This window comes from Epinephelus fuscoguttatus, linkage group LG19 (genome assembly GCF_011397635.1).
Source record: "Epinephelus fuscoguttatus linkage group LG19, E.fuscoguttatus.final_Chr_v1".
Taxonomy (NCBI): Eukaryota; Metazoa; Chordata; class Actinopteri; order Perciformes; family Serranidae; genus Epinephelus; species Epinephelus fuscoguttatus.
In genome coordinates this window covers 39,753,810-39,814,757 of record NC_064770.1, presented here as the reverse complement: position 1 = coordinate 39,814,757, position 60,948 = coordinate 39,753,810, and the positions used below count along the sequence as shown (strand labels likewise).

At 42.7% G+C, this 60,948-nt stretch overlaps 3 protein-coding genes across 4 annotated transcripts in view; all 3 read right to left on the bottom strand.

Annotated features, from left to right (window-relative positions):
* Positions 1-228: 228 nt before the first annotated feature.
* Positions 229-3,990, bottom strand: LOC125879328 (cytochrome c oxidase assembly factor 3 homolog, mitochondrial). The gene is made up of 2 exons (XM_049561166.1): positions 3,782-3,990; positions 229-522 (listed from the first exon to the last, which is right to left on the bottom strand). The coding sequence occupies exons 1-2, from the start codon at positions 3,948-3,950 to the stop codon at positions 416-418; spliced, it is 276 nt and encodes a 91-aa protein (XP_049417123.1). The 5' UTR covers positions 3,951-3,990; the 3' UTR covers positions 229-415.
* Positions 3,991-6,135: 2,145 nt separating this feature from the next.
* On the bottom strand, positions 6,136-34,559 carry LOC125879293 (beta-1,4 N-acetylgalactosaminyltransferase 2-like). Of its 2 annotated transcripts, XM_049561090.1 has the most exons (12): positions 34,408-34,559; positions 28,127-28,260; positions 26,436-26,579; positions 23,658-23,764; positions 20,171-20,208; positions 18,029-18,095; positions 15,505-15,618; positions 13,764-13,850; positions 13,432-13,613; positions 11,609-11,752; positions 10,769-10,997; positions 6,136-8,781 (listed from the first exon to the last, which is right to left on the bottom strand). In XM_049561090.1, the coding sequence occupies exons 1-12, from the start codon at positions 34,408-34,410 to the stop codon at positions 8,585-8,587; spliced, it is 1,446 nt and encodes a 481-aa protein (XP_049417047.1). In that variant the 5' UTR covers positions 34,411-34,559; the 3' UTR covers positions 6,136-8,584. The 2 variants fall into 2 exon arrangements, with proteins under 2 accessions (XP_049417047.1, XP_049417048.1); XM_049561091.1 differs by lacking the exons at positions 6,136-8,781; positions 10,769-10,997; positions 11,609-11,752; ... (3 more) ...; positions 18,029-18,095; positions 20,171-20,208 and adding an exon at positions 20,976-21,775.
* Positions 34,560-53,417: 18,858 nt separating this feature from the next.
* nags (N-acetylglutamate synthase) overlaps positions 53,418-60,948 on the bottom strand; it is an 11,395-nt gene continuing 3,864 nt past the window's right edge. Inside the window, exons 2-8 of the mRNA XM_049561087.1 lie at positions 57,424-57,704; positions 57,082-57,295; positions 56,603-56,783; positions 56,378-56,417; positions 56,134-56,265; positions 55,811-55,993; positions 53,418-54,603 (exon numbers count right to left, since the gene is read on the bottom strand). Coding sequence (XP_049417044.1) covers positions 54,459-54,603; positions 55,811-55,993; positions 56,134-56,265; positions 56,378-56,417; positions 56,603-56,783; positions 57,082-57,295; positions 57,424-57,704 — 1,176 coding nt within the window. The 3' untranslated portion in view covers positions 53,418-54,458. The remainder of the gene's footprint in view (positions 54,604-55,810; positions 55,994-56,133; positions 56,266-56,377; positions 56,418-56,602; positions 56,784-57,081; positions 57,296-57,423; positions 57,705-60,948) is intronic.

Sequence of the window (60,948 nt, the reverse complement as noted above, 5' to 3'; positions counted from 1 at the left end):
CGAAAAAGGCAAAGCAGGTGTCTTTAGACTTCCTCTCGAGACATTTCAGTTTGATCTTTTTTATATATTTGCAAAACCTTGCATCCTGTGTCTGCTCCGTGGTTCTGGGGAGCTGAGTGTCGACAGATTATTTTAATGCAAGTAAAAGGAATTTATTTGGACATTATGGATCTGTAACTGTGTGACTGCAGGTTTACATGATGCAGACAGTAGATCAGACACCAGCGGTTTCAACAACACATTAAATTTATTTCCACACAGAAATGAAAGAAAACATGTGTAATGTCCTCATGTGACCTCCTGTAACAGGTCATACATGTTCACAGCTCAGCAGACAGACTCATCACATGCCAGTGTGATGTCACGGTACAGTCTATAGATGCCCCCAGTTCAGGACAGCTGGTGGTCGGTGTGGTCAGGAGTTGGCGCCGGTCCTCGGCCCTCTGATGATGTTGATCTTGGCTTCGTCGTCCAGCTCCTCCATGATTCTCTCCTGCTTGACGGACAGGATGGTGTAGCTGACTGGACACTGCAGGTCAAAGGAAACCACGGCAACACTCTGAAAAACAGCCGCCATCTTGTTTTTCATGTTTTTGATTTCATTCTGTGAATCTTTACTGGAAGCTGACAGAGGGATGGGAAACCACTTCAACTCTTTGCTGGAACCAAAGAACGAGGATCCAAATCTGTTTCAAAATAAAGGTGCATGATTTCCAACCATCTCCCTCGCAGCTCATCACATACAGACGCTCGGCCAGTCGCCCTCAGCGTAACATATGGAGAACATTCAGGTTCGTTTTGGTCGTTTTCATGAGATTTGTTGACAGTAGAAAACACACAGACTAAAACCAGTCTAAATCAATCTGAGGAGCTGACAGCTGCTTTGTCTTCACTTCCACAGATCTGGTCACATCACTGTGACCTTTAGTTTCAGTTGTTTGTATGAAGGTTGGAAAAGTTCAAGCAGAGCAGAGCTGCTTATAAACTGATATAACATCTAATAACAGTAAATAAAGTGCTTGTTTAGCAGCAGCTCACTCAGCTGAAGGACTTCCTGCTCTCTGCTTCATGTGGCATTATCGTCATGAGCTGCACTTTGGCTCCCTCTGCTGACACACTGTGATAATGCAAAACAATTTTAACCATTTGACATTTGAAACTTAATTAGGGACTGTTTGTTAATTATTAGAGGGGAGGGGGCGGGGCTAAATGGGCAGGCTCTTCAGGTAATTATTGAAGCACTGAGGAGGGAGCAGGCCTGCAGCAGTACACTGGTTTTAAGGTTAACTGTGATATTAAAATTGACGATTATCATATCGTTTACATTTGCTTATCTATGATATTTCTAAAAAAGCAACTTGACGGAGAATCTCAAGTCAACTCAACGATTTTTTCAAAAGGGAGAACTTTTACACCAAAAATTTTCATTTAAAAAAATGGTTTCAAGTTTCAATTATAGCAATAAAACATTTGTTCAACCCAAAACAACCTCTATGGTTTCATTCCTTTAAAGATCATTTTGACTGAGACTAATAACTGTAACACCCCGCCATCACGATTTTGTTGGATCTCCACAATCACACCACTTATCATAATCAGAAACTGTGATTATTAAAGGTGGAGAGAGGTTCATGCATTTTCCTCCAGTCACTCTGGAAGCTCAAGGAAAATATGTGCAGCTGCAGCTCAGGATCAGTGGTGTCAGTCGTTACCACAGGCCCAGTGTACGCAGTTTCTATCTATGCACCTGAACTAGCTCCTGTGTTAACTTATCGTCTCGTCACATCATCAAATGGAGACTTGACGCTGTATATATATTAGGGCTGCAGCTTACCATTATTTTCATTATCGACTAATCTGTCGATTATTTCTTCAATGTATCAACATGCTCAATCGGCTGAAAAGCTGCAGACGCCGAAGTGTCGACGGTGCGGGACACACCGCAAAAACTATGGCAACAGACGGCCGACCGTGGACTCGGTGCGTCAGCGCCTTTAGCTGCGCTGTTTTGCCCCTGGCGTGCTTCTCACTGACTGCACGTACCACTCTAGGCTCTTAAAAGCAAACTAAAGAACTACCTTTGTAGCCTGGCTTTTAATTGAGCTCTCCTTTATTTTATTTTATCATAATTTTTTTATATTATTTTTCTTTTTCTTTTTTTAATTTTGTATTTATGATTATAGTGTATTTATTTATTTATTTTTATTCCTGTTTATTGAAAGATCTAAAACTTTGTTCTTTGTTCTTTATTCTGACTTTCTATCCTGCCTCTGGTGTTTCTTTAATTCTGACTTAGAAAGACATATATCGGCTGTAATGTATCCTATCAGTATCTCTGTTTCATAATAACCGGTATCGGCATCAGCTCTGAAAAAACCATATCGGTCGATCTCTAACTGAGTAGTTTTTATATATCTTATTTATAGTTTATGTAGAATAAGTATATATTTTATCACAGTTTGTTTTAGATTACCACTGACTGTTTTACAAATAAATAAATAAATAAATAAATAAATAAACCCATGATGCGACAGGTTTGCCTTGTAAAACGCACTTACAGCCGAGCAGGGGTCCATTTCAGAAAGGAGGTTCAACAAACTGTGAGCCTAACCCTGAACTCTGAGATGAATCACTCTGGGTTACGGGTTTCAGAACAGCTGATTTCAATCGGTTCAATCAACACAGAGTTTGTTCACTCTGAGTTAAGCGCATGCACCACGACTTTAAAAAGCTGCCATCAATGGAGCCCCGATACCATGATTCACCATGGCAACAAGCTGCAAGAAAAGGTGTGCATTTTTTACTCCTCTGGAGTTGGATATTTTAATGCGCTCATACAGCGAATTTGAAGCTGTTTTCAGGAAGAAGAGGAACACGGCTGCAGCAGCGAAGGAACGGGAGTCGGCGTGGGAGAAAATTACTGCTCGAGTCAGTGCGAAAGTTTAAATGTATTTTATACATTTATGCAATCACAATAATGTTAGGCTGCAGATACAAACAGGTGGAATGGTGTTAATCCCACCTCATTATTTTTCAAGTGAAAATGGTCTAAAACAAGTTCCTTTCAGGTGTGATTTGTTTTGACTAGAAATAAGACACACATTCTATGATTGAGTTTGTGCAGTGTGATGCAGTCTGACATTTTGCGACAGTCAGTCTACCTGCACATTAATGCTGTCAATGGACTTCATATTCACATAGTCTCCTTCATTGTGTGAAGGAGCAATGATGGGAATGTGGGTTCCATCAGTGCACCCTATCACACCGGGAAATCCTAAAAGAAAGGTTGCAGCACCATGTCATTAACTGAATATGATTTATAATCATACATTTGAACTGATTTCTGCATCATTCACCTGCAATCCTGTGGAGCTCCTCCTTGATGACCCTCACAGGTTTATGTCCAGGGAACACAACAAAAGAGTTTAATAGATGTTTCAGAGCTGGGACACTTTCCTCACGGCTCTGCAGACAGTGGCCGCACTGATATTTTCTGCATCTCTGATATTATACAGAAAACTCCCGTTTGCAAAAAGACGAAGAGCAACACAAAGAATCAGGGTAGATGAAAGTGCACGTCCACGGTTGGTGACGTTGGTTACGTCACGACGGATGAGGTTATGGACATAAATGATGGACTGTGATGTGAAACGGACCCCACGTGGCGCCATGTTTTATTTACTGAGTTTTTTGTTTGTTTTTCCAAACACACACACACACACACACACACACACACACTGTGGGTGAAGGGCAGCAGCTCCTCTCACACACTGAAGGATACACATCGCGACCACAAACGCTCCGATGCCCAGTCCCGTCAGCAGGTTCCTACTGCGCAGCCGCGACGCGTTTCTCCTCCAGGAGTCGAGCTCCTGTCGGCGGCGGAGCAGCTGCCTCTGAGCCGCTGTCAGTGCGGGTTTACCGGATCCTTCTGCTCCTCTGTCCGCCATCACTGTTTGGACCGTCAGCTGACTGAACCGGAAACACTCTTCTTCTTCTTCTTCTTCTTCTTCTTCTTCTTCTTCTCCTTAAGGAGCACAGCGCCCCCTGCTGGACCGGAGTGTGAGGAGGACTCTGAATCAACAGTGTCTAAAGATCCAACCTTGATTTGACATTTTGTCTTTTGCTGTGAGGCAGCAGTGCTAATCACCACTCACCGTGCCGCCCCTTTGTGTTGTACTCATGGTTTTTAATTATGCGTTAATCTTACAGGTCTGATTCAGCGTATGTCTGTGGATTTTATTGTTGTGATTTTATGTGTAAAACACTTCAATGTTGATTTTATGAGTGCTGTACAAATAAGCCTTATTATAGTTGCTGTCGTGAGGAAGACCTGGCTCATTGAAAATGCTTGAATTTATATATTTTGTGCAAAAACAGAAATTAAAGTTCTTTTAATATCATTTCACGTGGCGTCTGCTGACATCATGTCTCCTGCAGCTGCCTCATTGTTTCACCTGCCTACACAGCACCAAATAAGTGTTCACACTTTTACCCAGACAGCACACATACACCTGGCCGACGTCGGCCCGACGTATCAAGTTTAGATCGTTAAGACGTAGCAGGGAGAGCGTTTGATCATTGCCAATACGTCGCTGTGATCGAAAATGACCACCACACAACGTTCAAACGATCAATAACAGAAGCTGTGCTCAGTGGGCGCGTATGTTTCATTAACTACAACCTTTATTCATTTAGGTCGGACCTTTCAAACTACAAATATTTCACCTTCAATGTGAGAAATCAGTGCTAACATTCAATAGCTGACTGTTACCATATTTCGTGTGTAAGTGTGCACAATGAAGAGACAAAAGTCAATTTGACAAACTTCATTTTCAAATTTCCACAAACAGTATCTGATGGCCAGTCCGCTTCTCCTGGCACCCTGCAAGACACAGAAAAGCCGACGGGCACGTAACTTCAAAAGACAAATCCTAACTTCACCACTGTATTTTTTTTTTAGCATTTCATCTGTCTTTTAGCCAGATTGAAGGCTTTGGGTCCGTCACTCTGCTTCATTTACTGTGGAAACTGTTAAATAACGGGATCCATTAACTGTTAACAGCAGCTCAACAATCAGTCCTTCATTTCAGAAAAACAGTGGTTTCAAAACCGTGCTATTACCTGTAGCCACCGGGTCAGTTTGCTTTGCAGAGGAGGAGACCTCGACTGATAAACTGCCCATAACATCACATTAACAACATACCGAAGGCATCATTGAACTTCACTATTTGACCTCGACACTCCTCTCCGCTCCTCTCACCCACACTTGAGCACCCGTCCAGGCTGCGGAGGTCAGGCCAGGCGAGACCATAGGTGAGTGGATCCCAAGTCTCGAGCCCTGCCCGGGACCACGGGTGGCAGCTCTGGGCACTTCCACTTTAACCCAAAACGAGTGCTCACGATAACCAGATGAGCAGATAACGTCAACTAGGGAAAATAAAATGAAAACACCACAGTTGTAGCCTGTTAGCTAACATGAGCTAAACCGCTGAACTAGCTAACAGCTAACGGAAGATACCGTTAGCTGGTGGGGGCATGTGCTATACACCCAGTCGTGCCTCGCCACTCACCAGGAACCTCTTTTAACGGTCACAGAAGAAACAACAAAGCTATTTTCTGCCAGTTTATTCCAATTAGCTTACCTGAAACCAACTGATGAGATGCTGCATCCTGCGAGCTCAGTTCCAAACAAACACCGCAGAGATGAAATTCCACCTCTGTGGCGACTTCCATATGTGGGCAGGTATGGGCCGACCCAAAGCCAACGTAACAGACGTTTGATGAGCTGGGACAAAGGAGTATTAAATTTAATGATATCCGCCCATGCGGCTGATGCTTGTCAGACGTTATAAATTAGGGCTGATGTGTCGCCCTCAGGCCGTCGGCCAGATGTACAGTATGTGTGCTATCTGGGTAGCGTCCAAAGTATCTTTATTGTCTTTTCCAGTAAACTCAGCTCACAGCCTGGGAAAAGACATTCACGCTCTTAAATCGTTATCTGAGAGCGTCTTTACATTATATGGTTCTCATCATAAAACCATCTGTGTTGACACAGTCACTGACCTTGAACCTGAGAGAACTGAGCCTGGAAAGGTACAGAAGCACCGACACTAACTGAGTTTCAACATTTAATGAAGGTGACAAAGTACAGAAATGACCACGTTGCCTCGATTTACACCAAACAAGGAAATACATCAAGTTTTATATGTTTTCACACCATGAATAAATATATGTATTTATTTTATTTGCAGTAAAGAAATGTACAGTGTGTTATCACAGTGACGTTAATCACAGATATATAAACACGACATCTTATAGGCTGCTGGATCCTACACAACATATAGGAGAGGGCAAGAAATGCCTGTAAACAAATACAAGTAAACAAACGAGCTGCGGTGTTTCTGGATATAAAGCACTATGACGTTTGTATTTGTCAACAGTTTCCACTGAGACGTTGTTGGATCCATGGGTTTATGACCTGTGTGCAGCAGGAAATAGGTTTTGGGCAGGGTTAGTTTTACATAGGGATGTGGACTCATGTCAGTTTACCACAGGATGTCTGTAATATAAATGTCTGATTCGCACGGGATAAGAAATCTCCATAATTCTACCAGAGATGGGAGTGGTAACTCGGTTTGTGCCCTGGCGTCACCTCCCTGTCGACATGTGCGTGCTACATTGCTTCCTGTAAGCATCAGCTGAAGGATAATAATAATTAATGATTAGCCCAATATGAAATATTGCCCATGATCAGGATTGTGTGTATTAGCAATATGGATTTATATTAGGCCTACCTAACACAACCAGAAGTCTCATGGCTCTGACAAGTGCTCGACCTTTTTGATTGGTGTCCCACGCAGGGCTGTGCCATCATTAGAAGAATGTCCACGATCATGACTGCCAACAGCAGCGGATGCTTCATCAGGCGCCTCCATCATCGAAAAAACGCGTAAACTAGTTGTTAACATAGAAAAATGGTTGTAAACAGGAGGTGATGAAATATTTACACACATTTTTACAGAGGATCGCGTTCGCACAGGGTTGATATTACCCGAGGTATTTTCTCCGGACTGTTTTCCAGAAGGTAAAAGTCTAAACTAATAGGGTTATAGAGAGCATTAGAGATGCCTGCTGTCTGGGATACCGGGCCCCTGGACTTTAGTCCAGAGTTTGTTGGACCTGTAGCGGCAATCTTTCATCCATCCAGTAGGCCTACTCCACATTACCACCACGATTAAGCAGTCCGTTGGCAATAAGCTTGACATGAAATGAATCTTCCAAGGCAGTAACTCCGTTTGAAAACTTTAATTAAAAAACCAAAAAACAAAGTTACAAGATTCAATCTTAATTGGCTCAACTAGGCACACCGTCAAAAAACTCTGTTGCTCCTTTGGCTGCTTAACCATCTCTGAGGGCTGTTTGACTGTGACATCATCAAAAGCGTGACTTAAAGGAGCATTTCCACATCGTTAAAGTAAAACTACCATACTCTTCTTACTAATATCAATATGGCTCTTACAGGACCCATCCACCACCCCGCCCATCCGCCCTGTAGGGACTTTCCAGCAGCGTTTCATTGCACTGTGGAAGTAACCAACCACATGATGAGCTGACGCTGCCAGTCTGCGTATCATACTGCCACGACAGGTGCTGCCCAGCCACCTGGCGGCGTACCGTAAAGTTACGTCCGGCTGTGTTACAAACTGACGCTGCCTGATGGTGAATTACACCACCACCAGAAGTGGCCTTTGGCTTCTGATGTCTGACATCGAAATCACTGACGCGGTCTGCTGAGTGACATCCACCTCCCCTCCCTCACACCCTACGTGCACTTTCTTGCTTTTTATAGTACGTCAGCCACTTTTAATGTCAAGTATTGGCACAAATGGGTTTCACATTAGAGTTAGATGAAAGCCTGCTGCGTCTCGTGAAGACGCCAAAGGCCGTTGGCAGAAGGAGATGGTGGTAAAATCTGAATGGCTAACCAGGAGAGGGAACGCCCACAGTCTGCTGATGGGCGGAAGCGTTGGGAGTCAGATGGAGAGAGAACTGTTACAGGATATGGCATAAAGAAAGTTTTCATGATTGAGCTTACGCTGAGCTTCATCAACTGAAAATGTTTAAATTCTTCATTCATACATTCAGATCAGCTCCTCACAGAAACATCGGCACCAGGCTGCCTCACAGACAGAAGAGTTCTTCACTTAGCTTTTCTTTGGTGTGAAGCAGGATCTAGTTTCAGCGTCTTTTGTTCAGAATATTTAACTGATAACGTACCGTAGATACATCCAAACCCCCTTAAAAAATGACATAAAATCCTGAGCACAGTTTATTCTGTTTATAACAGCAGTGCACAACTTGTCCTTATCAGTAACTTGAGTTTACTCACAGTCTGCATGTCAGTTACTGAACATATAGTCAGAATATTCAGAATATATTACCCTTACTTACACTAAAAACACACCACCTGACCAAAAAAACATTAAAACAATTAAAATAATAAAGAAAGAAGAGAAATATAAAATACATTCATTTGAACAAGTTGAGGGAAAAGTGCGGCTCGGTGTCCTCTGGTGGTCTTCTATCCATATCGGATACACTTGAGGTTATTTTTGAAGAAGTGAAGCTGCAGTTTGAACTCACTGTCACTACTTGACGGGTGTCTGAAGCTTTTGTAGCGAGTCGCGTCCTTATTGTTGTTTGTTTTGGGCTGATGGCCAATGGACACGTGGCCACACGTGGCGACCAGCAGGGAGCCCAGGCCATCCATAAAGAACTCTGCAGACAGAGACAGACATTCATCCTTTCAGAAAGAAGCCTGCTTGTATCAATAGCCGCAGGAGCGGTTGTGTGTGTGTTACTGTTACAGTCATTAAGGTGCATTCACACCAAAGGCGATGCAAATTGTCGCACTGGAATCTGAACGTGGGATGTTGCAAGTTTGATCGCAGGGTCATTTATGTTTATTTGCATCAAATGCGTGAGATGCGCCAGGAAGGAGGAGGGGTGTATATGCCAGATATGAATATGCTGGACGAGTTAACCTTATATGACCTATAGCTGAAATGAAGAAAGAAAGTCATATTCTCAGAATTTACCAGGTAGTTCAACGTATTTGGTGATTTTTCTCCAAGCAGCTTCTTTTCTGTCTCTGTCTCTGTCTCTGTACAGTACTGAGGTAGAATCATAGCACTCCCAGTGTCCGCAGACCACTACAATAACCTTATCCTCCAGCGTCACACCAATTTCTCAATCAGGTTGAAGAATTTCAACTTGCAAGGATTGCATTGTGCAATTAGTGTCAGTTGCATCAATCACGCCAATCCCATCACTCATCTATTCACATCTTTGCACTGACTTTGTGTTTAATCTCACTGCGTGAAACACTTCCTGCATTAACCTCCGACCCGAACTTTTGTTTGGTTTGCATTTTTATTTCTCCGAGCTATCTGGGATCAGTACGACCCAATAAGTATAAAAACCTAAAAGTTGTCAATGATAAATAAAGTCCCAAAGTCCTCAAACGAGTACTTCCTTATTAACAGTATCTCTGATTGATACTGTTGCTAAAATTGGTCAAATTTGTCCACTTTTGTGGAGGATCAGGATCAGCTGCAGACTGACTTGGCAGAGATGGCTGCCATCTTGTTTTTACATGGATTAGTGTATTGTACTCTTATTGCCACTAGATGGCACAATTAAAGTGTCCATGGACGAGGACAACAGGTCTGAGCTCAGTAGAATGAAGTAGAAGGTGCAGTAAACCCAAAATGTGATGGTGGCACCGCTCATTTGGCAAGTACCGCTGGTAACCGACTGGTCTTCTCTCACGTCATCCCGGTGAGTAAGCAGCTTAATTTCAAACCCTTTACCACTGTTAACTATGTTATCACTGATAGCTCTGTTAGCACCGTTAGCAGCATCAGTGCAGATAGTGGTGCTAACACTGTTAACAATGCTGCGGCACAAGATGAAGCTGTTTATACACGGGGGCTACCTGAGGGGAGACCGGAAGGGGACCAGCAGTTTCTGCAGCAACACCAGTAATCGCTGTGTGAGCAGCACCTCTGGCTAGCTCCCATGTGGGCAGTAAATGGGCTGAAAATGGGCCCTACATAGGATTGACGATGGGTTCAATAATGGCCCCATGCCAGTTGCCCACATAGATGGGTTTAACCATATGAGCCACACATGGATAATGCTAGGGCTACCTGGGGACCAAGTGGATATGGGCCTAACATGGGATCTTATGTGGAGCCCACTTGGGTAAAATCAACAATGTGGGCAATGCGCATGGGGCCACTGAAGAACCAGTGGACAATCCCATATAGAGTAAGTTTTCCAGCCCATTTACAACCCACATGGGCCCAACATAGACATGTTGGCTGGGGAGCTGCCAAGGCTAACGTTAGCTAACCAGCGGGGGCCGCAAGGTGGGCGGTGGGCACCATGTCTCCCCTTGTTAATGCAGCTAACCGGCTGTCTGTCAACATTTACATCACAAAACATTAAAATTTCACCACCTTTAAATGGAGAGTGATTTACAATGTGGCGCTAAAGCTAACTGAGTCATTGGAGTGTTGGACTAAAATAAAGGACCTCCTGTATTCCTGCATTGTTTTCTTGAAAATTAACTGATTATTTGGTTATTTTGGGTCAATAAATTGTTGGGTGCTGCAACACGCTCGTATCATGAACAACAAAAACTGAACAGCGTGGACGTACTGCCACTTGGACTCCAAACTCTGTTGGCGTTAACACCTACCTGAGTGTGCTACTCTCTGGAGCTTAGGGTCAAATCCCACCCTCTGCACAGCATCTGTACGAGCCAGGAAGAAGTTTACCACCCCATCGGCCAGAAAGCATTGTGGGTAACCAGGAAGTGAGTGGAACTTCCCCTTAGACTTCCTGTAAAGGCAGCCCCCGTCGTTTTCCTCTCCTTCCTCATAGATTAGAGAGAAATGAAACTGGTTTCCTTGCACTGTCCCGCCCAGCTAAAAGAACAAACACCAGAGAACTGGTTAGAAACTGGACACTGGTCTGCTGTGTACCTGCCTGTTTCTAAGTACGTGCTGGGACAGGTTCCAGTTGAAGATGTTAACCAAAAAAAAGGTGTGCAAGAGGACAAACAATGCTGTTTGAGAAAAGCAAGTCTAGAAGTCGTCTTCCAGCTCCAGGAGTCTCATTTATAAACATTGCTTATGCACAAAACAAGGCGTACGCTACTTCCCATTGAAAAGTTGTGATCTATTAAAACAGATTTGACGGGAGAAACTTTGGCCCATGCTTACGAACGTTTTGCAGACAGGAAATTGGCGACACACATGGTGAGGTGGAGTCTGATTGTAGAAATTGTCAAATATTTTTGGCGCATGCCATTTTTGGCTTTTGTCCGTAAGTACACTTTTAGTCTGGATCCTGTGCACTGTTTTATTAATAAGACCCCTGGACTCCCTGATGATGTGGACCTCAGACAGAAAGTCCTTATTCAGGACTACAAGAACTCCGCTGAGTACCAAACAATCTGCGCACACCTGACTGAAGAAACAACAACACACTAATTGACACAAGCTGATCCCTCAGACACGAGTCATTTAATTCTCACCACGTCCAGTTCAGGGACGGCCTCCATCACCTCCACCAGCTTCTCGATCTTTGTCTCCTCCTTAAACACAAAGTCATCGTCCACCCACAGGAAGTACTTGGTGGTTACCTGGGAGACAGCCAGGTTCCTGCCAGCAAACCAGCCCTGAGGGAGGAAACTTGGGTCACGTTTGGAGTCTTTTAAAAAATAATTCAAACAAATCAACAAATCACAAATCTTTTATCTATCCACATATGACTCCATGTCATGCTTCTTTGCGTGTTGTGTAGTGCTAAAACATAAAACCGCATAAAAACAAAAACTGCAGCTGTAAAACCCCGACGGAAAAAGCCAAACCTTGACAGTGAAGTTTTAAGTAATTATAGATCCATATCAGATCTTTCTCTTTTAAACAAGATACCTGAAAAACTCATTTTAACCAGCTTAATAGTTTCTGAGTCAAAACAACATTCTTGAAATGTTTCAGTCAGGTTTACGGGCTAACCGCGGTACAGAGTATTGTTGTCAATAAAGTCTATGTTCATATTCTTTCGGATGTAGGTGCTGCGTTCGACATAATTGACCACAATATTCTTATTCGCCTTGAGAACTGGGTTATGCTCTTCCAGACTGTTCCAATCTAGTTCAGATCACACATCTCAGGGAGAAAAGTTTTCGTGACTCCTGGAGATCATACATCAGGTAAATATGACTTGCCTTTTGGTGTTGCTCAGGGAAGGTGTCTTGGTCCCCTTCCTTTTTCTCTGTATATGCTCCTTTTAGGTCACATTATTCGGGAACATAAACTTAATTTTCATAGTTATGCTGTTGATTTGCAGCTGTATATTTTGCTTGAGCCTGATGATGACAATGACCTGTGTTTCCTGTCCACTGGGATGGCAGCAGTTGAACACTGGATAAGCAGTAAGTTTTCTCTTAACGAGCACCATTAATACACAACGTGCCCCAGGTACAATGTTTAGCTCATAAGTCACAAAACCAGCCTGAAAATGACGTTTGGAATGATTGTATTTGAGTCAATGGAGCACAGCTGTGTTGCTGTCGGACCGTTGTTGTAGCTGGTCGATGCTACGCTATGACTGGCCAGGGGCGGGAGTTAACATACAGGCATGTTTGGTTTGTTATCGGTTAATGTGTCTGAATAACACCATGAAGGATGTGTCACTGTCTGTGTTAGTTACACATTACACAATTGCCATTCTCGGAACCCACTGGTTGTATTCAGCATCTGACTTCCGGCAGACAGCGATACAGCCTCTGGGGGCAGACCCCCGATTTTTTGGCATTCCGGATTTTGATTTGGGCGGAGGAGGCGAATTTCCGTTTCTGACGTCCGTTTATATATAAGTAAATATGCTGAACCATTGCGATGGATTCAGAGTTTGCAGTGACACCAATTATGTTCCGCCTCGTTAGTTCACCGCACGGACGGTTTAACCTGGCAACAACTGCAGCCGGCTCAAACGTGATTGGTCAATATCACGCGGACTACAAACAGCCTACAACCGGAAACCAGGGCTCTTCCGCTCTTCTTCCAGAGGCAAGATCTCCAAGGTTTGTCTACTGACTCTACATTCACTGAATGTAGAGTCTGTATATAGAGACTACACAATTGCTAATCAATTGATATCAGTTTGGTTCATACTTAAAATCCATATTTTAAATTTAGACTCAGAGATGAAGTTGGTTTTAATACAACAAATTAAATTATAGTTCGATATATAAATTAATTAACACATGAAAGACTCTTTAGACCAACATGTCACATTAACAGTCAATATTTGGAGATTTTTATATATGTGTGTGTGTGTGTGTGTGTGTACCTGTGCTGGAGGCATGAAGTACTGTCGGATGTGTTCTCCAGGAATGTGCTCTGGTTCAAAGCTGTCATCTGCAATGACGACTTCTATGTTGCCATAGAAACGCCGGATGCTACTCAACAACACCTTGAGCTGTGGGTAGCGAAGGAATGTCTTCGTGGCGATGGTGACGTGAGAGCTGATATCTGGCAGTCAGAGAAGGGAGCAAAGGATTACTGTACTTACAGAGAGGAGATACGATGATCAGACACAACGCAGAATGAATTGTGCTCGATTGGTTCGACCTGCAGAAACCTGTTGATTTTTAAGCCCCACCCTGCCGACTGCACTCCTACCTGTTCCCATGTCGTACAGGACCGGCAGGTGAGGCTGTTTGATGGTGATGGGAAACACAGCTTCATGGTTCTCAAACTGGAAGGAAGCTAAGCAGAGAGAAGGACAGCTAAGCTTTGTCTTACTGGTGAATACACTGATGACATTTTGGAAACAAATTCATTGAATCAAAGAACAATCCACAAACTACACAAACAGTTTCAACACAAACAGTTTCAACACAAACACACATACCTCTTCAAAACACAGACAACTGCACTTAACAGTCAAAAAGTTGAGTTTGGAACGTTGGACACTTCTCACGCTCATTGGTCACCATTTCACCAACAAACACATTTCAAACTTGTGAAATTTTGGCCGACAATCGCAGTGAACATCCGAGCATTGTACAAATGTGTATTTTTCACTACCACTTTATTGTTGTCAGTTAGAAGTCATCAGTTTGTTTATTGGGTTAATTCTGCAATAATAATAGCACCAAAAATGAAAACGTGAATGCTAACATTAGCTTGTGAGCTAGCTGATAGTGGCACATTTTATCATACGACATTAACATTACATGAGTTGTAGCATAAACTACACGGTCCAGGGGCGTAACGTTGGTTATGTTTGGTGTTTATGCTTAACTGTCTTCACTGTCGAAGATTTTAGTGTCAGATCTGTGATCAAATGCTTGACAAGTTGTGAACATTCGCTACATGCAGCAGCTATCATGAACTCAGTAGATCAGCTGGTGACAGAGCCGGACGCTATCAGCCAGGGACAATCACACTGTGCCATCAGAGCATGTTCATTTTAATACAATGAATAAATACAGACGAAGACAAGTGAGGAAACAAGAAGATATTTTGGTGATTGATGTTAAATGTTGGCGACATTTGACTGAAGTACTTAGTACACTCACATGCTATGAATTGCAACTGAACTCTGCTCGGTTGTCGGCAGTATGGAGGCAGTCCCCAGCGCTTGTAAGGAGAAAGGTTGGGGTGGTGGATAGGTCACAAAAGCATGGAATTACCTCACGTTCCGATCTGTAGCCACGACGTAAACTACGGAGTAATCTTTGAGGTAATATGCCCCGCCAATGTACGTCCACTAAGTGTTTGTTTTTGTCACTATCAGGCTCAGACTGTTATTCTAAGTGTCTGACAACATGATGGAAAGGATCCCTGCAGAGAAGTAAAACGCTTTTCTTTAACTTTTTCTTGACCTGGTCTGTTTGTTGCTGAGAGCTGAAGACAAAAGCTGACAAAAACAAATATGTGCACGTACACTGACAGTGTGAACCCACCCACAGTGCTTTGGACTGTTCTTCGTATGTTTTCCTACAAAAAGATTTGTACATATCCAATGTATTTTGAAAAGCCGCAATCATGTGACCAATGGGCTGACGGTAGTGAACAAGGAAGCAGTCCTGAGTGCTTGTGAGGAGGCAGGTCGGGGTGGTGGATGTGTCACAAAAAACTGGACTTTCACCCGGGACTTTTCCCTGGAGTCACGGGTTCAGATCTGTGTGAACTCTGAGTCATTTTAAGGTTCGTCCTCACCATTTTTCTTTTCCTAAACTTATCCACAGTAACGTAAGGATGTAACGTGACGCCATCCATGAGGTGCAAATTCATAGGATGTTATATGACCCATTCTATGAGAGTACAGAGACAAATGCGAGTGTACCAACTGAAGTATCCAGTTTGAGACACAGCATCTGTTTTCTAGCTCAGGTCCAGTTTGTCAGAAGCGTACCGAGGTCTCCGGTGTGCACGTGGTAGACAGTGCTGGTGTAGGACACTTTGGCCAGCAGGTCATTCAGGATCAGCAGGCTGCTCGATTCCAGAATCAGTCTGCTCTCACCATCACCTGTCAGTAGTTTTTGACACAACATTAAAAAAAGAGTTAATTTTATATTATTTATCTTATTATATTATCATTAGTTATATTATTTGTATTATATTCATGGAGACAAAAGAAGTTTTAGTAAATTATATAAGTGTGTATTACTGTGTTACATTTTACAGTGCATGATGTCACATGTAATGTACTTTTTGTATAATAACCATACTTTCTGATTAGTGAAGTTTCTTCTGGGGTGATTTATCATTATCAGTCAAACTGATTCTGAAGCTGATGAGACAGATAATAAGTAAATAACTGAGACAAATGTTTGTGACATAAAGAGATGATAAAAGGTAATAAACAAAAAGCAAGATAAAATTTAAAGAGAGAAAGAGAAACACGGCGATGCAACTTGAGCTTCCTGACGATCATAATAGTCGAAACTTTGACACAGATTTGAGGACACAACATTCACTGCGACGGACTCAATTTGATTATGGCATGCAAATGAATCAAAACCAATGGCTGCTTGGGTGGTATAAAAAATATATTAAGATATCTAAAACTCCCCCACCTGACACCTGCAGAGCACCCAATGGTAGGAGGCTGCCCCGCCCACATCCGGCCAGCGGCTTCGACCTTTTCATAACGCCCAAACACCATCAGCTGTCAGTGCGCTCTAATTCAGCCCCCGACACAAAAAGTAAAATCTGACTTCTCAGAGGTTCCTACTCTGCACGTCATTGTGTCTAGTCTGTCCAACCCTGGTGTTTTCTTTTTGAAATAATAATATCTAAAACACTGCAGCATGATTTGCAAAAAAGTCAGCTGCTGTATTAAGGACACAACATCAAGTCTTGTCCGCTGCTGTTTGCTTGGTTGATTGACCAAATCAGACCTAGCCATCGCTATTTAATAACTACAACCTGTGAAGGAGACCCCAAAAACTAAGTCCCGACCCGGCGTGAAGACGCACAGTTTCTGTCCAAGCCCATGTATTTCTACATGAATGAACCAACTGTTAAGTTAATCACACATTCACTCCGCTCGGCGCTCTGCTGCTCCGTCTCCACAGACAGAGTGTCCAGAGTGCGCTCCCACACTCACAATGAGTGTTTCTGAACGCACCACTCACATCATCTTCCTCCATCGTCTAAAACAAGACAACACAACTTGTTAGCTAGCGCTAGCTAACGTCTGTGGAGGATTGCTAAGTCCCGCCCACCAAAAAACCTCATACAGTTAGCTAACAGTAAAAGACTCTATATATAGTTTAATGTTAAAACATGTACTGTAAGCCAAGAGTCGGCCATGGATGTCCTAAGAGACCTAAATACAGCGTTAGCAGCAGGGCCTCATTTATCCCTATGAAAGTTGCTGAGCGGTTCTATTTCCATGGTGGGAGATTTCCTGGATGATCGGTGCTGCTTCCCAGTCATCCTACCAGTGAGACGTGCCCAGAGCACCTCTAACAGGAGGCGCCCAGGAGGATCCTGATCAGATGTTGAACCACCTCAACATGAAGGAGCAGCGGCTCTACTCCGAGCTCCCTCCAGATGTCTGACTCCTCCCCCTATCTCTAAGGCTGAGCCCAGACACCCTACAGAGGAAACTCATTTCAGACGCTTGTATCTGTGACCTCATTCTTTCAGTCACTACCCAGAGCTCATGACCATAGGTGAGGGTTGGGACGGAGATGGACCAGGAAATTGAAAGCTTTGCCTTCAGGCTCAGCTCCCTGTTCACCATAACAGACCGGCGCAGCATCCACATCACTGCAGAAGCTGCACGACCCGCCGATCCATCTCACGAGGCAGTAACTCTCCCCCAACCCGGAGAGGACAATCCACCGGTTTCCGACAGAGTCAGCACCTCCAAGTCTGAGGCCATGGTCCTCTGTTGGAAACCGGTGGATTGTCCTCTCCGGGTTGGGGGAGAGTTACTGCCCCAAGCGAGGGAGTTCAAGTATCTCAGGGTCTTGTTCACGAGTGAGGGTGTTATCAGACCAGATGGATTAAATCCTGATACCAGAATGAATCATTTCACAGGGGTGACATCAAAAGAAAATTCATCCTTTGATTTACAGATATCTCTTCCCCCAATATAGGTCACTGGGAAAAGTCATTTTGGGGCCAGAAATTGCAGTACCACTGTTTGGCCACTATAAAAACTGGCTTTAAAGCCGTGTTTCCTTGCACCGCTTCTTCTTTTTCCCTTCCTTACTTCAATAGTCTGTCGTCTCATGCATGACAGGTTTGGCAAAGTGGGCGGTCCATGGCCATGCGGTGCACATATGATAATCACTCAAGCTGAGTTTTAATTTGAAAGTTTTCATGTCATTGTGACATTTTCAAACTGGGCATCTATGTAGACTTAACATTAAAATGTTGTGTCATGGATGGACTGGCGTCTACAGTGTGTATTGTAATCTCACCTTGGACCTTCACTCCTTCAGTTGGACTCTCCGCGGTCAGGACGCCTTTGGACACACTCAAGGACACCTGGAGTAGACACACCTAAGTAAACTACGGAGCTCCTAAAGTACACATAGCTGCACATCTCTCTGTATTAATGTTTAGTCATTTTCTCGAAGCACAGTGTGTTCATTGATGTGTTAATGATCAAATGTGAAGACTTCCTGAAGTACCAGAGGTAATAGTTAACATGATGTTGTTGCTTCCAAGAAAACTTCGAGCTGAGAGAAGGCCACCCCCACACCACTGCCACAAAATCATTTCAGAGAATCAGACAAAGGAAGGACTTGGACTTGGTCAAGGTCACTGTGACCTCACAAAATATGTTTTTTTTTCAAACAGATATATATACTTTATTAATCCTCAAGGGGGAAATTCAGTGTTTTCACTCCATTGTCATACACACACATGCACAAACAAGACATTAAATGCATTAAATGGAGAGATGTCAGAGTGAGGGGGCTGCCCATGGACAGGCGCCTTGAGCGATTGGGGAGTGCGGTGCCTTGCTCAAGGGCACCTCGTCATGTATGTACATTACATTTGTAAAAGACGTACTTACTCTAAGCTAAACCCTGATCCTTTTTCTCTACCTTTGTTGCCTAAACCTAACCTTATCGTTTTGGTGTAACTGAGACCATTTCACAACATTAACCACAAACATAAAACTGCCATGACCTCTGTCATTCATCAGTGGAGTGCTAATTTAGTAACGCTCCCCTGGGTTATATTAGAGGGTAGGAACAAACCATCTATGTGGCTGTAGGGGTGGAGGACTCCTTGGTGTATAAATATCACAGGTTCAGGCAGGCGGGTCAAAAGGTGACAAAGCAGCATTCTGAGCAAGTTATTAATACAATATACACAAAGTCTGCATGCTTTGGTTCACCTTACAACTTCTGTTACACACACACACACACACACACACACACACACACATGTCCAGGTGCTCTGTCCGTGTCTTAATCCTGACAGTTGCGCCAGTGTAATGCATAAAGGTGGCAGTTTGTTGGTTTGGGCAGTGATGGATGCAATGGTCCCATTGTCTATCACAGTGTTCATGGTGGACTTTGTCATATGCCAGATCAGTAGACATTGTCAAGCTTTACTGCACATCATTTTACTCAATATAAAGTTTATCTGAAGAGGCGGATAAAAGCTCTCTTGGATAGTGTGCATGCTAGAAATTTGAAAGGATCAGGAAGGCGGCGTTGGACGTTGAACCCCATCCACAATACTGTTTAAGGATTCCACATAGTTTATGTGCAGGTTTTTCTAAATGAATAGTAATTGTGTGCTAGGACGTTGTGTGCAGGCGTCATAAATGCAGCAAGTTAGAGACATAGTACATTGGAGAGGATCCGATGTTCCCACTTGTCCTGAATGATCAAGTTTGATGTACTGGATGTGGGCGGACCCAGGATTAAATACGAAATTTTGTTGCTTAAATTGCTGGTGTGACCAAGCCAAGGTTGACTACATGCATAGTCATGTTCTGCTATGGTATTCATCCTCTTTCAATTTGGACTATAGACAAATCACGTGTTTGCCTGACGTATGGCAACTATACAATTATTAAAATATTTTTGGTATGAAACAAAAAAATTAAAACTTGTCAAAATCAAAATAAAACCCACTAATTGGCTTTCAACATCAAACCTGAACTGCAAAGTTTCAGTGCAACCCGATCTCACTCTCAAGTTGTCGAAAACCAGCTTTTTTCGTCAGCATGATACGCCACTGGTTGCAGTTATAGTTAACAGTGCCCAGCGGCATCAGGAAGAAGTGTATGTTGAAAACAGACGATGCATGTAACAGGCTGAAGTTGACACGGTGTCCCAGAACGTCAACAACCAACACACCCAGGGTACCTTGGACGTCATATGTGGACGTGGAAAGTCCATGACCAAACGTGGACATGTGACGAGGTCACAGTGAGGATGATGATGATCGGGATTCAAATAGATCAGTATTTTTTATATGTTTAATATATTATATCATGGATTTTCAAACAGTTCAGCAGCCATCTAGTATCAACCAGCCAGATGCCATCATTGCGCCCATGTGATCTGTGTGAGAATGATCTGTGAGATCGCACCAACCTTGTAGCTGCTTCTGTGTTCTGCATGCAGAGATAAACCTGAAACCAAAATGAGCTCATGCTTTTATACGTTTACAGGAAGACACACATTAATCTCTGGCTTTATTGACTTTAACAACATTTAACTTCCTTCTGTTAAACAACTGAAAATTTCCATCCAGCTTCCTGTCTCTGGAGCACACCTTTTATATTGTCTTTTGTGCTCTCTGGTGTCATTTATGGCTCATTAAACAGAGACACCCATGAAAATCTTTGTGGAGAGTTTGTGAGTTATGCTTTTTGTTTTATGATGACATTAAGACAATTCACTTCTACAGCTGAGGATGCGACGTCACTCTTTCGCCAAATACCGCTAGTAAAGCCGTCCCGACCAAACAGTGTTGCCGTGGAGACATTGTGCCCACCCTCTGATCTCCCCCCAGGTTTCCCCAGTGAGTAAATTTTGACACGCAAAGCCCTTTAGCACAGTTGTGCTAACATAGCTAACAATGCTAAAGGGCTTTTAAGGCTAAAAATGAAGCCACTCGTTCACCGGGGCTACTTGGGGGGACTCCGGAGGGTGGCCACCATGTTTCCATAGCAACACTGTGCCGCCACCGAGACGGTTTTACCAGCTGTAATCACTGAATCAGCCACAGTGCTCGCTAACTCTAGCCCCTTTCACACTGCCAGATTTTCGGTGAATGTTGGGCCGTTTTGCCGGCAAGATGCGAGCGTTTAGACACACAGAGCCGGATTGGCGAGTTGATCCAAGGTGCCCAATTTTCCTCCTCGTAGGGTAGACATATTGGTGGAACCCTTTTAGTTTAAACAGACCAAGGCGGCCTTCTGCAACGGGAGGGGCTGTTGATGACTTGTGGGAGGAGCTGTTGATGACTTGTGGGAGGAGCTGTTGATGACTTGTGGGAGGAGCTGTTGATGACTTGTGGGAGGAGTTGTTGATGACTTGTGGGAGGGGCTGTTGATGACTTGTGGGAGGAGTTGTTGATGACTTGTGGGAGGAGTTGTTGATGACTTGTGGGAGGGGCTGTTGATGACTTGTGGGAGGAGTTGTTGATGACTTGTGGGAGGGGCTGTTGATGACTTGTGGGAGGAGTTGTTGATGACTTGTGGGAGGGGCTGTTGATGACTTGTGGGAGGAGTTGTTGATGACTTGTGGGAGGGGCTGTTGATGACTTGTGGGAGGAGCTGTTGATGACTTGTGGGAGGGGCTGTTGATGACTTGTGGGAGGGGCTGGTGATGACTTGTGGGAGGGGCTGTTGATGACTTGTGGGAGGAGTTGTTGATGACTTGTGGGAGGGGCTGTTGATGACTTGTGGGAGGAGTTGTTGATGACTTGTGGGAGGGGCTGTTGATGACTTGTGGGAGGAGTTGTTGATGACTTGTGGGAGGTGCTGTTGATGACTTGTGGGAGGAGCTGTTGATGACTTGTGGAGGGGCTGTTGATGACTTGTGGGAGGAGCTGTTGATGACTTGTGGGAGGAGCTGTTGATGACTTGTGGGAGGGGCTGTTGGTGACTTGTGGGAGGAGCTGTTGATGACTTGTGGGAGGAGCTGTTGATGACTTGTGGGAGGAGCTGTTGATGACGCCGCACGTGTGACCCACTGGCGGTGGATAAACAGGAAACAGCTGATAGCAGGAATTAGCGAGCAGCTAGTAGCAAGAGGGAAACACAAACCTGACAGACACTGTAAAGATGAGCAACTGGGGAGACAAGGAATTGCGCGCCCTCCTTGTCCTCGCAAACGAAGAGGCCATTAACCGTCAGATGACGGGGACGGTGAAGAACGGGCCGACTTACGAGAGAATCACCGAAGGACTGACCAGCCGCGGCTTCCCTCCCACGTCACTGTTTACGTCACACGCTGAGCTACACGTTTTGTTACTTGCTCACGCCCCCCATTGCCCCGAAAAAGGCACATTCTGTATAAACAAAAGTAGGTAGGCGGCATTTTGCTGCACTCCCCGATTTTGTTTTTATACTGCCAATGCTGAAAAAACACTGATTGGGCTTTCCTGCAAATTTGCACAATTCCTGTTTAAAAAGGGCTTCAAAATATGATTTGTGATATTGGGCTTAATAAATAAAACTGAATTGAATTAAACAAACTAAACCAAACTAAATGTCGCTCCCACAGCACAGCTGTAAAGCTCTGTTTGGCGTGATGACGTTCTGTAGTCTCATTTGGCCATTTGTTAGCAGTCACCTTTCTGAAGACACATGAAAGCTTGAAAGCGTGAAACCAAAAACACACTGACTTTGAGACGAGGGAACCTGGAGTGGCAAAATGCGAACTCATTCCCAGGTTTTAGGACTCATTCCTGGGGGATTTTATGGAGCTCCAGACTAAAAGCAAAGGCCTCAAGTCTTGTATCAGGTTTTTAACCAATTGTGTCCAACGCAAACTTCGTAATTTAGGTGTCATATTTGACCAAGCCCTATCATTTGATAATCACGTCAGCCTACTCACCCGATCTTGTTTCTCACAACTTAGGAACATTGCCAAATTAAGGTCAGTTGTGTCCAAAGCTGAATTGGAACTGATCATTCATGCTTTTATTAGCTCTCGCTTAGACTATGCCAATGCTCTTTTTACCTGTTTGAATAAATCCTCTCTGGCCTGTATCCAAACTATCCAAAATGCTGCTGCTCGGCTTTTAACCCATAGCAATAAGAGGACTCATATCACTCCAATCCTGTCCTCCTTGCACTGGCTTCCAGTAGAATTCCGAATCAACTTTAAAGTATTGCTCCTGACTTTTAAAGCCCGACATGGTCTAGCCCCTGCATACATCACAGACCTCCTTCAACCTTACACTCCTTGTCGCACTCTAAAATCCTCGGATCAGCTCCTACTGTCAGTTCCACGTACTCGTTTCGTCACTCGTGGAGACCGAGCATTTCAAGCGGTTGCTCCCAAACTTTGGAATGCCCTCCCTTTTCGTTGCGATCCGCAGCGTCATGTGACACTTTTAAAAAACAACTGAAAACACTGCTCTTTAGCCAGGCCTTTGGTTAACTAACTCCTTTTACCCCATCAATCTCTTACTGTTTTTCTTTTATCTAATGTTTTATTTCCATTTTGCACTTTGCAGACACCTTGTCGTTTGCCTTGCTTTGTTTTTAAAGCTTTGTTTTGTGCTTTGTTTTTAATGTTGTGTTATATTGTTGTACTTGTTTTGTCTACTGGAAAGCACTTTGTGATCTAGTATCTGTGAAAGGTGCTATATAAATAAACTTTACTTACTTACTTACTAGTATTTTTTATAATTAACTGGTTAGTTAATGAGTGTCGTTCTATCGAAGCAAAACTAACAGAAGCTGACATCGTAAGACTGAGAGCATTATTTTTCAGTGTTTCACTGACTCAGATGAACCCAACCAACTCCAACTTACTGCTGTGTTATTGTTGGGTGATGTACAAACTTCAAACAGATGAAAAGATAGAAAAATGCTCTGTGAGCAGAATACAGAGTGAGGCTTACCTGGTATGAGACTGGAGGTCAAAGGCCGTACTGTAAAACCCTGGATCGGATACTGCAGAGGAGAGTTAGGCAATGCAAACAGCAGTCTGGATAACACAGACGTCGTCCTGTTGAGGAGACAGGGAGGGTGGGGGTGCCGGTATCCAGATGTAAATGGTAGATCCTGCTAAAAGTTTGGGTTTATAAGGCATGTGGTCAGGCCCTGTACAAACTTGGTAGAACATCAAAGAAACTACAGAAGAGAAAACCCTGGTTTAATGCTGAATGTGTTGAGGCTCGTAGGAAATATTTTAAATCCATGTATATATTCAAATTTAACAGCTCTGTCCAATCTGAAGTTGGAATAAAATGTATAGCTAGAAAGTATAAATCCATCATAAGGAAATGTTCAAGGCAGTATTATGATTCTTTACATAAGAAACTTCGTACACTTAAGAAATCTAATAGTAATGAATATTGGTCTATTTTAAATGCAGGTAAACCATCTGGAAGATTAGGAAATGTATCTATAGAAACCTTTGCTGAATATTTTAAGAAAAATCGAGTGATAATTGTTCACCAGGAGACCAGCAATCTGACCTCAGACAAGTCACCTGTCCTACAAATGAATGCATAAATGACTTGTTTACTTTGGAAGAAATACAGCGAGTGGTTAAAAAATTAACAAATAAAAAAGCAAACAGTATTGATGAAGTTATGAATTAATATATAAAGAACTGCCCTTTCTGGTACTGATAACAGGTATAGTCCTCACTGACTGCTGTTTAGGAGAGATAAAACCATTATATATAAGTAGACGATCCTGAAAATTACAGAGGTATTACTTTACTTAGTTGTATTGGTAAGCTTTTTACGGCTGTAATAAATTACAGACTAACTGCTTATATAGAGTCTGAAAGAATTCTTGGAGAGGAGCAGGCAGGGCTTAGGAAAGGCTTTTCAACCCTTGACCATGTTTTTGTTCTTCACTCACTGGTTGAATGGTATCTGCATAAGAAAGAAAGACTGTATTGTGCTTTTGTTGATTATAAAAAAGCGTTTGATTTGGTAGACAGGTCATCATTATGGCTTAAATTAGTGCCACTTGGTATAAATGGAAGAGTATTAAATGTGATGCATAATATTTATGAGAATGCCAAATCTTGTGTTAGAGCTGGTTATGATTCATCTGAACAGCTTGTATGTAATGTAGGAGCGGTTCAGAGGGATAATTTATCACCACTGTTGTTTGCACTATATTTAAATGACTTTGAAAAATACAGTACAGGCCAAAAGTTTGGACACACCTTTTCATTCAATGTGTTTTCTTTATTTTCATGACTATTTACATTGTAGGATCTCACTGAAGGCATCAAAACTATGAATGAACACATGCGCTTGATGAACTTTAAATGGACACATTTAAAGTTTTTGCAATTTTCCGGACTGACTGACCTTCATTTCTTAAAGTAATGATGGCCACTCGTTTTTCTTTAGTTAGCTGATTGGTTCTTGCCATAATATGAATTTTAACAGTTGTCCAATGGGGCTGTCGGCTGTGTATTAACCTGACTTCTGCACAACACAACTGATGGTCCCAACCCCATTGATGAAGCAAGAAATTCCACTCATTAACCCTGATAAGGCACACCTGTGAAGTGGAAACCATTTCAGGTGACTACCTCTTGAAGCTCATGGAGAGAATGCCAAGAGTGTGCAAAGCAGTAATCAGAGCAAAGGGTGGCTATTTTGAAGAAACTAGAATATAAAACATGTTTTCAGTTATTTCACCTTTTTTTGTTAAGTACATAACTCCACATGTGTTCATTCATAGTTTTGATGCCTTCAGTGAGAATCTACAATGTAAATAGTCATGAAAATAAAGAAAACGCATTGAATGAGAAGGTGTGTCCAAACTTTTGGCCTGTACAGTATGTGAGTCAACTTTTCTCAACTGAATGCTGCAATGTGATGAATGGTGAGATAGGGATATATTTGTAATGATATGTCCTGATACGATTGTACTGGCAGAGACTGGCAGACAAAACAAAGGTTGTTATTTCCTCTAGGGGGAAATTACTTTACTCCCAGAATTTAAGTTTGGTTCGGATAAATTAGAAGTTATTTTTGAGTATGACTATCTTGGAACGTTATTTAATTCTAATGGACGATTTGATAGAGCAATAGTTAGTTAGCTAGTTAAACTAGCTAAAAGAGCTTTATTCTCCTTGGAAAACAGAGTTACTAGATTACAGTTACCTGTTGGTATACAATGTGAGTTATTTGACCAGCTTATATATTTACTTAGGCTTCTTCCACTGAGTCTTCCCAAGGAACTGTCAGCTCAATGAAATGAACTATCCATTGACTCACTGACCACAACACTAAGTCAGGCCTCTGCCTGGTACAAACTATTTCCTGGGGAACAACAAGCTTTCCCCCTAAATCTTCTTGCATTTCCCAATCACAAGCACCTTCTAGGCGGCCACGCCCTCGCCTCCCTTCTGTATTTCTCTCCCTCATGGATAAACTGAATTACTAAGCTCCTATCCTTGACACCTTCTGAATTCACCTGTCATCGTTTCCCTTCGATGCCTGCAGCTAAACATTTCAACACCTGGTTATGTCGCCATGTATATCTGCCTTGTGACAAGCTAACTTTACAGCGTGACAAAATGGAACAGCAACAAAAAGACATTATTTTGTACTATAAGGCAGTAACGTGGAGATATCTTGATACCTTTAACATCTCTTCATAAGTAAAAGCTTCTGTCATGAATCACTCCATCCATCCCATACCTGGCTTTGTGATTTTGGAGTTCCTTAGCTCGGCGTTTCACCAGCTCCTCGTACTGATCCTTAGGGATGTGATCTTTGAGAAGCACTGAGCCGTTAGGACAGGTGCATGGAGCCGGCGGAGGATGGTGACTCGGGGGTTTTGACCTGGAGGGGCGGGGAAAATATGGAAGTCCTGAAGGAACACAAGTCTGTTGTCCTCTTTGTCGTTTTATCACTTCAGAATAATTACAATGTCCAACACTGCCTAAAGGCTTGCACAGAATTTCTGTCATTCAGACTTATTCAGTTTATGTTGTTTTGTTCCCTCTAGGCTGATACACTTGCGCGGGGGAGGTTGATGAAGGGGTGAAAATACTTTGGATGAAAAGGATTCTTTTGATCAGGTGAAGAGCAAACTGGGTAAACAAAGGAGGAATGATGATGAATTAAAATCAGTGTGAAAGTGTACTATAATTTATTGATAAATGATAATAAGACTCAGGGCGAAAAGAAATTAAAATGTCCTAAATTGACATGTGATGTAAAATGTTTTAATTTGGGGGAGCAGATTCACTGGTGCTGGGCAACACTGGCCACGGGGCAGGGCCTCGCCGAGCGCCTCGTCTCTCTGCCACCGCCGTAAACTGACTTCAACTTTTGGAACGTAGCAGTGCACACCGCATGTCATGTGACGAGGAGCAACAGAAGATCAGCTCTGTGCTCAGGGTTTCAGGTAAATAGGCTGTGATACAATGCTTGATGAGGTTGCTTGGCAACCTTAGATGCAAACTGCTGCCACGCTCTTGTAAGCTGGCACAGAAAAGACACAAGAGTAGCGCCCGGTGCCCGACCTCACGTGTTCCAGTCGGTTTAAGACACAGCATGTGCACGGCCCCTAAAGGCCCTGATGCACCAAGCTGACGGTTGGCCATCGACCAAAGTCGGGTCTAGTTTTTGCGGTGGGTCCCACACTGTCGGCACTTTGGCGTCGGCAGCTTTTCGGCCGATTGAGCATGTTGAATCGGCGGCGGAGCTTGTCGGTGAGAGAGAGATCACTCTGATTGGCTGTTCAGGTTTTATTTCCTCGCCCCTGTAGCGAGTGAATCTGCCCCACAGACCCGCTGCTTCTTCCCACTTTAACCTGAATAACAAACCGGAGCTAGCTGGGAGCGGCTAGCGGAGCGTTAGCCGCAGCATGACCGGAGGGAAGCACAGCCAGTTAGCCTCCGCTAGTCTCTGAGCTAGCCCCGGCTCTCCGTTTGGATCCAACCGGAGCACCGAGCCCTGGTTTGTTATTCAGGTTAAAGTGGGAAGAAGCAGCGGGTTTATCGGGCAGCTGAGTGAAGTGGAGCCTGCGGAGGAAACACCGGGACCGTCTGGATGTAATAGTCCGTGGAGGTGCTGCGGTGCTCGGCTGCACAGATAGGAAACCCCTCGGCTGACAGGATGTACCACTCTCTCACTCCGCTCTCTCTCACGCAGGCGCAGAACGTACGTGCTACTTGGCCGTCGGATGTAGTCCGTGTAGTGTGTTCAAATGCAACTGACACAGGGCGACGTGAGGCGACGTAGACGACGCAACAGTTGGCTTTCGTAACCACTAGTTCTTTGATGTCGGTTTGGTGTGTCCGCACCTTAAGGTAGATAAGGATAGGGTAGCACACAAACACACAAACACACAAACACACACACTGACCCAGAGCGGCCTTTACCTCGGTTTTGGTGCAATGGGAGCCTCTGGGGTGAGCCATCCAACAGAGTAGTGTAATGTATATAGATATAATGCCAGCAGGATGAATACACACACGACAGCGATCTGAAGAGGTGTTCTGTTGTACACAGCCATCTGTAGACACACACACACACATACACACACACTTTTATGTTTTGGCTGATAATTCCTGGACTGGCTCCATAGTGGCACAGCCCCAGTTGACAATGATCACAAACACTGACATTAAATAAAGAGCATGCAGTGAATTGAACCATAACAGCTGGTGTCTGCTTGCCAAGTTTCAAACGGTGTTTGCCATGTGTGTAACTAAATAGGAAATCTCTTCATGCGTCTGAAGAGACGAGGCTCAGTGTGCAGTCAGACCCATGTCTCCTGAGTGGTGCATGGATGTTATTTGTTCAATTCATTTTAGAGAACTAAATCTGAGAGCATTCATTCCCTGCCACTGTACAAAGACAGAGAAATGGGACCAGAGGAAGCTTGTGGGTCAGAAGTGTTTTCAGTTAGTTTCAGTATTCTACCTCTGATGAAGAACAGCACACAGCTGAACCTTTGCCTCGTCCAGAGAGAGTCCCAAACAGGGCTCTGTGTCTGTCCAGTCCAGTCCATTTTATTTCTATAGCACTTTTCAAAAACACAAAGTTACCAAAGTGCTGCACAAAACTACACATAAGCATATACAGAAATATACAGAAATCCACATAAGAATATACAGAATATCCACGTAGGACTATACAGAAATATACAGGTCATAGATACAGAAGCGATACAGACAGTACAGCAAGCTCAAGAGATAAAAAGACACAGAGACAGGTTGGTGTACTTGTCAACTAGAATCTAAAGCTAAGGAAAACAAGTGGGTCTTGAGGCGGGACTTAAAAGATTCTACAGTGGGGCCATTTTGAGTTTGCCCATTCAGCGCTTTAAAAACAAACAATAAACCACATACAGTGCGTTGCAGTAATCCAAACGGCTAGAAGCAAAAGCATAGATAACCCGCTCAAGGTCATTTTTTGGATACAAGCCTGAAATGATAAAAACTGGACTTCACTACAGCATTTATCTGCTTTTCAAGTTTAAGAGGACTGTCTATTTTGACGCCAAGGTTAGTGACCACAGGTTTGACATAGGGCTGTAGGAAGCCCAAGTCATTGGAAGAAACTAGGCTGGTACCACTTGATCCAAAGACAACAACTTCCGTTTTACTTTCATTTATATTAAGGAGCGCCATCCATGCCTTAATGTCCTTGAGACACTCAAACAAGGGCGTCAGGGAGCAGTTGTTGAGCCTTTTGATGGGCAAGTAAATTTGGGAGTCGTCTGCATATAGGGGGTAAGCGACGCCAAATTTCTTTAAGATAAGACCAAGGGGCAGAAGATACAGAGTAAAGAAAATGGGCCCCAAAATAGAGCCCTGGGGGACTCCACAGGATAGGGGAGCAGGAGAAGATGTAGCCTCACCAATTTGACAGTAAACAATCTCTGCAACAGAAAGGACTTGAACCACTGTAGAGCAGTGCCCCTAATGCCTACACAATGTTCTAGGCAAGAAATAAGAATGGAGTGGTCAACTGTATCGAACTCAGCGGTGAGATCTAAAAGCAAAAGGGTAGCAGAGTCACCAGAGTCAGTGGTTACTAAAAGATCATTAAAAACTCTTAAAAGTGCAGACTCAGTGAGAGTCTGTCAGACAGTCTGAAGGGGAAACTACCACATCAGCAGAACAATAACGTCATGCACAGCAGATACAGAGCACGTAGATTTATCTTCAGGCCTCTTATTTATTAACATTCTCTTATATTTCTCTCATATTTTCTGTTATCTTTCTATTGAGAGACAAAATGACAAAGGTCAACTCCAGGTGCACCAAACATTCGTAAGGCCGTCCTTTCATGCAGACATGTTATGTGCCCTGGAGCTGTTAATTTTAAATCACTTCCTGTACGATTCTAAAGCCAAACCCTGTTCTTTTTTCCTAAACCCAACCACGTGCTTTTGTTGTCAAAGGAAAAGAAAATTTGCGATGTTGTACCTACGTAGTGCTTTTATTTTGAAAGAGACTGTATCAAACTGCACATTTTTTGTGAAAACAGAAGTGTATGTTGAAAACAGACAATGCATGTAACAGGCTGAAGTTGACACGGCGTCCCAGAACGTCAACAACCAACACACCCAGGGTACCTTGGACGTCATATTTGGACGTGGAAAGTCCATGACCAAACGTGGACATGTGACGAGGTCACAGTGAGGATGTGTTAGAAAATAGAAATGACCGTTTCAAACATTGTAGACGTCACTGCCTTCATACTGTCATGCTGGAGGAGGTCGTAATCAGCAAAGTAATGATGTCACTGTTGGTCACCCGTTGGTTTAAGGACTGCCATTTTGCAGCCTCAAGTTCAGCATTTCAGCCAACGTCATTTTGGGGTTTTTGGAGCCTGTGATGACCATATTTAGACGAGAGGCTGGAGCTGTAAAGGAGCATGGATTGGATCTGATTCATAGACTGTAGCGATGTTTTACAGACGGTTTCAAGCGCTGAAGCGGCCCTGCCCTCAAATGTGTGTAACTTTGAGCTCGAAAAAAATGTAAACAGGTGAGTTATATAAAAACTAGAGCTCTGTCTCACTCCGAAGTTGTCGAAATCTGGTGACAAAAAAGGCGTCTTTTAACATCAGCATGATAAGCGACCGATTGCCCGGCTATTTCGGGGGAAACGTGGCCGGGACAAGAACGAAAGTTAAAGTGGCAAAGGTCCAAGTGAGGCAGGCGGGTGGGGTAGTGGATGGGTCCTACAAACACTGACTTTAACCCGAGAGAGCAGTGTTAGCATCCTGTGACACTGTAAAGCCAAACCCTGTTCTTTTTTCCTCAAACATAACCACATGTTGTTGAAGGCAAAAAAACATCAAATTCAGCCCCTGTACAGTTGTCATGAATGTTGAAAGTAGCTATAGACCAAAACTGTTTTAACATGGAGGTCTGTGGGGATTGACTCGCTCTTGGAGCCAGCCTCAAGTGGCCATGAGAGCAACTGCAGTTTTTAACACTTCCACATAGGCTTAGAAAATGTCTACGTGCTCTACATATAATATTTGAACTTACCTTTTGAAAACATTACAACTTCTTTCTCCAAATATACGACTTTTCAGAACACAGATATATGAGGTATGTTTTTGAATGTGCAGGAAGATTTGGACAGGAGCAGAAATCTTGTCGTATGCTCAGCACTTAACAAACACATGCATTTACAGATGGTCACTTTGTGGGAGACGGCGAGGCAGCTTTATTTGTATATCACATTTTATACACCAGGACAATTCAAAGACCTTTACAGAGCAATAAAATATAAAACATCACAAAGGATGCAGATTTACAATGAAAGAGTAACGAACAGAGCTACAAAAGGTAAGGTAAGGTAAACTTTATTGTCCCCTAAGGGAAATTCATCTCGGGCACAGTGCTACATTTCATCGCTTCACAATGACAGTTCTATCACATGAAACAGACATGGACTACATTTAACAGTCACAACACAGAAACATACAGAGACGTCTAAAGTGCAAGAAGGAGTGCTGAGTGCTAAAGTGCCTTGTGTTTAATGCACATTGCTCGTTGCTCTGTTGCACTAGTTTTTAACATTGTTCAACAGCTTAATGGAGGCTGGAACAAATGGTAATTTGAGGTGGTTTGTTTTGCACTTTGGTATACGAAATCTTCCTCCTGATGGGAGAAGTTCGTGTTCAGAGGACAGTGGCTGAGTAGAGTCCGAAGAGATTTTTGTTTATGACCAAATTATTTACAATAAAAAGTTACCATTAAAAACAGCAAAAGTGCAGATGAGGTGCAAAGATAAAGATATTATTTAAAATGATTTGAAATCCAGTTTAACATAAGTTTGCAGTGATTAAAGGCTGTGTCATAACAGAGCGTTTTTAGCTTTGAATTAAAAGTGGCCAGAGTCGGGCCTCTGTAACATCATCTGGGTGAAAGACAGAGAGCAGCTGAGATAATAACACATTGTTAAAATCCCCAAACTAGCCAAGCAGGAACGGGAGGCCAAATAAAAGTCACAGGGGAAACTATGTTATGGTGCACACGCACCTGCACACACTCACAACCTTATGTTGGGACAGCAGGCAGGAGCAGTTGTTAAACTATGGTTTTATCAAAACCTTGTGCAGATAAGAGCAGAGCCGGAGCATAGAAAGCTGCCAGCACATGTATCTGCTTTCACAGTGGTGAATGAGTGTGTGTAACGGCCTGGAGCTGACGGTGTGGCGCTGGTTACAAAGCACGCTCAATACTTATGCTTTTTAAAAACTTAACTGACACGTATCACGCAGATATCACGCAGATAGAACTGAATAAAAGCACGAAGCAGTGAAGCTCATGATGCCACTGAACACACCGACATTCCTCCGAGGAGGACAGAGCTGTCGTAGCGTGGGCATGAATATCAGCCGCCGCTGCAACATGTGCATCATATTATATATATTAATGATCATATTGATATTTAATTAGGAAAAAAGTCAAGTCCTTTCAAGTCATCTGTCTCGAGTTAAAGTCAAATTTCAAGTCATGAATACCACGTCAAAGTCAAGTCCAGTCTTTCATCAGTGTCAGTCAAGCAGGTCTCAAGTCGTTAACGCTTTTAATCCTGAGCTAAATGATTTCTTTAAAAACAAGAAATGACCCAAACATGATTATGAGTTCAGTAAAATGTTACAAAAAAACCTGAAAATTAGAGCGAAAAAATAAAAGTTAAACAAAAAACAAAACAGGAAATGACTTTAAAGAGAGGTCGAAATGAAATAATAAATAAAAATAGTGAACATAGTGTATATAAATATTATTATTTTCCTAACCTAATTTTTAATGTATAATCAAAATACAAATAATAAAAATATAGTATGTATATTTTTTTCTGTAACCCAATTTTAAATGTATTATTATGATAAAATAAATAAATAATAATAAACATACAGTTTTTTAAAGAAATAAAACCATTTTGCTGAGGTTTAAAAAATACTTGTGAAATGTGTCTGAGTGACTTCACTGCAGGTTTCGGAGGGTTAAAACTTGCGACTCGAGTCCCCCACCTCTGCTTTTAACTCCTAAGTGGAGTTTTTAGAGCATTCCTATCAAAAGAAGAACAGCCCTAAAATACAACTTAGGAGTAACAAAATAAATATATAATATAAAACTAAATTCCTGGCAAGAAACAGGAGTGAGGAGTTTTGTTTCATAAAGCTAAACGTGACTTTTAGTCATCACCGTAAAGCACGTATCACACCGACTGGACCTGACGTTACACAAGTTTCAATCTGAACTAAACTGAAGTGCAAAATATTGATCGTGTTTCCAATAGATAAACAGATAGATAGATAGAATGTTAAATTTGAAAATAAAATTACTTGCATCCTCCTGATGTTGCACAATAGCAATTTTTAAAAAATCACATTTTGAAGCTCTTAATATGAAACGTGAGGACGAATTGTTTTAGATTTAATTTTGCATTTATGTAAACATTGATGATGACATAAGGAGAACACAGACTGGTCACTCTCTGCTGTTTAAATGTCATTTCTTTTATCTTTAATGTTACTTTATATATTTACACATAATACTTACTTATATGTGTCAACTACTTACATTTACATATAATACATTTCACATATATTATATATTTATTATTATTATTTATTGTGAGTGGTGACAGTGAAAAACAGGTCTCATGGTTGAAACAGAACACAAAAGTCTTCCTACAAATTTAACATTTCCTTCAAAGAAAGAAACAAAGAGAGACGAATAAACAGCAGAGAGTGACCGGTCTCATAATCTATTAATAATAATAATACAATTTATTTATAGGCGCCTTTCACGACACTCCAGGTCAAAATAAAAAAAGTAAACGAGTTCAGGAATAAGGAGTAAGATAAAATATACAAATAAATAATAAAGTAAAATAACCTAACAACAAATAAATATTCAGCAAGGCAAGTTTACAGTGAATAAGTTTTATTTATTTATTTTATTCATTTAGTCGTGAATCATTAAAAAAAAAATGGCAAAGGTTAAATTTCAAACAGTTCAGCTTCACGTCTCATAAAAAGAGCTTCAAAATGTGACGTCTCCAAATTCTGATGGTGGCTGTTGGATCACCATCAGGAGGAAGACACTGTTTTATTTAAAGTTAACATTAAAAGATAAAGTGATGACATTTAAACTTTTACATGAAAGTTCTCCAGTTCTCACCATCTGCTGTGGTCAGGGTTCCACTTGTCCTGTAAACGTGACATAAACTGTCCAGTGATCAGTGAGGTGCGACCAACTGTGTGGAATGTGGACACGTCTACTTTCCAAAGAAATAAGGCGAGACTGGCCACAGGTGAGTTGAGCGGGCAGTGTTGTTTGTTACCAGGAGGAAGCGTGTCTCAGTGCCTGTACTCTGCACAGTGATAAAGTAGGATGCACAGATAATAACTGATGGGGTGGAGCAAGAAGAGAGAGGGTTGTGACGAACATTGAACCTACAGTGCTTTGCCCAAAAGATGAACTATTAAATTCCAAGCTTGTACCCACACCTATAAACTGCCCTTTAATAATGATAATCATGATTTCCCTGTGTAACTGAAATTTGTCATACACACATCAGACCAGTAAAACATCATCAGAGCCTCTGTGGCTCTCATTGCCACTCCCTGTTTGGGAAAGATAGTCCAGCACTCTGCGTAGATGCTATCAGTGTACACAAAACAGGTTGAAACCTGTCTCCAAATTTCTGTTTTAAATCAATAATTAAAGCTGTAGAGTTGCTGTGTAATTGGTTACACCACCAATAAACCCAACTGGAATTACCACACCACGGCTGAACGCTCTGACAGTCTCCATCCATGTCAATGAAAACATGGATGCTTCACACACAGAAGATCTATACAATCAGCACAGTGTCAAGATTTATTACTTAATTATTGACAATAAAAAGTGCCTAAGAGGTGCTGATGATGATCCAGTTAAATCCAGTTTAAAATAAGTTGTTACAGGCTCTGTTAAAAAGGACATTTTTAGCTTTGAATTAAAAGTGCTTGGAGTCGGGGTTCGTCTGACATCATCTGGGAGGCTGTTCAAGGTTTGTGCCACATAAAGAAAGATGCTGCCACACCACGAGAAGTTCGGAGAAAAGTTGATCTACAGGAGGTTAACTTTTTGAAAGTAGTACAGAACGGCCGCGAGCCTTTGATCCAGTTCAGTATCTGACCAAATGTCTCCCCTTCTGTTCCTGAGATATGACGTTAAAACATGATGATGTCACAGTCAAGCTGACCTTTGACCTTTTGACCTTCATTATTTGATCCTGTTAGACGTTTGTGTCAAGTTTTGTCTTCAATTTGTCATAACCCGGCTCACAGGCAATGACAAAAGCGGAGAGACAAAGCGCAAACTCAAATACACAAGTATATTTATTTAAATAAAGCAACGTAAATAAACATAATGCAGGTATGGGGTGTGTTAGTCAGTGTGATCAGTAGTGTACATGTGGATGTATGGAGCATGCGAGGTGTGATGTTGTGGAGATAACCTAAATAAACAGAAAAGCCAAACAAAAGTACGGGCGCTGGTGAAGAGTCGGGAGAGAGAGAGAGAGCGCGGCGTCAGCCAGCACCGCTTATATCTGTCCACACACCAGGCCCAGGTGCTTGTGATCCAGACAATCAGCTGATGACCTCGGGGAAAAGACGACACATCATGTCACCAATTACATCATCAACATAGCATGAACTACCAACCAACACAACCAAGCAGGGGCCGTCTCAAGTTAAAGTGGATGTTTGTGGCGTATACAAAGTGTGACAACCCCAAGTGGGGTTGGGTTGTTTGGATCTGGATGTGTGCGTATGTGGTGTCTTGCTCGCCCTCCCTCCTTTCTGTTTCAGAACATGATTGATCATGGGCCTCCGGTGTGTGCCTTAGTGTGCGGGGCTGCGGCTATGAACACCTGTGGAATCCGCCCGGTCTCGCTCTTGGCTTCCCATTCCCGGCTTGACCCTGCAGCTCACCTGTTGTCCCTTTTCATTTTAGCTTGCATCCAACACACACCCACAGCCATGCACCCGCAGTCACTGCTGACATTCCACATTACAGATATAAATTGTTGTGTTTTGTTAGCCTTAGTTTCTGTTGACTACGTTTGTTAAATAAATATCATTTGCAGTTACATTCCCTCTTGCGTTTGTTTGTCAGAGAATTGAGCCAGCTCTGACAAATTCACTTAAGGTGTTCTTGAGATATTGTGTCCACGATAATGAGACAGATGCCAGGTCATGGTGACCTTTGACCACTGAAAACTAATAATTTCAATGCTGAATCAAAGTGAACATTTGTGCCAAAGTTGAAAAAGTCCCTCACAGTGTTCTTGAGAAATTGCGTTCACAAGAATGAGATTAATGCAAGGTCACGTTGACCTTGACCTGTGACCTTTGACCACCGAAAACTAATAATTTCAATGCTGAATCAAAGTGAACATTTGTGCCAAAGTTGAAGAAATTCCCTCAAGGTTTCATGAGATAAGAATGGGCCAAGAATGGGACGTACAGACAGATGGCCGTACAACCTAAAAACATAATGCCTCTGTCACAGGCCCGGTCTCACTCCAGGGTCATTGAAATCCGGCGCTTGAGGAGTGACTTGCAGCGTCAGAAACCAATGAAAAAAGCAACCTTTAACGACGGTACGTCATATCTCAACATTGACAGTCCATGACCAAACGTCGACCAAACAGGGTCGGAGTGACAGTGTTGGATATTACTACATGGGCTCAGGAACATTTTGAAAAACCTTGTCAGTCAACACAGCGCTGCATCTACGAACGACTCTACCATAAAGAGTGAAAGCCAGATATCAACAACATCCAGAAACAGCTCCGCCCACTTTTCTGAGTCTGAGCTCATCTGAGATGGACTGACACAAAGTGGTCTGACCAGACCGTCATGGACATCCTGTCCTCCAGGACCATCCAGATTGTTACCGGCTCAAAGTTCAAAGCCAACTTCACATCAGTGAAGGCTCCATGAATGCTGAAAGGTGCATACAGGTTTTGGAGCAACATATGCTGCCATCCAGACGACGTCATCTTTTTCAGGGACGTCCCGTCTTCTTCCAGCGAGACACTGAGACACACTGTGTATGTGTTCCAACAGTGTGGCTTCGTAGTGACAGAGTGCAGGTACCAGACTGACCTGCCTGCAGGCCACACCTGTCTCCCACTGAACATGTGTGGAACATGATGAAGCACAAAATACGACAAGGTCGACCTCGACTGTTGAGACACTGAAGTCGGATATCAAGCAAGAATAGGAGGAATATTTCCATTTCAAAACTCTGTGTTATGTGTACCTCTTTGGACAACAAAAGAATGTGGTTAGGTTCAGAAAAAAGGTCATGGTTTGGCTTAAAATGCGTACAATTGTTAGTAACATTATTTAACATCACATGACATACATCATGTCACATATACTAGCACACTATTTGCGTTCATATAGAAAACAAATCACGCTCCCAGGTTAAAGTCCAGACTTTGTTTGACTATCCACCTCCACTCCCTCCCTCTTTATTCTAGGGTAGGTGCCCAGAGTGTCTCATACTGGCTTGCAAAGGCTTCTCAGTCACACAGCGCTGGCCTGGTTCTCAACGAAAACGCCTAAGGCGGGGCTGTATGTCCTTTGCTGGCGGATGTATTCTCAAGATGTTGTTGAATGTTATGGAACCCCCCAGACGACTTACCCGACCAATGTACAAACAAATCCAAAATTCTCCTTTTTACGAGAATAAGTCAGATTACTGGTGGAGCTAATGATGCACCAATGATGACATGTTTATGAATGCAGGCATTGATTTTTGACAATAAACAACTGAGAAGGGTTCACACCCACATGAGGTTTAACCCTTTGAAACCTGAGAAAATTGTCTTGAATTCCGTCAAAAACATGAGAAGAAGACAATGAGCAACATGAGAAGACATTATTAAAAAATTACCTTAAAATTGGTAAAAAAAAAAAAAAAAATCCAAAAACCCTGAAACTTGGCAAAAAAGAGTAAAAAGTAAGAAAATTAAGAAAAAGTAAAGTAAGAAAATTACCAGAAAATTAGCAAAGAAAAAAAGCACAAGAAATGTACCTGAAAATGGGCAAAAAATTAAAAAGTCCAAAAAACCCTTAAATTTGGCTATGTTCTAAATCTTCTGTTTTCTTGCAATTTGTAGGATATTTCTTGCAAAGTTGCTTATTACCTTTTTTTCTTCATGTTTTTGAAGAAAATCAAGCAGATTTGCTCAGGGTTCAAAGGTTTAGATACTTTTGAAAGACGTTTGAAAGCAGTCTAAGAAAAGTGATGTCGAACCAGGTTTGAAAGGGTTAAAGCCGTCGACTCCGCACCAACATCTTCAAGAAATTCAAACAAGTCCAGCTGCCTTCGATACAGCACTTAGGATCAGTGTGTAGGTTGTTGTTTCCCATTGCGAAGGGGATTTAAAAACAACAGTAACATGCAGATGCAGATGGGAGTCGGCCATTGGCAGACTTGTAGCCACAGTTTACATCCCGTGAGTCAGACGAGGGGTCGTGTGCAGGCTTGCCAGTGCGCCTCACTATCGCCCAGGGTTTGTTCCTGGTCTTGAACATCACTGATAGTTCTTCAGAGACTTGATCTATTTTTAACCCTGAGTTTTTTTTACAAGGTGATGTTTGATCAATGATAGCAAGTCATGAATTTGTAAGAATATTTCAGTGCCAATTCTACAACTGATATTTCAGAGGTGTGATGCATTTCACTGTCTCAAGGTCAGTGGGAAAAGCTTGTTGATCCTTGAGCCTGTTCTTTCCAGTCCGGTCCCTCTGAGTGGTCACTGAAGCTGAGTCATGCAGGCATGTTGTCCCTCCTGTTGTACACAATCAAATCTATCAGTGCTGATTTTAAAGCACGTTTAAAACGTAACTCTCAGGTTGAAGCAACAAGATCTCCAAATGTAATCAGATCTTTTCTAAACTCCTCCCTTAAAACATTTGCCTGTGGCACAGCTGCAACTGAAGCGGGACTGCTCCATCACTAACATTTACACTGAACGCAGAGCTAACAGCAAACGGCAGGTTAAACTCAACATCAGCTCAGTGATCAGCTGTTATTCTTGCAAGAGGTGTCTGCTTGCCAAGTTTCAAACGGTGTTTGCCATGTGTGTAACTAAATAGGAAATCTCTTCATGCGTCTGAAGAGACGAGGCTCAGTGTGCAGTCAGACCCATGTCTCCTGAGTGGTGCATGGATGTTATTTGTTCAATTCATTTTATAAACTAAATCTGAGAGCATTCATTCCCTGCTACTGTACAAAGACAGAGAAATGTTTGCGCAGCCTGGGACCAGAAGAAGCTTGTGGGTCAGAAGTGTTTTCAGTTAGTTTCAGTATTCTACCTCTGATGAAGAGCAGCACACAGCTGAACCTTTGCCTCGTCCAGAGAGTCCCAAACAGGGCTCTGTGTCTGTCAGACGGTCTGAAAGGGAAACTACCACATCAGCAGAACAGTAATTGGAATTGGGGGGTTAGATCACCACATGATGCCACACAAGGATGCCCCTGAGACGGTCCAGCCATAGTGGCAGGTGTAAGATGCAGGCAGGATCAGCGAACATGGAGAGGGCCGACCAAGTGGCTGGGATAGAGCACAGGATCATCTGCACCCAGTATGGACTCCAAGTACTCAAATCCCGATGGGGCACACTGCTGAAGGTGGTTGAGAACAACAGGGCTAAGATCCTGTGGGACTTCAGCTTCCAGACTGACAAACAGCTGCTGGCTAACCAACCGGACATAGTGGTGGTTCACAAACACCAGAAGAGGGCAGTGGTGGTAGACGTGGCGATAACAGCGGACAGCAACATCAGAGAGAAGGAACATGAAAAGGTGGAGAAGCATCAAGGGTTGAAAGAACAGCTGGAACAGATGTGGAAGGTCAAAGGTGACATGGTCCCAGTGGTAGTAGGAGCACTCGGGACTGTGACCCCCAAACTGACAGAGTGGCTCTGGCAGATTCCAGGAACAACATCTGAAGCCTCAGTCCAGAAGTGTGCAGTCCTAGGATCAGCTAAGGTACTGCGCAGAACCCTCAAACTCCAAGGCCTCTAGTAGAGGACCCCAGCCTGAGAGGGTGAGAGGGTGAGAGGGTGATTACACTCCTATTTTCTGAGTGCAAAATTTTCATGGATACAAGAAGATTTTGCATTTGTTGTTGCAAAAATAACTTTTTTTATTGCACATAATATTAGTCTAACTATTTGAGTGTAAAGTTGAATCTTTGACAAGTGTACATGAATTTCAGAATATCTTATTTAGTCTTTTGCATTAATGGCAGCGAATGCTTGAGCAGCATGAACTCCACCAGTCTCACATCACCTCAGCAGGATCTGATGGCGTTCCAGAGAGCTCGTCATGATGCCACAGAACACTCGTGTTTCTCTTTCTTTGAGTGCCTCCATAAACGTTCAGCGGGGCTGAGGTCAGGTGACTGTGAGGGAGTCCACGACAGGCAGGACTTTCATGATAAATGGACTCTCGGTGTGCTTTAAGGAGGAGAACAATATGACCGTGGTTTGTTTGACGTTTATCTAAAGCAAGATAATGACTCTGCAATCAATCATGATAAAACCAGATTGCAGCTCATGTTTTGTTGAGCAGGGCACAGCTGTGTCTCAACAAGCTGGGTGGTGATGTCACTGGACCGGTTCGTCTCTGCTGTCCGCTTGTTGTCCAGTAGGCATTTTAGTAAACTTGGAGAACTTGGTCCTTTGCTGGCTGCTTTGCTCTCTGACAACATTTTGTCATCCAGTGTGAGAGATGTTGTGAGGAGAGCTGTACACAAATGTAGAGGAAGTGCTTGACCGGTGGAACAAACGTTGCATCGTTGGTGTCTCGGTGGCGGTGCAGGCGCAGGGTGCAGGTCGACCTTATTTGCTGCTTTGATGGAAGAACTGGAGTTTGGGATTTGGGAGAGGAGCTGTTATGAACGGGGTGAGGACTAAACAGAGCAAAGCTTTTGGTTTATGATCCGAGACCAGTGTTGGGCTTGTTACTCTAAAAATGTTATAAATTAAATTTATAAATTACTCATCACTTTTTTCAAAAGTAATTTTATTACTTCACTTATTACTCCCTGCCAACAGTAAGCTGTTACACCACTTGTTATACTACTTTTCCAGTAAACCCAGTAAAACTGGTAACAGCATATCTCCCCAGAATTTAGATGTGTCTCTGTATGAATGTCAGGGTGGTCACCTATAAGTGTAGCTGAGGCTAGTTAGTGCAATTTTTTTTTTTTCTGACCTGGAGGTCTTCAGTTACCTGTGAGCGGTATTTCCCAGAGATCTGCCTCACAGACACAGAGTCACTCATGGAGCAACATTTCATCCAGCACATATCCAACCACCAGCTTCATCACTTGTGTCTGCAGCTGTCCACCAGTAAAGTCCAGTTTGGCTTGTTTAGCCAGTGCAGAGCTACAGCTGACCTCTGAGCCGAGGAGGGCTCTCCTTTGGTGGGGTGTATTTCCTGGAGCTTCAGGTCATAATCAATGTTTCAGAGCAGAGGTTTGAGGACGTGTTTTTCACAGTGGAAAGAGTTTAAATCCAACTTCCTGCAGCAACAGAGTTCTTGTCGTCTTTCCTCCGACAGAATCATAGTCATGACCAAATTTGCTTCCAAAAACTAACCAAAGAGCCAGCAAAATCTTGACGGTGTTTCCACATCAGGGGGGTACATATTTATTTTGTACGCTGAGAAGAGGATGGGCGCATGAATGCTAAACAGAACTGGCACCACCAGCTAGCTAACGCACTTCTGATTTTTTTGTTCAAAGAAGTAAATTGTAAATAGACCGCACTTGTCTTTCGACCACTCACGGTGCTTTTACACTACATGTCACATTCACACACTGGTGGCCAAGGCTACTGTACATGGTACCATCTGCTACTCAGTAACATTCACACGCTCTCACACACAGCCATCAGGAGCAGTTGGACAGATGTTCCTGTCAAGGATACTTTGATATGTGGACTGCCGATCTCTTGATTAGTGGACGACCTGCTCTACCTGTGAACCACAGCTGCCCCATTTGTAAAGTGTTTGAGTTTGTAAATGCCACAGATTTGCTTGAATTTGACGTCTGCCTCAGAAATGTTGCAGCGTCTTAAATATTCTTCATTTCACGTGATTACTTCTTGTGTTTTCAAATGTTTCTGAATCCTCACATTCTTCTGATAATTTTCAGTTTTACATAAAATGATTGAAATACAACAGCTCTCACCATGTGCTGTGGCCAAAGCTCCGTCCGTCCTGTTCATGCATCATAAATAAATAAAGTGTTGACATGTCTGTTCTCAAGAGAGCAGAGGTGACATTTTACATGAGGGGGGAGTTTCCTTTTCCACCAGGACAAAAAGTGTCTTGGTGACTGCACTCTGTGCAGAGTACAATCTAAAGTAATCACTGGTCGGGTGGAGCAACAGCACAAAAGGTAGTGAGGGCACCGTGCCAGTGCTTTGCCCAAAAGGCAAACAGAACTACAGGTCTGCACCCACACTGCTAATCTACCCTACACAGAATGAGGATGGAAATATACTGTGTGAATAAAGTATTATACTTTGTGACGAAGGTGAGCATCATAATAATGATATATTTCATCAGTGAATCATTTATTCATCACATGGAATCCTACAAGGCAAAACTGCACGGGGTGAAATGTGATCCCATCAGCTCCTCTAACATTAGCTCTGTGATTTAGGGCCCGTCATACACCAGTTCATCAGTATAAACAAGTGCACCTCTCCCACCGCTCCTCTGTCCCAAGGTGTCCCCCAGGGATCGGTGCTTGGTCCCCTCCTCTTCATCCTCTACATGCTCCCCCTTGGCAAGATCATCCGTCGTCACGGCCTCCAGTTCCACTACTATGCTGATGACATCCAACTGTACATCTCCACCAAAGCCATCACCAACACCACCCACTCCACACTCACCAACTGTCTCACTGAAATAAAATCATGGATGCAAACAAACTATCTCCAACTGAACAGTGACAAATCGGACATAATCATCATTGACCCCACATCCCGCACCAAAGCCACCCACAACCTAGGAATCATCTTCGACAGCCAGCTAAGGTTTGACCACCACATCAATCACATCACCAGGACTGCCTTCTTCCACCTCAGGAACATCGCCTGTCTCCGCCCCTCACTCACCTTCTCTGCTGCAGAAACCCTCATCCGCGCATTTATCACATCCAGACTGGACTATTGCAATATCATCCTCTATGGCTCGTCATTCAAACTCCTCAATAAACTTCAATACATCCAGAACTCTGCTGCCCTCCTGCTCACCCACACCTGCTCCCAAGACCACATCACCCCCACCCTCCAAAACCTACACTGGCTCCCCATCACACATTGCATAGAGTTCAAAATCCTCCTCCTCACACACAAAGCACTCAACACCAGGCCCCCTCCTACCTCACACACCTACTCCACCACCGCACCCCCTCCCGCGACCTCCGCTCATCCGAAGGAAATCTCCTCTCACTACCTGCACGGACCAAGCACCAAACCTGGAGGGACAGGGCCCTCTTCATCGCTGCCCCCTCCCTGTGGAACTCACTTCCCAAACCCATCTGTATCTGCACACACCTCCCAACATGTAAGACCATGCTCAAAACTCACCTTTTTAAATTAGCTTTTAATGTATAAGTTTGTGTGTTTTATACTGTTTTATTGCTGTTTTTCATTCTGACTTAGCTCTATTTTATGATTTTTAAAAAACTGTAAAGTCTCTTTGAGCATTTGTTAAAAGCGCTTAAAAATAAAATTTATTATTATTATACTCTTATTATTACCTCTTATAAATCTCTACTTTTTACATCAGAGCCACTGTTGTGAACCATAGTTTCCTCTCGGGGATCAAAAAGGCGTTTCTGATTCTGATTCTAGCTAACTTCTGCACCGGCTTTCAAAAAAAGAAAAGAAAAGAAAAAGTCCCTGCCACATTCATGTAAATAAAACCACGTCAGAGGTTTGGAACAACTCACGGAAAGCTGATACATGACAAAGGAATCCAGCTGTGATGTATTTTATAACAGGTCACGAGCCATAAAGGTCTGAAGTCTTTGACACTGTATGGTAGTTTGGTATTCAACATGTGTTTTTAATGTAACTGTAACTACAACTGTCAAAGAAATAAAGTGAAGGAAAAAGTAAAAATATTTCACTCTGTGCATCAGAAGTACAAAGTAACAGAACATGGAAATACTCAAGTAAAATAGCTTAAAATTGGAAATGTAATCAGTTACTTTCCATGACATGACAGTTGTTTTTTTTTTAATTATTTTTTAGGGCATTTTTTGCCTTTAATTGACAGGATAGTAAAGTGTGAGGGGAGAGAGAGAGGGAGAGACATGCAGCAAAGGGCCACAGGCTGGAGTCGAACCCGGGCCGCTGCAGCAACAGCCTTGTACATGGGGCGCCTGCTCTATCCACTAAGCCACCGACCCCCCGACATGACAGTTTTAAATTTAATTTCTAAAATATCCTGATGCAGAGTTATTTTTAATTCATCCGTATGATATTATAGAGCACCAGGTTACTGCTCCTCAAGATTTCCCAGCATGCAAAAGTTACACGATTAATCCATGGTCTGTGAAAGTTCAGGAGACTTGAATTAGGATCGTGTTTCCTCAGTGTTTAAACTGGTATGTAGAAGAGGTGTGATGGACTACGCATAGCATTTGAAGTTGAGGACAATAAAGACAAGGCTGACCATTTGTCCTCGTCCAAATATCAGCACCAAATTAGACGCAAATAAAATTGCAGTTACATGCAAATTAGATTCAAATGACAGATTGGAGAAATAATAAAGCCATTGTGGAGACCACTGGACATCACGGATGATTTTTTCATCTGTGCAACTCTAAACTGGACATGTAAATCATGTCCTGTAAGTTCAGCCCTCGTAAAATGGCTGCTGTGGCCTCCTTTGGTCTTTAGGCAAAAGACGGCCAACTGAACAGCACCGTGGTCACTGTGACACGTGACCCTGAAATGTCACCAACCAAAACAAGAACCTTTCTGCTCCTCTTCTTCATCTTTGGACCTCCAGTAAGAAGGGTCGCTGCTGCAACAGGGGCCTGCCTGGCCCTCCTCTGCTTCTTCACCTCGCTGCATGACACAGCGAACAACACGGCTCTGCACGTGGCCCATTCCCAGCAGACACTCAACATCTTGGAAATGACAGAGGAGACCACACAAGTTCACCGACATGTCTATTTGAACCTTGACCTTGAACCTGGCTGCAGACAAATCAAGAACTAAAATGGAATATTCGCCTATATCATCATGCATAAGAACGTTGAGTACAGTATTACTTTTAGCAGTTACTTCAAGACATTAGCCTCATTGTAGCCTGTAGCTCTGACTGCCTCTCTGGGCACCGCGCTCGCGTGTGTGCACTTGTGCACGAGACCAGCGAAAGCACATGAACACACATGAAGGCGGTGCCCATGTCTCACAGTCTCGCACAAGCACACACAACTTTTTATGTCGGGGCTTCAGGACACTTGGATCACTACGGACGAGCAGTATGGAGATATTTTGTGGTTTCAATGATGTGTTTTTGGACGTTTGAATCTGGGGCGCCGTCAGCCTCCATTAGGTGGAGTTGTGTTGCTACCTCCTCTCCCCTTGGATCTCTGCAAGTGATGTGAGGACTCTAAAACTTCACCTGAGCCTCCCTCGCCATATGGGTGAGTAGATAATGGCTGAATTTACATTTTTGGGTGCACTATCCCTTTAAACTGTCTAACACAAGAAGATGACCTGTGTACTCTCTGCCAAATCTCTTCCCAATCATTAGCCAGAATCGCCTCTTCCAAATCCACTTCCCACGCAGTTTTAAGGGCCTGAGGAGAGTCCGAACGGAGATTGTAAGTAATTGAGTAAATAGTTGAGATCACCCCTTCAATAGAGAGAGGATCCAAAAAAGCATCAAGGTCAGGATCATGAGGAAGAGCAGGAAGATCAGGAAATGAGCAACGGACAAAGTTGCAAGTTTGCCAGTCAGTTCTGTGTTTAATTATTCTTTATTTTTCTTCTGTACACTGTAGTCCTGGTGTGAATGTTAAAAAAGTGGTATCAAGTTGGGAACAAAGTCATTGGTGTGATTCAGTAAATTGTTCCAGAATGAAAATGTTTCTTATCAGACGCCTTCTCAGCAAGGCGTCAGCATTACGTTTGGGTTATTTTGTGTATTCGTTGAAAAGATGCTCATTGCAAAACTAAACTGTCCCAGTTTACCAAAACTCACTCTACAGGGTCCTCACGGGTCTCTGTTGAGTCTTAAAACAGCTTAAATTTATTTAAGTTTTTATGATATCCAAGGTCTAAAAATGAGATGAAAGACCAACGTCAACCTTAAATGTTTTAAGTGTAGGAGAGGAGACATTATATTTTTGTTTTATTTCACCAATATTTTACACCCCACAACAACAACCATTCTAACAATGTCCAATATCTTTTGTCTGTACGTTAAATGGGTTCTCCTTGTGCGGTTGTGATTCACATTTTTACTGAGAGGAAGAATGTGTTTAACCAGCAGCAGGAAAAAGTCTAAAAACAAAAACACGATGCTGCGAGTGAGCGAACCTGGCTCAGCAGAGGACGACGTTTTGGGTGTTTACTTTGTGGAGCCCGACGCTGGCACCTGAAAAAGTAAACATTGTGGCTGTACTTACAAGAGTCGATTGATCTCATCCAAATATGTCCTCTCAGGCAAAACCTTCAGCAGACAGTACCAGCCCCTTCTTGTCCACTGTAAACCATGTATCTCCAGATGTGTTGATGTTGAATGTTTGTGAGAAACTGAAGATGTCCCTTAATGTGCTGCTGAGAACATTTTCCTGCTTCTTTAAGCTAAATAAACTCTTTAAAAACTTTAAAAGTCATCGTCACAAAGCTGAAAACGAGCTGTTTCTCTGACTGACTGACTCTGACTGTTTCTCTGAGACACAAGGTTCTCACAGGACAACCACACTTCAAACATGAGTTCAGGCAAAGCAAACAGCACGAAGGAATAACTTGGATTACACAGAACAGAGCTGCCAAGAAAACAAACTGCCACTGTGCCTCCAACAAGGGCGCAAAGCCGGAGAGTGACGGCCATGGCCGTGTTTGTTTTCCTGTCTGTTTGGCTGGTTGCTGTCCTTTACAGGTGCTGGGCTTGAGCTGGGGCCTGTATCATGAAGCGAGATCAACCTTTCCTGGGTTACCCAGACCTATCCTGGGTTGACTAACCCTAACAATGGCAATCAGGATAATCGGTATCACGACACTGGATATCAACTCGGTAACTCAACCCAGGGTTGCTTTATCAAGAGCCGTGAACGCGCACGCAGCGGACCAATCACAATCATGAGAGAAGCGCAGCATCACTGAGCGTCACAGAGCGTCCTCGCAGAGCGCCGTATGTGAGGAAACAAAAGTATTTCTCATGTGAGGATCAGAGATTAATTCTACTAAAATATGAGGAGGAGAAAAGCAACATTAGAGAAAAGGCCAACACCGTGGCAGCTGCAGGAGGAGGAAACATGCGTGGCAACACATAACGGGATGAATAATGTTTAGTTTTAGTTTAGATTAGTTTATTTGCACATAATGTTAAAAACAGACAGTATAACATTTACAAGATTAAAAAAAGAAAAGTGCCGGAGAGGTTAGAAGCCACTAAAAGCTTATCAAAGAAATTCCTGTCAAAACATCAATGAAATCACATAATAGAGAAGAAAAGAAAGCGGGTGAGGAAAGAAGAAATAGAGGAGGAGAGAGGAAAAATCAAGACAAAACAAGGCAGCAAATAAAATGATGTGTAGGTTAAATGACTCATCACTGGTTCAAGTAGCTCCAGTACCTGTACCTGTACATCTGACACTGATCACACCCTTGAATCCCATGAAATCAATGCTGCGCAGATGAACTGCGTGTATTACAATTATCATCTAACATCATTGCGTCTGATAAACTGGTCTTCTTTGTCATAACGTTATATATGCTACAATAAAGCTTAAAGCTGACGCCACAGTTAAATCATATCAACACCAAACTGATAGTCTGAATAAAATCATCCTGATATTGAGCTGTGTTAGAAATTAACAGCTGTGCAGAAATATACCTAGTGTCCCTCTTTAAGAAACAAAAAGGAAAATCCCTCAAACACCATGAAGTGTAGACATGATAGGCTACTTTCCACATTTCCAGCAGCAAAGCTGTCAGTTAGGCCCATTATCTTTAACAGGGATCATTTCCTCCAACAAAACAAAATGTTGGCACTAATTAATGGTGCTATTAAGTGTCCGCTAATGATCAGTTTCTTTCTTATGAAGGGGTGGGATGAAAGTTCCACTTCTTTCCACTCCTTTCTGAACAATCTTTTCATTGTCTGTTGTCGTTGCTTTCTTTTCTTTTTTAATGTTCAAACTTTCAAATCAAAATCAATCAAATGAATTAAACTTCCCGTCATGACTGGGCTGCATTTCTGTCAGCCCATCTGGTGCTTTTTATAGGATCAGATTCAACCCTGAACTTACCATGGTGATCTACCCCGATAAGAACTGAACCGGCTTCGTGAGATCAAAAACCCAGGGTTAACCCTTAAGTTACCTCGCTGAGACATTAATCCTGCTTCGTGATACAGGCCCCTGGTTTCACTGCTGCTTTGCAAGGCCCTCTGCTATCTGCTATGCTGATCTCCTGTTCATTTACCTTCCTGGTTGCAGGGAAGCTCTGCCTCTGCCTGTTGGGTGGCTTCACCTCTACCTGAGATTGCTGACTGGCTACACTTGTGAGGGAGTCTATAAAAGCCAGGCTTCCTCAGTTCATGCTCTCTCTTACCCGGACAGCCAAGATCCTGCCAGTTTCTGTTTGGTTTGGTTCTTTTGTTTTGTACCACACACACACCCACACAGCTTTTGTTGCATCCAACCTTTCCGTGATTACTGACGTCACATTTCATATTTTTTTATTGTTCTTGTAATTATTTGTTATAATTTCAAATAAAATCATCGTTTACAGACTTAAGCTTTCTGTGTGGCCCTCCCTTCTCTGTTGAGGCCTAAACGAGCGGGTCCTAACAGGAGCAGATCACTGACGAGCTGATGAACAGCAGCTGTGCAGACTGAACAGGTGAGCTGAATAAGACGTCATCAGGAGGAGACACATCACATCACCATCAGAGACACAACAACACAGGAGACACCGACACAATGTCACTGTCACTCTGTCTCCTATGTGTCCTCGTCCACTCTGCTGTTATATGGGGTGCCCCAGGGCTCAATCCTTGGTCCCATTTTTTACTCATTGTATATGCTTCCCTTGGGCCAGATAATCAGTCATTTTGGTTGTATATTCTATCATTGCTATGCGGATGACACTCAGCTATATTTTTCAGTAAGGCCAGGTTATCTTAGCAACCTAAACACTCTCCACAACTGTTTAGCTGCGATAAAGGACTGGATGTCTGTCAGCTGTCTTCTGCTAAATTCTGACAAAACTGAGATTCTCATTTTTGGCCCTGAAAATACTGCTAAAGGCATCTTTCAGCATATTGGCCCACTTGCCCCCTATGTCAAAACTAAGGCTAGGAATCTTGGCATTATATTTGACCCTAAATTGAAACTTGAACAACATGTCAATAAAATGGTTCAATCCTGCTTTTTTCAACTCAGGAACATGCAAAAATCAGACCGTTATTGTCAGCCTTTGACTTGGAACATATCATTCATGCCTTCATTTTTTCCCATCTCGATTACTGCAACTCCCTTTTCACCTTAGCCAAGCTGACCTGTCACGTGTCCAGCTTGTACAAAATGCAGCAGCGGGGCTCTTAACTAGGACTGGCCGTAGATCCCACATCACTCCTGTTTTAGCCTCACTGCATTGGCTGCCAGTGAAGCTCAGGATTCATTTCAAGATTCTTTTAATCACCTATAAGCCCTTACATGGCTTAGCTCCTGCCTATATTTCCGAGCTACTAAGCCCACATACCACCAAGCAGTCACTTAGGTCTTCCAACCAAAAACTGTTGGCCATACTGGCACCCAGACTTTGGAACAACCTCCCCACTTCCATTAGATCAGCTGAGTCTGTTGACTGGTTCAAAAAAACACCTAAAAACCTACTTTTTTAAAATGGCTTACTCATAACATTTGATAAATTCAAGTGTATACTCTGGTGTGATGACTGAATGCTCGCTGTGCTCGTTTATGTGTGTGTTGTCTGTATGTGTTCTTGAATGTGTCAGACACGAACTTCTGATTGCTTCAGACAAAGGATTCATCTGTGTACTTGTTTTATTAGATCTTAGTGCAGCGTTTGACACTATTGACCATCAAATTCTACTGCAGAGACTGGAACTCTTAACTGGCCTAAAAGGTTCTGCACTGAGCTGGTTTAAATCTTATTTATCTGATCGTTTTCAGTTTGTTCACGTTCATAATGAATCATCCTTACCAATCCTATTTACTCTATATATGCTTCCTTTAGGTAACATCATTAGAAATCACTCTATAAATTTCCATTGTTATGCGGATGATACTCAGTTGTATTTATCGATGAAGCCAGAAGAAAGTAATCAATTAACTAAACTCCATAACTGCCTTAAAGACATAAAAACCTGGATGAGCACCAATTTCCTGATGTTAAATTCAGACAAAACTGAAGTTCTTGTTCTTGGCCCCAAACAACTCAGAGACTCTTTATCTGATGACATAGTTTCTCTAGATGGCATTGCTCTGGCCTCTAGCACTACCGTAAGAAACCTCGGAGTAATATTTGATCAAGATTTGTCTTTTAATTCTCATTTAAAGCAAACCTCACGGACTGCATTTTTTCATCTGCGTAATATTGTGAAAATTAGGCCTATCCTGACCCGAAAAGATGCAGAAAAATTGGTCCACGCTTTTGTTACCTCTAGGCTGGATTACTGTAACTCTCTATTATCAGGTAGCTCTAGTAAGTCCTTAAAAACTCTCCAGCTAATTCAGAATGCAGCAGCACGTGTACTAACAGGAACTAAGAAACGAGATCATAACTCTCCTGTTTTAGCTTCTCTGCACTGGCTCCCTGTAAAATCCAGAATTGAATTAAAAATCCTACTGTTAACTTATAAAGCTCTAAATGGTCAAGCTCCGTCATATCTTAGAGAGCTCATAGTGCCATATTATCCCACCAGAACACTGCGCTCTGAGAACGCAGGGTTACTCGTGGTCCCTAAAGTCTCCAAAAGTAGATCAGGAGCCAGAGCCTTCAGCTATCAGGCTCCTCTCCTGTGGAATCATCTTCCTGTTCCTGTCTGGCATTTTAATAATATCTTTAATTTATGTTATTTTTATGTTTTTAGTTACATGTTTTAAGACATTTTAATGATGCTTTTTGGACATTTCAGTAACACTTTCTTAGACAGTTTAATAATATTTTCCTGATATTTAATGAACCTTTTTTTTTGCACATTTTATAAACTGAAATGATTTATTTGAGCCACTACAGTCTGCTTACAAGAGTTGTAAATGACTGATTACTAGCCATAGACTCAGACTCAACATCTGTTCTCTTGATGTTGGACCTCAGCTCTGCATTCGACACAGTGGATCATATACTTTTGGACAGACTTGAAAATTATTTTGGCATCTCAGGTCAGGTGCTCAAATGGTGAAGATCTTACCTGTCAGAAAGATCTCAATGTGTTTTTTACAATAACATGTCTTCTGATTCTTGTCCTGGCACGGGGTCCCTCAGGGCTCCGTCCTAGGTCCGCTGCTGTTTTCACTGTACTTGGCACCACTAAGTCAGATCATGCGCTCTTTTGGGAATCGGTTTCATTGCTATGCTGATGACCTGCAAATTTATATGCCTGTTGTTGCAAGGAATGGGTCTGATTTGGACAAACTTACATCTTGTTTGGCTGCTGTGAGGACCTGGCTATCAACTAGCTTTCTGCTACTTAACCCAGCTAAGACTGAGATGTTAGCTATTGGACCAGCAAAATTGAGCCACCAGTTTGATGACTTTACTCTGTCTCTTGATGATTGCGTCATTCATTGCAAGGACAGGGTAAAGTATCGTGGTGTGGTCTTTGATCAGACCCTTTCATTTGACCTGCATGTAAAGGAGGTGACATGAGTAGCCTTTTTTCACCTCAGAAAAATTGCTAAAGTTAGATCTGTCTTCTGATTGAAAGATGCTGAGAGCCTTATCCATGCTTTGTGACATCTAGGCTGGATTATTGTAATGTTCTTTTATCAGGGTTGCCTAAGGAGAGTTTTCATGGTCTACAGATGGCCTTGTTGGCCTCTCTTCATTGGCTACCTGTCCAAGTTAGAGCTGATTTTAAGGTGCTGTTATTGACATATAAAATTTTAAATTGTCTGACACCGTCTTACCTGACAGAACTCGTTGATTTTTATTCGCTCTCGCTCTCGGGGGAGTGGTCGTCTGTATGTCCCAAAGGTCATAAAGAAAACTGTCGGTGAGTGAGCTTTTTCTTACCGCGCACCGACACTGTAGAACAATCTTCCTTTTGCAACTATACAGGCTTGCTCGATTGAGGTCTTTAAAGCAAAGCTTAAGACCCACTTGTTTATTGCTGCGTACGTATTGAGTCTTAGGTAGCTTGCTTTTTTTTTTTTTTTTTTTTTTTAATGGTGTCCTGTTTTAAATTGTGTTTGTGTTTTTACTAGTGTTGTGTATGTTCTTACTAATTTCACCTGCACAGCACTTTGATGTAAAGCGCTCTGTAAATAAATGTATCATTATTATTATTATTATTATTATTGTTATTATTATTATATTATTTCTGGCATTTTAATAATATCTTTAATTTATGTTATTTTTATGTTTTTAGTTACATGTTTTAAGACATTTTAATGATGCTTTTTGGACATTTCAGTAACACTTTCTTAGACAGTTTATTAATATTTTCCTGATATTTAATGAACTTTTTTTTTGCACATTTTATCAACTTATTTCTGGCATTTTAATAATATTTTTTAGGACCTTTTATAATCATTTTTTGGAAATTTTATCAACATTTTCTCAGACATTTTATCATTATTTTTTTTCCCAAATTTTAATAATATTTTGACCTTTTAGTTACATGTTTTAAGACATTTTAATGATGCTTCTTGGACATTTCAGTAACATTTTCTTAGACAGTTTATTAATATTTTCCTGATATTTAATGAACATTTTTTGCACATTTTATCAACTTATTTGTGGCATGATGTGTTCAATGCAGTCTTGTAAAATGTAGCGTTTGGTGAGAAACTTGAACTAATCCAGCTCCTATAAGGCACCAAATGTGCTGGAACCGCCACTGCACTGCCTCCACGATCTCTGGTGGTACTGCTCCGTTTCATCTGTATCACTAAGCTTTCAGACAACGTGCACAAATACAGATGAAATAAACGCAGGGTACAGACAGAGGGCTCTCATTTTTTATAGTTCTGTTTCCCTTGATTCTTTCCCCCCCTGGTTTAAACTCACTGTTACCACCCTTGTCTTCGAGGCTACTCACTGAAGGTAACACGTGCTCATCAGCATCTCGGTGATATGGGGTCTTTTTTTTTTTTTGGCCAGGATTCATTTTCTCTGTTTCTTGTTTCCACCTCTTTCCTGGTCAAAACTTACAGAGGTGATTATAAATTAAAGTTCTGACAGCATTTTGGGTGCAAATTAAGGAGGTTCATCTCATGACTTAGCTTATCCTGTGCTAATGCAGCACATGAGACACACAGACATGGAGGGGTCATTTCTAAACCACATGAGGTCCCCTGTTAATACCAGTCCTGTTTGAATGGGGCAAGGTTTCTCCAGTCTGGACAGCACCAGTTCTGTCTGTATGAAAAATGTTGCCTTTTCCAGTTTAACAACCTGTGTGTGTTAGTGTTTGTTAGTAACGTGGAAATGCCTCTGAAACCCTCTCATCACTGCAACACCTCGAGCTAACCCCAACTTCAGAAACAGAGGCTCATGAATAGTTTGTCTAAACACGGCACGTGTGAAATCCTCACTGTCACTTTGGTTTTCAAGTTTCAAGGTTGAGAAAAACCCAAGAACAAAAAAGTCCAGTCACATCAAAACTAAGAAATCAATGTCCACAGCAGAGTTAAAGAGCTACACGACCATCAGCTGTGAGGAGGAGGAGGAGGAGGAGGAAGAGGAGGAGGTGGCGACGGCTCAGGACCCTGAGGAGATGTGGAAAGAGTCGGGGAGGTTCTTGGCGTACTCCACCAGCTCGTAGGAATCTCTGATGTCCGTCAGACCAAACCAGAAGACGGTCCACACCCCGTTAACAAAGCTGCCATCGCAATGTTTAAAGTACCTGGACACACAGACAGACAGACAGACAGACAGACAGATGGAAACACACATCATTGTTTACTGGGCATTAATATTGTAATCTTAACACCAAAACGATAAATGCAAAGCTGTAGGTTTTGGCACAGGGACTTTGTGGGCGTGTCCCATCACAGCGTTTGAGAGGTGGTGTTGGTGAAAATATGTAGATGGGAGGATGGGGTGAGCCAGTCACAGGTCTACTCCCATATCCAAACACAGGAGAGCACGACATCATGAGCGGAGTGGAAAAATGTTCCCACGCAGCACCACAACCTGTAATTACTCTGACAATAGAGTTAAATATTAAAGTAATGGGTGGAGTTAGTTATGTGATCTGATTCTATTTTTATTTAGACATGAAATTTTCCACAGTGACATACAAACACTTCTCTCTCAATATCAACTCACCAGGCAAACCAACTACTCGGCTTCCCACGCCTGCTGCTTTTGATTTCAGTCCTGATATATGAACAGGCTCGAGTCATAAACGACTCGGTGTCCAGTCTACAGCAGTGATGAGCTTCTCTCTCATTTTGAAGCAGGAACGAATGTGTGGTAGGAACTAAAGTTTCCGAGGATGTTGTCAGGGTTCCACACAAGCGATGGACATCGACTTTTTGATTGGTGGCTGGTCATTTGCAGCCGAAATGCGTCATAGCTAATTTGCATAAAGTTCACGACTCCCCAGCTTTCATCTGACGCTCTGGTCGCCAAAACGAGGACGCTTTGTGGTCGCCGGTGCCCACTGACAATGAACTGAATCAGTCGCTTTTGCAGCGTTCGCAGCTCTTGGCGTGCACATACAGTCAGAGTCTTAATGCGTCTTAATGCTTAGGTGGCAGTGCTGTTTGGGCTGAGAAAGCCATGTGTAAGTAAGGTAAAGGAGGTTGTTGGGTTGGTGTGGGGAGCAGTGAGACCTGGCATTAGGGGAGTGTCTCTGGGACGCCAGAGATCACTGTCTAGCCTCCTGGAGGTGTCGTGGGACCAACTAGACGAGACACTGGTGAAAGGAGGTTCCCACCTGATGACCCCAAAGACATGTTAGTTATCACTGCTCACTGGTCTGTATAGTTAAGCCTTGCCAGAATAGCTTATCATAGGGCTTAGGAGGTTATTCACTGAGTGCTGATCCTTTCTCTAGAGCACAAACTTCTTGTGTTTATTTGAACTGAATCGTGTGCGTGACATACCAGGGGTTGATCCTGTTGGTGGCTCGAGACCTCCAGAACAGTTTGCCCAGGTCCTGTCTGATACACTCCCACAGGATGTGGCTGGTGCCCTGACCCTGCTTACTGCTGCTCACCACAAACTTGTCGAGGTAGGGAGTGCCGCTGTTCACCGGCTCCATGGTGACGATGGCTGCCGCGCTGTAGCTGCAGGAAGAAGATTCACATATGTGACATACTCACATCCACAGGCCTGTATTTAGTTAGAACGACAGGATGCAGATTGTTTTATTAACGCTGATCTGGATTTATTTGTCTTGTGTTACTCCTGGAACAGTCGCACGCACCCTTCGGAGAGGTAGATGGAGTGCAGTCGTCCTTTCAGCGAGTCGATGTAGTCTCGCCTCAGAGTTTTATTAAACGACTTGTTGATGAGAGCGAGCAGGCGCTCAACATCGATCTCATCCAGGGAGCTGTACCTGCACGCACAAACACACACAACAATAACGTTCAGTCGAAGAGTCAAACACAGTGTGTTTAACTTTTTTCAGGAGGTAATTCTGGATTATGACTGAATCCAGGGTCACTAACCGGTGTATGGGGTCTCCATTTTTAAAGAGCGTCCCTGACCCTGAGCCACAAATACAGACAGAACAAGAAGTTAGATATAAACTCATGTTAGTTAGTGTGGGTGGTCACAACAACCTCCACACACACACACGTATGAACCATGTCCTCTTGGGTTACGCCTCAAAATAGACGGCGCTCAGTGCATATGTGTCTACACGTGCGAGAAAGTCAGTGGGTCAGTCTCGCCTCTGTGGCTGAACAGCTCTGTCAGCAGCGTGTCGGCGGACGTGATCACTGCAGAGGACTCAGTCAGCAGCTGATTGAGCAGTCGGGCTATGGCGTTCACTCTGCGCCGCTCCACAGCGCTCAGCCACGCCGCCATGGACAGACTGGGCAGGTCGCTAGGCAACGATACGATGTCCAGCACCTGTAACACAGACATGAAATGTTCAGGAGAAGTTGTACGCTGATTTACTCTCACACAGATGCACTCAGGTACTGAAGTCTGGCTCTGACTGATTCAGGTGAATTGGTACTCAGCAGTGCTAACTTCACTCTGCCTGTACCAGTTCAGGACCCAACCCTCAGTCAGACTGGACTGTTTCTCAGAATGAGATCACATTTGCAATCCGCCTGACAAACCTGAGAACAGATACACACACTATATATATATATACATATATACACATGCTGGCACATCTACGCCTGTGGGGTCACAGTCAGACCTTGTTTTCTTGGCTGCGGAGACCTCCTGAGTTGTTCAGGAACATGACTTTGAGGGGCTGCAGAGCTCGGGAAATTGCAGCCGTCACCTCCGTTGGGTCCAGCATTACCGAGCAGCCTCGCCCGTCCCTCCCCACCGGACAAACCAATGGGATCGTCCCGCAGTTCAGACTCCACTGGAGGAGGCTGGTGTCCACAGTGACGGAGGGTGGAGCGCTGCAGAGAGGAGGAGAAGGAACGACGTGAGTCACCTCACTTTAGAAATGTGGATATGACATGCTTGAAATGTACAAATGTGACATATCTGTGATTTGCACTCGGGTCCGGTACGTCTCCACCCTCACCTGCTCCCACGTGGCGCTTCATGCAGCAGGAGGAAGGACTCAGCAGAGAACAGCGGCAGGACAGTGGCTGAATGTCTCTGCAGAGCTTCGGTCAGCTGCTGGCTCCGCTCCACCAGCCCTTGGGTGCACTGAGACCCGGCCACCGGCTCCGTGGGCCCCGTCTCCTCGTACTCAGACCGGCCCATCACCACCACAGGCTTCATATCCATCCGCTGCAGGAAGGAGAGCCCGAAGGCCAGGCTCTGAACCATCTCTCTGCTGGAGAAGACTGAGCTGTCCACCTGGGAGGGACAGACGGAGACAGAAAGTGTTAGTTAGTGCTGTCTCAAACTGAGAGGTTCTCTGAAGTCTTTTACGTGTCTGAACCAGAGAACAGGTCGATTTATTCCCAGAACATTTTTCTCTGAGAGTAAAACCTGCTTCATTGTTGGAGTTGTCAGCGTTCTTGTGTCAGTGTGACTTCATTTATTTGCCTCACTGTTTTTGACGGATATGTGTGTACACACATGAAAAAGTTGTATACATTAGTGTGTTAAAAATATAATGTAAGTACACAGAAGTTATTACACGTATATGTTTGTGCTGAAGTCAAAGCATATTTAACACACACTTTTAATAACTGTACTTTGATATGTCATTAACTTCTACCTCCATGTACTTAAAATAAATATGCAAATTCTGCAATATTTAGAGTGGTAAGTTAGTGTACTTATAAAAAAGTACTTTATGGTAAGTTTATTGTAAACTGAGTATGCTTGATTGCAAATAGTTATAGTGGTACTTAGTGTACTTACAGAGCGTATACGCATGTCTCAAGTCTTTTTTAATACACTTTCAGTAAGCTTTATTAAAGTATACTTTAATTTCACTTTGGAAGTGTATTTCTGTACACGAACAAAACGTGCACTTTATCATAAATTTATTTGAACTGTATTTTAGTGTACTTTTACGAAGCAGCATAAATTGCAAATACTTAGTAAGTTAGTTTGCTTTCATAAAGTATAATTATTTTTCAAATCTTCTGTAACACCCTATTAGTATACTTTATTAGAGTGTACTTTACTTTGCCTTTAAAAGAAGTGTGGTTAGGTATAATAACAAAAAGTGCACTTAATTTTAAGTTTATTTTAAGCTGTATTTTAGCGTACCTTCACAAAGTGCACTGAACTGACCTATGGCTAAGCCCCGCCCTCAAACGCGATGAGCCAATCACAGTGCGTATAGCCATTCCCATACACTGGGACATTCTCTGCCTGGACGTCCATTGAAATGCATTACAGAAAGTCAGTTTGTTCAGTTTTATGAGCTTTTTCTGAGATTTGAAGTTTAAAAATGGTCAAACGGTGTGCATGGGGTACATGCAACTCTGACTCTATGGAAGAAGGCGACTATCATTCCTCTTCCCAAAAAAGCTGTCCCTCAAGAAAATAATGACTTCAGACCTGTAGCCTTGACTTCCATTGTAGTCAAGTGCTTAGAGAAGTTGATGGTGGGGAAGCTGAAGTCAAACTTACACGGACACGGTTAGATCCATATCAGTTTGCCTATAGATACAACCGTGGCACTGATGACGCAATTCTTACTATAACACACTCAATTTTGCAACATCTTGAAAATCCCAAGGCCTATGCCAGATTACTGTTTGTTGACTTCAGCTCCGCCTTTAACACAGTGCAGCCACACATCCTTCTTAGTAAACTTCAACAGATGTCTGTTAACCCTTATATCATCGGATGGTATCACTCTTTTTTAACCAATAGGACCCAACAGGTCAGAGTGAACCAGACAACATCCCAGTCAAAAATAATTAATACAGGAGTTCCTCAAGGGTGTGTGAGTTCTCCCCCTTTATTTACGGTATACACAAATGACTGTATCAGCAGTCACCCTAGTGTTTCTTTCATTAAATTTTCAGATGACACTGCCATCCTGTGTCTACTGGATACAGAAATAAACACCTCTGTGTACAAGCAGGAGGTAAACAACTTTGTACAGTGGTGTGAGGACCACCACCTCACTGTTAACACAAAAAAAAACAGAAGAAATGGTCTTTGACCCTGGTCATGTGGGGGACCATACTCCATTACTCATTCATAATGTCAATATTGCTCAGGTTGATTCATACAAATATTTGGGTGTGCATATTGACAGCAGTTTGTCCTGGAATGTCCATGTGAACAGTGTGTGTACTAGGATCCAGCAGCGACTTCACTTTCTACGTAGGCTTAGGGTGCTTGGTGTCCAACAGAAGGTGATGTTGCTTTTCTATCGTGTTGTGATTGAGAGTATATTTCGCTATGCAATTTCTGTTTGGTTTGGAAATTTAACTGTGAAATTAAAGTCCCAAATCAACAGACTAGCTCTCAGTGCACTGAAAGTGATGGGGGTGAGGGAGCACCCCACAATCCAAGCAATATTTGAAGACACTGTACTCAGACAAGCCAGGAAAATAATTGAGGACCCCTCTCATGTGTTAAATTCAGAATACGAACTGTTACCCTCTGGCAGACGTTACACAATCCCAGTAAAAAATAAAAAAAGGTTTTTGAACAAGTATAAATTAGGGATAGACTGATATAGATTTTTTAGGGCCGATGCCGATACCGATTTTTTTCCATCACCCTTAGCCGATGACCGATTATGGACTGACGATTTTCTTGAGCCGATATTTGGGGCCGATACTGCTTTTGCTCCCTCAATTTACATCAAAAAAATGACACAATGATAACAAATATTACAGGTCTCAAGTTTAAAATAAGAAACATTTATTGAACAGTAAAAAATACTTAAACAAGATGGAAAGTTGAGGTAGAACAGGTAGAATATTATTATTATTATACATTCAAATAAAAAAAAGAGTTCAATGCTCTTAAATCTTCCAGTAATGTCTTATAAAATAAACAAATATTTAAGCTGAAGCATAAATAAAACAACAACTACTGTACACAGTAGGATTCGCTGCATGTGCGCTGCAGGGTCTTCCGGCAACACAGAGCTGCCCGTGGATGCCTGTCTGTAAATCATGCCAGGGAAAAATAAATCCGTGAATCCACACGCGTATCGGTCGATGCCGATACAAGTACAAAACTCAAATATCGGCCCGATATATCGGCTGGCTGATGTATCGGTCTATCCTTAGTATAAATTTTCATTCATTCCACTATCCATTACCCTGTTGAACACAGGCCGGTAATGTATGTATGGATGTATGTATGTATGCACTTAGGTAGGCACTTTATGATTGTATGTCTGTATGGAGTATGTGGGTATGGACTTTAGGTATGCACTTTACAACTGCACTTTATGTCTTTATGTCTGCACTGTCAGCACTTGTGTTTCTTGTTTATGTTATGTGTTATGTCCTAGGTAGCAGCCCGTGTATGTCCAACACAAATTTCCTTCAGGACTAAATAAATGAATCTTGAATCTTGAATCTTGACACAAGGTATCCTGAGAGGCTGGGCGACCAGGTGTATTTTTTACACTTTAAACCACATCTCAAGCGAGAAAAGTGTCTCCTTTGGA

What these genes read in the sequence shown, in the direction of transcription:
- LOC125879328 (XM_049561166.1), bottom strand. Translation starts at nt 3,950, where the DNA reads ATGGCGGACAGAGGAGCAGAAGGATCCGGTAAACCCGCACTGACAGCG. An exon ending in AGCGTTTGTGGTCGCGATGT is followed by an intron (nt 523 to 3,781) that starts GTATCCTTCAGT and finishes TGCAGTGTCCAG; the next exon opens with TCAGCTACACCATCCTGTCC.
- LOC125879293 (XM_049561090.1), bottom strand. An exon ending in CCGTCCCTGAACTGGACGTG is followed by an intron (nt 10,998 to 11,608) that starts GTGAGAATTAAA and finishes TTGTTCTTTTAG; the next exon opens with CTGGGCGGGACAGTGCAAGG. An exon ending in CCAGAGAGTAGCACACTCAG is followed by an intron (nt 8,782 to 10,768) that starts GTAGGTGTTAAC and finishes CTCTGTCTGCAG; the next exon opens with AGTTCTTTATGGATGGCCTG.